The sequence below is a fragment of the Apium graveolens genome, chromosome 10 (assembly GCF_009905375.1).
Source record: "Apium graveolens cultivar Ventura chromosome 10, ASM990537v1, whole genome shotgun sequence".
Taxonomy (NCBI): domain Eukaryota; kingdom Viridiplantae; phylum Streptophyta; class Magnoliopsida; order Apiales; family Apiaceae; genus Apium; species Apium graveolens.
In genome coordinates, this window is record NC_133656.1 from 142,868,539 (window position 1) to 142,940,627 (window position 72,089).

A 72,089-nucleotide genomic window follows, 5' to 3' on the forward strand; every position below is an offset into this window, starting at 1 on the left:
GTGCCAAGACCAAAGAATAGATCTGTTGTTGGTACAAAGTGGGTGTTCAGAAACAAAACTGATAGTGATGGCATAATTACAAGGAATAAAGCAAGGCTGGTTATAAAAGGATATTTTCAACAGGAGGGAATTGACTATGATGAAACATGTGCACCAGTTGCTAGATTTGAAGCCATAAGGATATTTTTGGCTTATGCTATAACGACCCGTATATTTTTATTATTATTTAAATGTATAATTATGGAATGAATAATTAAATAAAATATTTGGGTAGGTTCAGTTAGTGGGTTATTACCTTGTAACTATGTATATGTGATTACTAGTGTATGGAATTGAATTGTGTGGTTAATTAATGAATTATTTGATTTTGTATCATTGTTAAAAATGGTATTATTGCAGTTTTATTTCCATAAATGCTTGGATTGTCTCTAAAATTGTTTTTATGATTTTATAATTTCATTAGTTATTTTTAGGACTTTATAAAATTGAGAAATCAGTATTTCATTAATTATTTATTTGTAAATGATTTTCTGAGGGTGTTTAATGGTAAAACCCATATTTAATTATGCAAATCTTCAAAAATTATGAAACTCATATTTATTTAAGTTTGGAATATTCTGAGAATTTTAAAATTATTTTGGAAATTTCTGGAATTAATTTCACCTGCGCGCTGTTTCGTTTAATGGATAAAAGCGGGTATGAATTTTATTTAATAAATTATTTTAAAAATATAAAAATTTTGTTTTTATTTACTTCGTAATATTTATAACATTTTAAAACTAATTTCATGATTTTATGAATTTGTTTTAAGTGCAACTCAGATCGTTAAATTAGAAATGCGGGACTGAATTAGACTCGAGGAAACTGATATTTATCCTATTATGCTACGTGGCAGAATTTCCAGTCATTTGATAGAAATGTGGTAACATTTCATTTGCTGTTGTGCATTGTTTTTATTAAAATAAAAAAAAAGAAGCAAAAATAAAATAAACAAACGACACCCACACAACATCAATCTCTCTTTCCGATCATATCTCTCCCTCCCCTGTATCAATTGGTACCAATCTCTCAAATTTACAGTCTCATCTTCCTTTCCCTTTTAATCTCTCCTCCTGTTTCCCTTCTATTTCCGTTCTGTATTTCCTGTCTCTCTCGTTGTTCTTTTTCCGGCGAGGTTCTGCTATCGCCGCCGCCGCGTTGCTCCGATGAGTCCGGCCGGCTGGTGTCTGATTACCTTGGCTTTGTGTTCATGCTGTTACGCAATTGTATTTCCCTGTATATATATGTGTTGCAGTGCGAGTGTGTGACTATGTGTGTGTAGTGTATGTGTGTGTCATGTAGGTGTGTGTGAGTTGCGCGCGGAGGCGCGTGTGTGGAAAGAAGAGTGTCCTGTGTTGATTATTGCTTGTTGATTGGTTCTGTTGTTTTCTGAATTTAATTTTTATTTTGCAGGATTTATTTGATTACCATTTCATGAAATCAATAAATTCGAGCAGGATTATATTACTAATCGGTGGAGTTCGTGTTGGAACCCGAATTAATCGGGTACCCGCGGATTTTACCGCCGTCCGTGATGAATTTCGACGAGCGGACGGTGGACGATGATGATGTTTATCTGAGTCCTAATATTCTAAAATAAATAAATAAATATATAAAAATACGAATAAAAATGTAAAATGTAAATAATAATTAGTTGATTCAAATCGGCGATTGGGAAATTGTAAAATGTGGATTGCGTGATTTGGTTGTGTTTGTGATTTGACGTCGAGTCGTTCGACGGGTAGGCCGATAAACAGAGGAGGTGCTGTCCGAATTTTTGAAAATTAAATCTGGAAATTCGGGACATACCCTGTAATTGTCGGAACGTTGAGCGAGTATAAATAATTATATACATATATTTTGTGCGAAATCTGATTATGTGTTGTAATGAAATACTTTACAAAAATCGGTAACCCTAATTTCTTAAAAGGACGAGTATGTGTATTTTCTGAAAATGAACACCAAACCGATTATGAGATCGTGAACCCTAAATTGATACATGTATTATAATAATATATATAAGCACGAGTCGGGATTTGATATCGAATGGGTAGATGTGTTATTGAGGATATGTCAAGCATACCTAGACGTCTAACGTAGGGTATTTCGGCTCTGTAGGTTCTAGTCGAAGGACTCAAGAATTGAAGTCGAACTAAAGATAACCTAGTGATCAGTCGACAAGCGCATCGAGGTTCCTAAGCGAAGGACCTGAGCGTTGAGGCAGATCCAGAATAGTCAAATAGTAAAGCGATAAAGCCTGAGCGTCTGAGTCAGCTCAGAGTCAATTAGTATCAGTTGTAAAGCTCTGCAAGGCAAGTACCCCTGACCAATCTTTTATGGTTCAGTATATGTGAATAACTAAATGTTGTACTTTCGTAATAGAACAGAAACGTTTTAAGTTACGTATCCCCCGTATTTGAAAATGTTGTTAAAATTATGTTTTGGGGAAAAGTAACTTCTGAAAACACCTATCTCTATATGTGATTTAAATGAAAAGAGGATTTGAATAGTGTGCTGTGACAGAATTGGTTTTGAAAATATAAAAGAGATAGGTGATAGTGATTTTGGAAACTGGATAAAGAGAATGTTTTGATCCACCTATGTCGTGGAATTTTGGAAAGAGACAAAAAGGGAATTCAGTTGATCTATTGGAGTTGCGTAAGAGGCCCGTTATTCGGTAACGGCCCAGCATGAGGTTACGTAAGTGGCTAATTGGGTTGTGTATTCTATTTAACCGATTAGTCCAGCGTGGGGGAAAGACCTAGCTAGTCTTTTCCCTAGTTCCGGAACACATTCTATTTCTGGACGGCCGCTAGTCGCTGTCCGGTGAGGGTAGACTGATCAGCTATCTTCACCCGTTAACGTCCAATAGATTTGATTGATTCAGTTTTGAAATTGTTTAACAAAGCAACGTGTTTGAGATAGATGATTTTTTTTTGTTCCAGTAACGGAACAAGTGATTGAGGTTCCAGAAACGGAACAAATGATTTTGGGTCTCCGTAATGAGATAAATGGTTTTATGGTTCCTGTAATGGAATAGAAGGTTTGAAAATGGAAATAGCATGCTAAAAAAATTGAACTATGGTTTTGTTTATGCACAACACACGACTGTTAATCTTATTTTACAGAGCATGCTAGTTTTGATATCCAGTTTATATCATGTTTTACATGTTTCTGGCAAGTTATGAATTCTGTTCCAATAACTGTTTTACTTTAAATTTTTTTACTTATTATTCATATAGTGGTACCGCTGAGTAATTGATTGCTCACCCTTGCAGAATGTTTTACATATGTATTGCAGATGCCTAGGAGATTCTTGCGTGTTGGTCAGGGCAGAGTTCCGGCTCCTTTTTTGTCAGGCTTCTCTGAGGTAGTTGTGTTCAGACCAGATGAGGTATGTTGAGTTGCTGTATTGAATTAGTGGTCAGGATTGTGTAAGGTAATTTGGGTTGTGATAGTTGAGTAACCTAAGTCATACCTAAACCTGGAAAAGGTCTTGGAAAAAGGGGTCGTAGTTATGTATTATTATTGAATTGGACTGAATTATGATTGTTATTATGGTTGTTGGTGACGTCAACTCCAGACCCCGGGGTTGAGGCCGTCACAGTTGGTATCAAAGCTACAGGTTTGAGTCCCTGATTTAGGTTAAGAGTGGAGTTAAAAGAGTGCAGGATGGTTTATATATAGGTGTGAGTCAGCAACTCAATCAGAGGAGCAAGTCTATGAGTTTAGTCAAGGATTTCTAAGGTGTAACCCTGACATTTGTTGAGGATTGATTGGAACTGCCCTAGTTTAGAGTACGTTTCTTTCGTATATGTATTATAAGTAATGTCCGATAGAGACTCCTAGTTTTCCTTTCGAGAATTCGAGTCTGATTGAGAAAAGTCAGCTTCTGAGCATGCCCGTGATGTGTCAGCTAAAGAGATGCCCCCGTTATTTCTAAAGATCGTATTTTCTGTATCAAGGAATGTTATGGGACTGATTATGTGATCTTGGTGAGTTCAGATAGCATGATAATAGTTAGGGGCTGTTATGACGACTAAGTTTGGTAATGAATGTGGATCAGAACGGGAGGTGACATCTTTGAACTCTTTTATTTCTTCCTTTAAATGTATTTTATCTTCAAAATAATTGTTTCCTATTCCATAAGTTGTTTATCTTTCTTTTGAGAAAGTTGTGAACCCGAGGTAAGATGCTTAGGGTCTTGTTGATCTCCTTACAAATCAGATTCTTTCTTTTCTATTCGTGAACTTCTTATTTGAATATTGTTCTTTTCCTTGGTGACTTTTCGGTTGATTGGGGGGCAAACAATGCATATGAATTGACCATTTATCTTTATGACAAAAGGGTCTGGTGGGACGCCACCGAGTTATGCGTTGTGACCGTATGGTACTAAGACTGCCATCTTATGTACTTGTATGGTTGCTCTCAGTCATACCTACATCTTCTTCACTGTTTCTTCTTATTTGATTTCCTTGAGTTGGAAATTTCCTTCGATATTCTGTGATAATGAATTCCTGCGATTTGTTGGTCCTCGTTATTGAAAGCAAGTCAGAGTAATTGTCAGAAAACAGGAAAGCCTTATATTAGGGTGTTACTTAAGAGTAATGGTAACCGTGGGAGTTCAGGATTTAAGAATGGAAATATAGCCTCGGGAAAGGTAATTCAGTGATTGATGAATTACTTGAGGGTGATAAAAAATCATCCCTGGAGAAAAAGGTTGATTGGAATTTGGACCATGGTGCTTAGAGGAGTCAGTGTCCCTTAAGCTTGACTCGATTTATTGGCTTGTTCTACATAGTGCGTGACTAATATATTCAGCCGATTTTTTTTGGTAAGTTGGAGAAATTTAGATGTTGTACTTGAGTAGAGATGGGAAGTTGGTTAGTTGCTGTTATATTGAAGAGTCGTGCTATGGTGTTAGTTCTATATAATATAAATCTTTTGAACTGTTGTTGATTATGTTACTGTTATTGTTGCTATGATTGCTAGTGCTATTAATCTAGATTTCTTTTGTAAATGGACCCGATATTAAAGACATGGGTACTGTGATTGGGGCAGCATTTTCCTGATACAGGTGCACCGTTTAAGCGGTGATACCTTTTTGTTAAATATTTTTGTTATTGAATAAACTCATTTATATATTTCAGGAAGATGCCACCCAAGAAAGCTACCCAGTCTAAAGGAAATAATAGTAGTTTTATGGAAAGTCCAGCTATAAATGAAATTCTAGACTTGTTGCGCCAGCAGCAGCAACAACAGTTACAGTTAATCCAACAGGTTCAGCAACAGCAACTACTGTTGCAGCAGCAACAGCAAGGAGTGAACCAAAGTAGTAGTTTCAAATCCTTTCAGAATGTTAACCCTCCTGAGTTTAAAGGTGAACCTAATCCAGTAGCTGCTGGAGCATGGTTAAAAGAGATGGAGAAAGCTTTTAATCTTGTTCAAGTAAGTGAGAATCTTAAGACTGATTATGCGAGTTATTTCTTGAAAAATGAAGCAAATTACTGGTGGGAGTCAACTAAAGCGTTAGAAGGAGAAGGCCCTGTTCCATGGGCTAGGTTTACTGAGTTATTTTTGGAAAAGTATTTTCCTGACTGTGTAAGGAACCAAATGGAAATTGAGATCTAGAACTGAAGCAAGGTGACAGAAGTGTATCTGAGTATGAGGCTAAGTTCACGGAGTTGGCTAAATTTGTATCAGATTATGTGTGCTCCGAAGCTCAGAAGGCAAGGAGGTTTTAACAAGGATTGAAACCTGAAATTCGTAGTGGAGTGGTGGCATTGCAACTCAAAATGTATCCTTCCGTAGTTCAGGCCGCCTTAGTAATTAAATTTGATCAGAAGTTAGCCGCTAGAGAACGAGAAGATAAGAAGCGAAAGATTGATGATATGGAAGAAGTATCAGGTCGAAGGATCCAGTCAGAAGTCTCATAAAAAGGTCGAAAGGAGTAAGAATAAAGAATTTAGAGAGAAAAGTATTTCTTTAAATAGAATTAATAACACCTCAGCTAGCTCTACTCAAGCCAATTCGGTTAAATCACCTATATCGGAGTGTAATCAATGCGGTAAGAAACATGGTGGAAGATGTAAAGCAAATACTGAATGTTTTAGGTGTAGTCAGATGGGACATTATGCGTCCGAATGTAAGGTGGAAAATCCAGGAGTCGTCTGTTATAACTGTCGCAAGGTAGGGCATGTTGCCAAGAATTGTAGAAGTACTTCTCGAGATAGCATGGGAGGTAGTGCATCAAAAGGTTTGATGTCCAGTACAGCCAAGGCTAAGACTTGTAATGTGATTAAAAGTTTAGCTGCTCAAGACCCTGATGAGGAACCAGGACAATAATTGATTATCGGAAGAAGCAAACGATAATATCTACGGAAGCTAATATTAGGATAAGTATTCAAGGACATAAGCAAGAAGAGAAGGTGTAACTAGCACATGTAAGGGATATTGAGAAGGAAACTTCTGAATTGGGAGATGAAAGAATAATGAGACAAGGTGTATTCTGTGTTGTGTACCAATGTGATTTATAGGAAAGAAGGATGGATGTATGAAGTTACATGACGATTATCAGAAGTTAGAAAAGTCGACGAATAAGAATAAATAACCCTGCATAGGTTGGGTTATGAGTGCTGTAAATTTTGGTAATAATAGGTGGAGTAACGAGTGTATTAATTGTCTATAAAAAATAAAATAATAATATGGTGTATTAGGAGTGCTTGCATGGTATAATCGTATTTATTGATAACATCCTCGCCATCTAAGAGCTAAGGAAGGTTAAGTTGAAAGCCTAAAGAAATGTCTGCGACAGGTTGAGAAGTAGCAATTGTATACCAAGCTTCAAAAGTATGAGCCATTGTTGTTTAAGTGACTACCCAACAAGAAGGGTCCATCCAGGGATTGTCTTGAGTAGAAAAGAAAATTGAATATTATTGAGGTCATTGAAGATTCAAGTACCTGGAGGTAATGGGGAGTAATTATAGGAGATCACTTTTTAGTCAGAAGGAATGGAAGGAATCAAGAAGTGCTACGAAGATGTTATGAATCAAGAATTGGATAGTTAAATGGAAAGAAAAGTTGCACCCAAAAGGACAGTAGAGGTATGTTTAGATTTTCCGCCAAAGCATGAATTTCAATGTGAATAAGCTGAAAAGTAAAATATAAAGAGAATGCCACACTTCTAGGGTCCTATTTACTTGGAAGCATCCAGGCGTACCAAGTCATGACAAAGTATGGAGTCCCTATTCTTTTGTGACTGATTGAAACCCGAGGATTTACTTGAGGTTTTGAATAAAGTTCCAGGAATGCTTGGGGATTGAGTGAAATATAAGTACCACATGCCATCCCTAGACAAATGGTAAAAGTAACAAGATGATTCAAACAATATAAGATATATTAAGAGTATATATTGGAATTTAAAAAGGAACTGAGGTAATCACCTACCATGGATTGAGTTTTCTATGATAATAGTTACCCTGTTTGTAAGAGAGTATTACTTTGCGAAGTGTTGTGTGGATATAAGTGTGAGTTCTTTTTCCCCCCTAGTGTGAAAAAGTAGAAGTAGAGATATTGCTAAATCCTGAATTAGCTCAGTATCTCAAGAGTGTAGTGGAGTTGGTTCGGAAGAGAGTTAAAATAACTCGGAATAGACAAAGAAAGAAAGCGGATTGGTATCGAAGCGTTATGAATAGATAGAATGAGGATCGGGGTATACATGAAAGTTTTACCCTAAAAGAGATTGGTTAAGTTTGAACAGAAGGGACAAGTTGAGTCCTCAATACAGTGAGTCATTCAAGGTATTGATAAATATAAGTATAGTTGCCATGAGTTGACGTGGCTGCTGCAGTTATATATATATATAATATGTCTTGCGTATCAATATTAGGGCGATATGTATCTGATGCAAAGCAAGTCATTGATTAAGAGCCAATGTGCTCTTACCCAAATTTATTATGCGTAAAAAGATCAATCCGAATTCTAGATCGTTAAGAGCAAGTCCTTAGTAATGAGTATGGTTTGAATAGATCCTTGAATATAAGAGCCTATTTAAGAGTTAGAGTCTGATATGCTTGACAAATATCCTCATTTATTTATTTAGTTAATTCAGATTCAGAGGACAGAATCTTTTTAAGGGGGAAAGGATATAACGACCCGTATATTTTTATTATTATTTAAATGTGTAATTATGGAATGAATAATTAAATAAAATATTTGGGTAGGTTCAGTCAGTGGGTTATTACCTTGTAACTATGTATATGTGATTACTAGTGTATGAAATTGAATTGTGTGGTTAATTAATGAATTATTTGATTTTATATCGTTGTTAAAAATGGTATTATTGCAGTTTTATTTCCATAAATACTTGGATTGTCTTTAAAATTGTTTTTATGATTTTATAATTTCATTAGTTAATTTTAGGACTTTATAAAATTGAGAAATCAGTATTTCATTAATTATTTATTTGTAAATGATTTTCTGAGGGTGTTTAATGGTAAAACCCATATTTATTTATGCAAATCTTCAAAAATTATGAAACTCATATTTATTTAAGTTTGGAATATTCTGAGATTTTTAAAATTATTTTGAAAAATTCTGGAATTAATTTCACCTGCGCGCTGTTTCGTTTAATGGATAAAAGCGGTTATGAATTTTGTTTCAGAAATTATTTTAAAAATATAAAAATTTTGTTTTTATTTACTTCGTAATATTTATAACATTTTAAAACTAATTTCGTGATTTTATGAATTTGTTTTAAGTGCAACTCAGATCGTTAAATTAGAAATGCGGGACTGAATTAGACTCGAGGGAACTGATATTTATCCTATTATGCTACGTGGCAGAATTTCCAGTCATTTGATAGAAATGTAGCAACATTTCATTTGCTGTTGTGTATTGCTGTTATTAAAATAAAAAAAAAGCAAAAATAAAACAAACAAACGACACCCACACAACATCAATCTCTCTTTCCAATCATATCTCTCCCTCTCCTGTATCAATCGGTACTAATCTCTCAAATTTACAGTCTCATCTTCCTTTCCCTTTTAATCTCTCCTCCTATTTCCCTTCTATTTCCGTTATGTATTTCCTGTCTCCCTCGTTGTTCTTTTTCCGGCGAGGTTCTGCTATCGCCGCCACCGCGTTGCTCCGGTGAGTTCGGCCGGCTGGTGTCTGATTACCTTGGCTTTGTGTTCATGCTGTTACACAATTGTATTTCCCTGTATATATATGTGTTGCAGTGCGAGTGTATGACTATGTATGTGTAGTGTATGTGTGTGTCGTGTAGGTGTGTGTGAGTTACGCGCGGAGGCGCGTGTGTGGCAAGGAGAGTGGCCTGTATTGATTATTGCTTGTTGATTGGTTCTGTTGTTTTCTGAATTTAATTTTTATTTTGCAGGATTTATTTGATTACCGTTTCGTGATATCAATAAATTTGAGCAGGATTATATTACTAATCGGTGGAGTTCGTGTTGGAACCCGAATTAATCGGGTACCCGCGGATTTTACCGCCGTCTGTGATGAATTTCGACGAACGGACGGTGGACGATGATGATGTTTATCTGAGTCCTAATATTCTAAAATAAATAAATATATAAGAATACGAATAAAAAGGTAAAATGTAAATAATAATAATTAGTTGATTCAAATCGGTGATTGGGAAATTGTGAAATGTGGATTGCGTGATTTGGTTGTGTTTGTGATTTGACGTCGAGTCGTTCGACGGGTAGGCCGATAAACAGAGGAGGTGCTGCCCGAATTTTTGAAAATTAAATCTGGAAATTCGGGACATACCCTGTAATTGTTGGAACGTTGAGTGAGTATAAATAAGTATATACATATATTTTGTGCGAAATCTGATTATGTGTTGTAATGAAATACTTTACAAAAATCGGTAACCCTAATTTCATAAAAGGACGAGTATGTGTATTTTCTGAAAATGAACACCAAACCGATTCTGAGATCGTGAACCCTAAATTGATACATGTATTATAATAATATATATAAGTACGAGTTGGGATTTGATATCGAATGGGTAGATGTGTTATTGAGGATATGTCAAGCATACCTAGATGTCTAACGTAGGGTATTTCGGCTCTGGAGGTTCTAGTCGAAGGACTCAAGAATTGAAGTCGAACTAAAGATAACCTAGTGATCAGTCGACAAGCGCATCGAGGTTCCTAAGCGAAGGACCTGAGCGTTGAGGCGAATCCAGAATAGTCAAATAGTAAAGCGATAAAGCCTGAGCATCCGAGTCGGCTCAGAGTCAATTAGTATTAGTTGTAAAGCTCTGCAAGGCAAGTACCCCTGACCAATCTTTTATGGTTCAGTATATGTGAATAACTAAATGTTGTACTTTCGTAATGGAACAGAAACGTTTTAAGTTACGTATCCCTCATATTTGAAAATGTTGTTAAAATTATGTTTTGGGGGAAAAGTAACTTCTGAAAACACCTATCTCTAAATGTGATTTAAATGAAAAGAGGATTTGAATAGTGTGCTGTGACAGAATTGGTTTTGAAAATATAAAAGAGATAGGTGACAGTAATTTTGGAAACTGGATAAAGAGAATGTTTTGATCCACCTATGTCGTGGAATTTTGGAAAGAGACAGAAAGGGAATTCAGTTGATCTATTGGAGTTGCGTAAGAGGCCCGTTATTCGGTAACGGCCCAGCATGAGGTTGCGTAAGTGGCTAATTGGGTTGTGTATTCTGTATAACCGATTAGTCCAGCGTGGGGGAAAGACCTAGCTAGTCTTTTCCCAAGTTCCGGAACACATTCTAATCTGGACGGCCGCTAGTCGCTGTCCGGTGAGGGTAGACTGATCAACTATCTTCACCCGTTAACGTCCAATAGTTTTGATTGATTCAGTTTTGAAATTGTTTAACAAAGCAACGTGTTTGAGATAGATGATTTTTTTTAGTTCCAGTAACGGAACAAGTGATTGAGGTTCCAGAAACGGAACAAATGATTTTGGGTCCCCGTAATGAGATAGATGGTTTTATGGTTCCTGTAATGGAACAAAAGGTTTGAAAATGGAAATAGCATGCTAAAAAAATTGAACTATGGTTTTGTTTATGCACAGCACACGACTGTTAATCTTGTTTTATAGAGCATGCTAATTTTGATATCCAGTTTATATCATGTTTTACATGTTTCTGGCAAGTTATGAATTCTGTTCCTATAACTATTTTACTTTAAATTGTTTTACTTATTATTCATATAGTGGTACTGCTGAGCAATTGATTGCTCACCCTTGCAGAATATTTTATATATGTATTGCAGATGCCTAGGAGATTCTTGCGCGTTAGTCAGGGCAGAGTTCCAGCTCCTTTTGTGTTAGGATCCTCTAAGGTAGTTGTGTTCAGACCAGATGAGGTCTGTTGAGTTGCTGCATTGAATTAGTGGTCAGGATTGTGTAAGGTAATTTGGGTTGTGATAGTTGAGTAACCTAAGTCATACCTAAACCTGGAAAAGGTCTTGGAAAAAGGGGTCGTAGTTATGTATTATTATTGAATTGGATTGAATTATGATTGTTATTATGGTTGTTGGTGACGTCAACTCCAGACCCCGGGGTTGAGGCCATTACATATGTTGCTCACAAAAAGTTTACAGTCTTTCAAATGGATGTGAAAAGTGCTTTTCTCAATGGAGAATTGGAAGAGGAAGTATATGTTGAACAACCTCTAGGTTTTGTAGATGAAAAATTTCCTAATCATGTCTACAGACTTGACAAAGCACTTTATGGCCTTAAGCAAGCTCCAAGAGCATGGTATGAGACACTAGCTCAGTTTCTTCTGGAAAGTGGATTTAATAGAGGGACTATTGATAAAACATTGTTTTATCTCAACCATGGAAATGACTTACTTTTGGTGCAGATATATGTTGATGATATCATTTTTGGTTCTACAAATGACAGACTTTGTAAAAAGTTTGCCAAACTGATGCAGTCAAGTTATCAAATGAGTATGATGGGAGAACTCGTCTATTTTCCGGGCCTTCAAGTCAAGCAGAATGAAGAAGGAACTTTTATTTGTCAATCTAAGTACACCAGAAATTTGTTGAAGAAATTTGGAATGCAAGATTGTTTAAGTGCATTCACTCCTATGGCCATTGCAACAAAATTGGATAAGGATACTGGTACATCAGTAGATATTATTGATTACAGAGGTATGATTGGATCGTTACTCTATCTAACTGCAAGTAGACCTGATATCATGTATGCTACCTGTCTTTGTGCAAGATTTCAAGCAGATCCAAGAGAACCTCACTTAACAACTGTGAAAAGAATTTTCAAGTACCTTAAGGGTATAGCTGACCTGGGATTATGGTATCCTAGAGAATCAGACTTTATGCTAATAGGTTACTCAGATGCAGATTTTGCAGGATGCAAAATTGACAGGAAAAGCACAAGTGGAAGCTGCCAATTTCTTGGAGGCAGATTAGTTTCTTGGTTTAGCAAGAAACAGAAGTCAATTTCCACATCAACTACAGAAGCAGAATACATTGCTGTAGTAAGCTGTTGTGCATAGATTCTTTGGATGAAGAATCAGTTACTGGATTATGGGTTAGAATTTTCTAAAATTCCTATTTACTATGATAATCAAAGTGACATTGCTATGATAGGTAATCCAGTTCAACACTCAATGACAAAGCACATCAGCATTAGGTACCATTTCATAAGGGAACATGTGGATGAAGGTACAGTGGAATTGCATTTTGTTCCAACAGATCAACAACTAGCAGATATCTTCATAAAACCACTGTGTGAAGCTACTTTTACAAGATTGGTAATGAACTTGGAATGGTTTCAGGTTCTTTCTCTAAATCTGCTTAGTTTATGTTCTGATACATCAGACTTTATGATCAGTATTTACAGATATTACCATCTTTGTGTATTTTATGCTTAATTAGAAATTTTCTAAGTGCTGATTGTTGTCTGATGTGAATTTCTAAACTCTGATAGTGATATGACTGTTTCTGTGACTATTCAATCTAATGAGGATAACTGTGCTAGATGCTGACCTAGTAGTCTTTAATATACTAAAGATCCCATGTTTGAAGTAATTGTTTATGTGGAAATCTTTTAACACAAGCAAATTCTGATTTTGAGCTTAGTTAAAGTTTACTTTGTGTATCTTGTTACTAAGTCAAAAACTAGAATAGTGATTCTTATCGGTTAAGTTCTGATGTTGGTAAATCTGATGGATGTACTAAGTGTTGATAAGCCTCACTTATCAAAAGAAAAAGAAATGAAAAGAAATAAAAATCAGGTACTCCTTTGAGATCTAGAGTAAAAATGTGGAAGGGAAGACCCAAGTGCATTGCTGGTATTAAGTTATATGCATTAGAAAAACAAAATAAAATTTTCTTGGTGACTTTTCACATTCTCTGATTACTGGAGAAATACTCTGATAATAGCATAAATTCTGATAAGCAGTCGTAACTCACTTACTCTGAGAAGCCACTGTAAAATGGAATTTCAAAAGATGCATAAAATGAGCACAAAACAGTTGAGGTGGACTCATGCATGAACTCATTCTATAGTAGATTTCAGAATAATGACAGATTTTGAGCAAAGTTCTTAGTTATGCCTTATTTCTAAGGTGTATTGAAGTGAATCAGACTTTAATCTTTATCTGATATTTAGCTTAAATCACACACTTACACTCCATATGAATGATGAAAATAACTGTGGTGGTCAATGTTGTGTTGGATAAACAGTTCAAGTGTCAGTTGCATAAATTCTGAGGACAAGTTATGATGGAAATTCTGATGATTAAGTTCTGAAGAAACGAAATCAGTATTTGTGTGAAGAATTACAGAAATAGATATTCACTTTTCGAGTTAAGGAGCCATGTTCTGATGACTGTTAAGTTCTGATATAAGTCTAAGTTCTGATATTAAATCCTGATTCTTTACTTGACTTATTTGTGGTTAAATCTGAAATAGTCATATTTAAAATCAGAATATGTTTGGGTGAGATATAAACAGTCAAAATAATTTGGCTTAGTGGTACTCGTATATGCACAGTAATTTTTACTTGTTTCGTGTGCTCATTAACTCATGTTTTAAGCTTCTAATGGCTGTCATAATTACTCATCGGTCTAGGGAGACGAAGCTTTCCTTCTTTTCGTTTTACATTCCCTGCATCCCTTGGTCTTCCCTTGTCTATATAACTGACCGATAATCCTTCAATAAAAACCAATTCTTTCTTCTCTCAAAAAATGACTCCATTTGGTTGGTTTTACTGCTATGGCTCAGACAAGGTGACTATTTGGAACAATGGAGTTCCAACTCATTATCCTATCAACAACATTCCTTTTAATCTCTGGATTCAATTTCCAGAAATCATTAAAAATGATTTGTTGACTGTTCAAAGAGATCTTCATCTCCGTTCTCTTCGTCAGTAGGAGAGAATCATTCGTCTTGCTATTCTTTTTATTGAAGATAGGAAGAAGAATTAATTTATATCCTCATGTTTCTCTTCACTGTCAGCTTTGTCAGTCTTTTAGACTAGGACTAAGGTTGTTGATGTTAGGGATTCTTGACTAGGGCAATCTTGTAATTTTCTGCATGTAATTTAAGTTTCATGAAATGTATTCGTTTGATATATTAATGAAATTTTACTTTATTACAAGATTTTGCCTCTAAGTCGTTTCATATTCTGATGACCCCTTACATTTCTGATAATAATCAAGTTGTGCTGCTCACCTGGTAGTGTTTATTTGCTTGGTTTATTTTTGGTTATTCTTAAATGGGATTATTTTATCAGAATAATTGTTTAAATGGGATTACTTGATTAATGGGATTACTTGGTTAGTGGGACGGTTTTTCTCCTTGAAACGCTGCATGTGATAAGTAATGATTACTGAATACACGTGCCCATTAATTATTTTTTTACTGTTGCATGCCTGACAGGTGTCCAAAGACCTTTCATATTCATCTCAACGATTATCTTTTACCATGAATAAGTAAAAGAGAGAAAAGATTGTGAAATCTTTTATTCACTTTTATACTCTATCTCTCTCTTTTTACTCTTATACTCTCACTATTTTCTGACGATTTATCACACAGGCATTTTCTCGAACAGCTTTCAGACACTCAAATTTTTCACTGATTTCTCAATGGCACCTAAAGATATTATCTTCAATGGAGCAAAGTTTGTTTCTAATAACTATGCTACCATTCTTACCACACAAGAAGCTTCGTCAGAACTTCACTTTATTCAGGACTTGTTAGCTAGTAGTGAAATCAAATATGCTTTGACTCAACCATCAAGTTTTTCTGGATCACAAGTGCTGACATTCTGGAGAACAGGGGTTTATGATGATGGTGGTAAACGTGGATCTCCTAGTATTGTCTTTACAGTAAATGAGGAGGATTATGTTGTTACTCTGACAGTAGTTCGCAGGGCTCTCCATTTACCAGAAAATGTTCAATTTAGTGCTGCTGTTGAGGAACCACTGCTTCAGGAAATGATGGCTGATTTGGGCTATGAAGAAAGTTTAGCAAAAATGGGTCAACTCAAACGTGCACACATGCGCCGAGAATTGAGCTTTTTCTTTGACTGCATCATAAAGGTATTTGGTAACAAATGTACAAATTTTGATGCCATTCCAATCTTGTCTCAACAATTTGGGTATGCTCTTCTCCATCAGTCTCATTTTGATTTTGCTAGAACTGTGCTCTGCTTTATTGGTGGCAGAATGAAAGAAGATAGGAATATTGTCTATTTTGCTAGATTCTGTCAATTAATTTATAGTCACTGTACAGAAGATGAACCTATCTTAGCCAGTGACCTGTTAGAATCCTTTAAGCTAGGCTTTTACTGATTTACTACATGCTGATAACAAAAAGGCAATTTTGAGACCTCTTAGAATTCCCTTAGTTGTCAAACAAGCCCTGGTAAATGCTGATGTTGCCAAATACTCTGTAATTTATCCTGATGTACCACAACCACAACATCAACCACAACCATAACCACAACATCAACCACAACCACAACCATAACATCAACCACAACCTCAACCACAACCATCAGAACCTACTCATATCCCTCCTCAAACACAAATATCAGAATATGCTCATTATCCATCAACACATACTACAGTGCAGCCTTCTTCTGCTAGAGCAACAGCATCAAGATCTAAGAAAGTTTCACAGTAGAAAAGAAGGAGGATCATCTTGAGAGATGAATCAGATGATGAGTCACATGTTCAACCTACAGAACCTGTTGTTCCTGCAGCTGAAAAAGTGTCTTCTCGGAAAGATACAGAGACTGGGAGTTCTAGGTCCCTGAAAAGGCCTAGAACAATTAATTCTGATGATGCAGCTCCTACAGTCTCTTCAAAAGCAAAAAGATTTAAAACATTAGCAAAAGGCCTACAGATTCCGGTAAAGGATTGGAAGCAGCAGCTAAGGAAGGGGGTCAGGAATCTCTGATCTCACAAGACCCTGTTGAAGCTCACAATTCTCCAAGTGCTGATCCAGACCTTCATGCAACTCATCACTCTCCACTTCATGAGCCAGAAACAACTCATATTCCCACACCTCCAGTATCTCCAGTACATGCTGATAACCAGGGGCCAAGTGATGAAATTGACATCCATAACTTGGAAGTGCCTCAGGTTTTGCATCTGGAAGCTCCACCAACTACACAACTTTCTCAGCACACTCCTCTAGCCACTCCAGTGCTAAATTCTGATGATCATGGAGATGGATCTCCAATTGCTTCTCATACAGTATTTTTATTAGCAGATGATGATAGTGAAGATTTTGCCACTTCTGTTGCACTGCCTGCTGCAAACTCTAATGAAGCTGATGTCAATATAGATGCTGATGCAGTTGGTCCATCTGGACATGCTCCTCTACCACCAGCTTCTAAGGTTGCTTTCATCGAGAAGTTTATAGAAAGGGCTCCTCCAGTTCCTTGGAGTGAGACTCAAAGAGGGCAAGAGTGGATCAAAGACTGGTATAATATTGAATTTGTCCCTAATGTAGCTGTTCTTTCTAAACATCTGACAAAAGCTGGTGAGATGTTTGCCAATGATGATTTCAAGACACATCTTAGAGTTACAACACTGAGTACAAGGCACCTTCAAGGTCAACACTCAGCAACTCACGACCAGCTGGACAAAATTCGAAATAAATTGCAAGAGGATGCGGAGAAGATCAAAGTAGAGAAGCCGAACTTTTTCAAGCCTAACTTTGACCATTTAGCAAATATTGAAAAGTCTCAAGACAAGCAGCAAGCTCAAATTTCTGATCTTTTACAAAATCAAGCTGCTCAACAAGTTCAGCTTAATGAACTTCAAAATTATATGGAATTGCTTGTCTCCCTGCTTCTTCCTGATGATGCCAAAAAGGGGGAGAAAGTAATTGAGTCCAAATGCAAGTCTACTAAATCACAGAAAGAAAAAGATGATGAAAATAAAGATCAGGGAAACTCTGAAAAGGGTGGAGGTCAAAGAAAAAGCAAAGGCTTTTCATTACAGAAAGACAGAACTACAAGTCAAAGGCTAAGTTCTGATGCTGGCAAGAAATCAAGCTCAGGTAAACAAGTTCTAGTCAATCCTGAAGATCTTGATGAAGAGATCTCAAAAAAGCTGTTTCCTAAAGAAAATCCAGGGATGGATCTTGAAATGCTGGAAGAAGAAGAAGCTAGACTGAAAGCTGCAATTGATAAGTCACAATCTAAGTCTAAAGCTTCTGCAACAGCAAAGAAACCTCCACAGGTTAAAGGCATTGTGATTTAAGAAAGAACAAGTGCTGAGGCATCTAAAGCCAAATCACAAGTGGAGTATGATCCAAAGTTTAAGGGCAAAGGTAAAGTTGATGAACCTGTAAGGGTTTATATGCCAACTATGGATGAACAAATAGATGTTGATGAAGATACTGATATGATTTTGAAGAAAAAGAAAGATTCTCAAACAACCTCTGACAGAGCTCAAGTTGTTCAAAGTCAGGAGTTAGTAAATTCAGATGCTAAAAAGAAGCAAGCAACCTCTGACACGGCTCAAGTTAGCTTGACATCAGGAGATAAGGGAATAACCTCTGACATTGCTCATGTTAAACCTTCAACTACTCTTCTAGGATTCACCCAAGCTAAACAATCTGCCCAAACTCTGAAGAGTACATCAAGAGGTTTTCAGAGTAGATTGCTTCTAGGAAAGGAGGCAAGAGATAAAACTGGTTTGGGAAATGCTAATGAAAGAAGAGTAAGCAACACAACTCTAGATCCTACATCTCTGTCTGAACCAGGAATAGGCACAACTCCTAAAAGATTGGATCAATTGGAGTCTGTACAGATGTTTTACCACTCTGCACTAAAAGAACAGGTTATGTTATATTTCATGACAGATGGGAGGGTATTCCAGATTAGGCTGGATGCTATTAACTTGAAGTACTATGAAGAATTGGAACATGTGTTATACTTGCTTCAAGTAAAGAACAAGTCAACAGATGATGCTGCCAAATTCTTAAGGTCTAATATTGAGAGATAGAAGAAACTTTACAGGATAAAGTCTGACAGCTCATACTATCCTAAGTACAGAGCTCATGATGGAAAAATTGTTAAAATGAAGCCTAACACTGCAAATATTGTTACTACCTTTCTGGGTTATAGGGCTGTTGAATTCAACATAGAATCAGACAAAGCCTATTATATCAGACTTAATGAGGATATAAGAAAGGCAAAGATCAATGATCTCAGAGCTGCTATCTTTAAGATAAGTGAAGATACAGCTGAGCTAAAAGAACCCAAAAGGAGGATGTTGAATGAACTTGCATATTCTGAGAGATGTCTTTTGAAGAATTATCTCAGGACAACTCCTGATATTAAAGAGATCACATAATGAAGCCAAGTCAGGGACTGCAACTGTTAAATTCTGAAGAACATACAGGCTAAAGCTGATATCAGACTTTAAGGATGGTAAAAGCTACAAATACTGTAAGTTGTAGTTTCTTAGTCAAATTCTCATGTGCATTTGTACTTAATGTTTTTGACATCATCAAATATATATTGAACTTGTATATTATGCTAATTTACAAGTTGGGGGAGATTGTTAGATATATTTGAGATGTCATGTCTAATGTGTTTCATGTTTAGTTTTCAGATCTTAACAAACAGGAAATATCAGTACTTACTAAAATCAGCACTTACTGGAAGTCAGAACTTAAGGATATCAGTACTTAAATTATCAGGAGATAATTATCAGAAGATGGATATCAGAACTTAAGTGCGGAAGGACGACCAGTTAAGGAAAGGCTGATTGAAAGGAAAGAAGATCAAGACTAAATAAAGAAGAGATATGCGTGGAGAAGATTTCTATGGAAAATAGAAGACTTGGAAAAGAAGATATTTAATTGATATATTTTAGGATACGGAATCATATTCAATATCAATTAGAGATTATCTTGTAACTGTGTAGTATATAAACACAGACATAGGGTTTACACTATATGTGTTATCATAATCGAAGTTATTATTTATTGTAACCCTAGCAGCTCTCGTGATAAGTAGTTCATCACTGAGAGATGACAGTTCCATATTGTAACAGAGTTTATTGTGTTGAATAAAATCCGTTTTCTGTTACTTGTGTTCTTATATTCGATTTGATTGTGATAAACACTGTATTCAACCCCCTTCTACAGTGTGTGTGACCTAACATAATAAATTTATTCTATTAAATCATCCTTACTTCAAACATTTTCAAAAATGTCTTCGAGTCTTCAAAATGATTTTAATGGTTAGAGCGGATCCCAAAACCCATTTTTAAATTTAAGATCTTCCTTTCGAAGGGGATTTAAATACTCTCTCAAAACCCAAGGGATCCGGCTCCGTGGCGTATTTTGGCGCAATGAAGTTGCTAATTTGATAAAAGAATTTGATTACTTACCCAATGTTCGGGAAGTAAGCCCAATTAAAATGCATTGGCATAGGCGACATGGGCTCAGTGGGAGTACATAAAAGGGTAAGTGGCTCAGTGGGAGTCCATCAAGGTGTAAGTGGCTGAGTGGCAGTCCATCTAAGCGTAAGTGGCTGAGTGGCAGTCCAGCATAAGGTCCTAATGTGGCCAGGGTGATGACCAGTGGGGAATTCATCCATCTACTAGTAGAAAAGGTGACTTAATTGGTATCTTTTCCTGATCAACAAGATATCAGGTTTATGCCAAGGTTTTCTTTTTTCCAAATTCATTGGATATTGTAACTCTGTTTATAATTTTCATAACAGAGGTTTTCAAGGAGTGTATGAGATATATATATAGGTGTATATATATTTGGACTTAATGAATTATCTCGTAACTTCATTTCTGTCAAATGATATTTCAAAGAATGAATCTATTCAAGTCTTATCTTGTAGTCTCATCTATGTTATGAACTTTGAAATTGATTATACCTTGAACGGTGGTAGTTCAAGTATTATTCGGAAAAAATATAAGTATATTGGAGTATCTTGTAACTTCATCTTCTCAACTTATATCTATTTAATGATTATCTTATGCATGACAAGTATTTTCATAAAAATGTTGAGACAAGGTTAGATATATGAGATCACCTTGCAATGATATTTTTATACAGTTATAAACTGGAACTCTGTGTATATTATGCATGGCAGAGGATTTCAAAGGTTTTGAAAAGTATATATACATATATACTGAATATTTTGTGACTTGGTCGCGTTAAGATATCAAACTTGGTTCATGTTTGCTTGACCAAGACTTTCATGAGTACTATGAGAATGCTCATATATTGTTAATTATTATACATGTTATTTTGGTAGGATTGTTGCTCACCCTTGCTTTATTCTTTCATCACACAACAACAGCTAGACAAGATGAACATGACCAAGCTCCCAATTCGTGAGCGGATAGGAAACGTTCCGCAGTATCCTGTAGGCGTTGATACCGCTATAGCTGAGGTAGGAACTACCAATAGGCTAGGCTTTCAACTTTTGATGTACCAGACTTATGTATATTTACGAATTGTAATAATGGCAAAGATTATGTAAATCTATTCAGAAACCCTTTTGAGGTGTAATAACTTATAATTGTGGAATAAAATGACTTTTATTTTTTTGGTATTCATCTCTGAGACTATAAATGTGGTGTGTGTGTATAGTTTGGGGTCACAGTACGCAGTAGTTGGTTGTTTATTAAGATTAAATGTTATTAAAGGAAATGGAACTCGTGACAACCCGGATCTCTAACCCCGGATTTGGGGGTGGTACAGTCAACTTCTGACAAATTAAAACGGGACAAACCAGCTTTAGTAAACATAGGTTTAATGACAAAGAAGCAGCTTAAGCATAAGCTGAAAGAGATTAAAAATGTGAACAAGGTAAATGAAGCTAGGAAAAATAGGAATAGAAAGGAAGGTGTGAATAAAAGCAATAATTATATGCCTGTTCCTAATTCTCCCAGAAAAAAATGTTATAATTGTGGAAACTCTAACCATCTTACTTCTTTTTGCAGAAAAAATAAAGATATAAACTATTTACCTCCTAGATCAGGAGTTAAGAGTCATTCTGTTAGGTTTAAACCACAAAATCCCTGTTTTTATTGTGGTAGTTTATGACATTCTATTTATACTAGTAAGGAATATCATAGTTTGTACTATGATTATTATAAAATAAAACATTCTCTAAAGAAAGTTAATGTAATTCCTTCTAGTGTAAATTCTGATGCAAAGTCTGATATAAAGTCTAACAAGAAGCATGTTAGCATAAAATCTGAAACTAAATCCGCTGCATATAATAACAAACTTAAAAAGGCCAAAGGATCCAAGCAAGTCTGGGTCCATAAAACTAACCAATAGTGGTCTTTGTGATTGCAGGGCAACAGGAAAAACATCCTAGCTCTTGTCTCAGGACTTAAATATAATCTGCTAAGTGTGAGTCAAATTTGTGACACAGGTTATCATGTGGATTTCTTTGAAGAACACTGTGAAATTGTAATTAATTCTACGGGCAAAGTGGTTCTGAAAGGTTACAGACATGGTAACATATATGAAGCCAGAATTTCAACAAACTCTGATGGTTCTGCAATCTGTCTGTTAAGCATAGCATCAATTGAAGAAAGCTGGAATTGGCACAAGAGACTCTCTTATTTAAATTTCAACAACATAAATGAGCTAGTAAAGAAAGATCTTGTGAGAGGACTGCCAAAATCAGTATTTTCTCCTGATGGTCTTTGTGACTCTTGTCAAAAGACAAAACAAAGAAAATCTTCATTCAAGAGCAAAACTGAATCCTCAATTCTTGAGCCTTATCACTTACTGCATGTTGATCTATTTGGTCTAGTCAATGTCATGTCTATTGCAAAGAATAAATATGCTATGGTTATAGTGGATGAGTTCACAAGATACACTTGGGAGTATTTCCTGCACAAGAAGAATGAAACTACCTCTACTCTAACTGATCATATCAGACAGCTGGATAAATTAGTCAAAGATTCTGTTAAAATCATAAGTAATAATGGCACTGAGTTCAAGAATTCAATCATTGAAGAGTTCTACAAAGAGCTTGGAATAAAGCAGGAATTTTCTGTACCTGGAAGTCCACAGCAGAATGGAGCTGTAGAAAGAAAGAACAGAACTCTTATTGAAGCTGCACAAACTATGCTTGATGAAGTAAAGCTACCAACCTATTTTTGGTCTAAAGCTGTGCAGATTGCTTATTTTACACAGAATGCTAACTCATAAACAAGCATGGAAAAACACCATATGAGATGGTGAAGAAAAATAAGCCAAATCTGAAATACTTTCATGTATTTGGATGCAAGTGTTCTGTTCTTAAGACTCATCCTGAACAGCTGTCAAAATTTGATCTAGAAGCTGATGAAGGAATTTTTGTTGGATATCCACTTTCCACAAAAGCCTTCAGAGTCTACAATTTAAGAATAAGGGTTGTCATGAAATCTATCAATGTATCTTTTGATGATAAAAAGATAACTGGACTTGAAGATTTCAATGATCATGATCAGCTGAGATTTGAAAATGAAGATGTAAATTCTGATACTGTAAATTCTGATGACCTAAGTCCTGATTCTGTAAGTTCTGACGGGTTAAATTCTGATGTCATTGAAACTGTGGTAACAACACCAAAGGAAAATGCACCTGTTCAGGGGGAGCAAGTTAATGATCCTACCACAACTCAAGACTCTCAAGAATCATCAGAACCTGTCACTGGCTCTTCAAGTTCTGATTCATCAAATTCTGATGAGCCAAATTCTGATAATTCTGGAAACTCTAATTCTTCAATTCATGAAGGATCCAACTCAAATTCTGAAATTTCAGAGAGCATAACTTCAGGGGGAGCATCAAAAAATGTTGATGGAGATGGCATGGATCATGGGGGAGGATCCAGTTGTAGATATCAACTTCCATCTGCAAGGAAGTGGACTAAATCACATACACCTGACTTAATAATTGGAGATCCTGAAGCAGGTGTCAGAACTAGAACATCAACATCAAATGAATGTCTTTATCATTCCTTTCTATCTCAGACTGAACCAAAGAAAGTGGAAGAAGCTCTTCAAGATGCTGATTGGGTGCAAGCAATGCAGGAAGAGTTAAATGAATTTAAAAGAAATAAAGTCTGGACCCTAGTGCCAAGACCAAAGAACAGATCAATTGTTGGCACAAAATGGGTGTTCAGAAACAAAACTGACAGTGTTGGCATAATTATAAGAAACAAAGCAAGGCTGGTTTCTAAAGGATACTCTCAACAGGAGGGTATTGATTATGATGAAACATTTGCTCCAGTTGCTAGATTGGAAGCCATAAGAATCTTTTTGGCTTATGCTGCTCGTAAGAAGTTTAAAGTCTTTCAAATGGATGTGAAAAGTGCTTTTCTCAATGGAAAATTGGAAGACGAGGTATATATTGAACAACCTCCAGGCTTTGTAGATCCAAAATTTCCAAATCATGTCTACAGGATTAATAAAGCACTTTATGGCCTTAAGCAAGCTCCAAGAGCATGGTATGAGACTTTAGCTCAATTCCTTCTGGAAAGTGGATTTACTAGAGGCATAATTGATAAAACTCTGGTATACCTCAACCATGGAAAGGACTTACTTTTGGTACAGATATATGTTGATGATATCATCTTTGGCTCTACAAATACAAAACTTTGTGAAAGATTTTCAAAGCTAATGACTTTTATTTTTTTGGTATTCATCTCTGAGACTATAAATGTGGTGTGTGTGTATAGTTTGGGGTCACAGTACGCAGTAGTTGGTTGTTTATTAAGATTAAATGTTATTAAAGGAAATGGAACTCGTGACAACCCGGATCTCTAACCCCGGATTTGGGGGTGGTACAGTCAACTTCTGACAAATTAAAACGGGACAAACCAGCTTTAGTAAACATAGGTTTAATGACAAAGAAGCAGCTTAAGCATAAGCTGAAAGAGATTAAAAATGTGAACAAGGTAAATGAAGCTAGGAAAAATAGGAATAGAAAGGAAGGTGTGAATAAAAGCAATAATTATATGCCTGTTCCTAATTCTCCCAGAAAAAAATGTTATAATTGTGGAAACTCTAACCATCTTACTTCTTTTTGCAGAAAAAATAAAGATATAAACTATTTACCTCCTAGATCAGGAGTTAAGAGTCATTCTGTTAGGTTTAAACCACAAAATCCCTGTTTTTATTGTGGTAGTTTATGACATTCTATTTATACTAGTAAGGAATATCATAGTTTGTACTATGATTATTATAAAATAAAACATTCTCTAAAGAAAGTTAATGTAATTCCTTCTAGTGTAAATTCTGATGCAAAGTCTGATATAAAGTCTAACAAGAAGCATGTTAGCATAAAATCTGAAACTAAATCCGCTGCATATAATAACAAACTTAAAAAGGCCAAAGGATCCAAGCAAGTCTGGGTCCATAAAACTAACCAATAGTGGTCTTTGTGATTGCAGGGCAACAGGAAAAACATCCTAGCTCTTGTCTCAGGACTTAAATATAATCTGCTAAGTGTGAGTCAAATTTGTGACACAGGTTATCATGTGGATTTCTTTGAAGAACACTGTGAAATTGTAATTAATTCTACGGGCAAAGTGGTTCTGAAAGGTTACAGACATGGTAACATATATGAAGCCAGAATTTCAACAAACTCTGATGGTTCTGCAATCTGTCTGTTAAGCATAGCATCAATTGAAGAAAGCTGGAATTGGCACAAGAGACTCTCTTATTTAAATTTCAACAACATAAATGAGCTAGTAAAGAAAGATCTTGTGAGAGGACTGCCAAAATCAGTATTTTCTCCTGATGGTCTTTGTGACTCTTGTCAAAAGACAAAACAAAGAAAATCTTCATTCAAGAGCAAAACTGAATCCTCAATTCTTGAGCCTTATCACTTACTGCATGTTGATCTATTTGGTCTAGTCAATGTCATGTCTATTGCAAAGAATAAATATGCTATGGTTATAGTGGATGAGTTCACAAGATACACTTGGGAGTATTTCCTGCACAAGAAGAATGAAACTGCCTCTACTCTAACTGATCATATCAGACAGCTGGATAAATTAGTCAAAGATTCTGTTAAAATCATAAGTAATAATGGCACTGAGTTCAAGAATTCAATCATTGAAGAGTTCTACAAAGAGCTTGGAATAAAGCAGGAATTTTCTGTACCTGGAAGTCCACAGCAGAATGGAGCTGTAGAAAGAAAGAACAGAACTCTTATTGAAGCTGCACAAACTATGCTTGATGAAGTAAAGCTACCAACCTATTTTTGGTCTAAAGCTGTGCAGATTGCTTATTTTACACAGAATGCTAACTCATAAACAAGCATGGAAAAACACCATATGAGATGGTGAAGAAAAATAAGCCAAATCTGAAATACTTTCATGTATTTGGATGCAAGTGTTCTGTTCTTAAGACTCATCCTGAACAGCTGTCAAAATTTGATCTAGAAGCTGATGAAGGAATTTTTGTTGGATATCCACTTTCCACAAAAGCCTTCAGAGTCTACAATTTAAGAATAAGGGTTGTCATGAAATCTATCAATGTATCTTTTGATGATAAAAAGATAACTGGACTTGAAGATTTCAATGATCATGATCAGCTGAGATTTGAAAATGAAGATGTAAATTCTGATACTGTAAATTCTGATGACCTAAGTCCTGATTCTGTAAGTTCTGACGGGTTAAATTCTGATGTCATTGAAACTGTGGTAACAACACCAAAGGAAAATGCACCTGTTCAGGGGGAGCAAGTTAATGATCCTACCACAACTCAAGACTCTCAAGAATCATCAGAACCTGTCACTGGCTCTTCAAGTTCTGATTCATCAAGTTCTGATGAGCCAAATTCTGATAATTCTGGAAACTCTAATTCTTCAATTCATGAAGGATCCAACTCAAATTCTGAAATTTCAGAGAGCATAACTTCAGGGGGAGCATCAAAAAATGTTGATGGAGATGGCATGGATCATGGGGGAGGATCCAGTTGTAGATATCAACTTCCATCTGCAAGGAAGTGGACTAAATCACATACACCTGACTTAATAATTGGAGATCCTGAAGCAGGTGTCAGAACTAGAACATCAACATCAAATGAATGTCTTTATCATTCCTTTCTATCTCAGACTGAACCAAAGAAAGTGGAAGAAGCTCTTCAAGATGCTGATTGGGTGCAAGCAATGCAGGAAGAGTTAAATGAATTTAAAAGAAATAAAGTCTGGACCCTAGTGCCAAGACCAAAGAACAGATCAATTGTTGGCACAAAATGGGTGTTCAGAAACAAAACTGACAGTGTTGGCATAATTATAAGAAACAAAGCAAGGCTGGTTTCTAAAGGATACTCTCAACAGGAGGGTATTGATTATGATGAAACATTTGCTCCAGTTGCTAGATTGGAAGCCATAAGAATCTTTTTGGCTTATGCTGCTCGTAAGAAGTTTAAAGTCTTTCAAATGGATGTGAAAAGTGCTTTTCTCAATGGAAAATTGGAAGACGAGGTATATATTGAACAACCTCCAGGCTTTGTAGATCCAAAATTTCCAAATCATGTCTACAGGATTAATAAAGCACTTTATGGCCTTAAGCAAGCTCCAAGAGCATGGTATGAGACTTTAGCTCAATTCCTTCTGGAAAGTGGATTTACTAGAGGCATAATTGATAAAACTCTGGTATACCTCAACCATGGAAAGGACTTACTTTTGGTACAGATATATGTTGATGATATCATCTTTGGCTCTACAAATACAAAACTTTGTGAAAGATTTTCAAAGCTAATGCAGTCAAGCTATCAAATGAGTATGATGGGAGAACATAGCTATTTTCTGGGACTTCAAGTCAAGCAAACTGAAGAAGGTACTTTCATAAATCAATCCAAGTACACCAGAAATTTACTCAAGAAATTTGGAATGTAAGACAGTTCAACTGCATCCACTCCCATGGCCACTGCCACCAAGTTAGATAAAGATACTGGATCATCAGTAGATATTACTAACTACAGAGGTATGATTGGCTCTTTACTCTATTTAACTGTAAGTAGACCTGATATCATGTATGCTACCTGTCTTTGTGCAAGATTTCAGGCTGATCCAAGAGAACCTCATTTAATAGCTGTGAAAAGAATTTTCAAGTACCTCAAGGGTACATCTGATCTAGGATTGTGGTATCCTAGGGAAACAGATTTTAAGCTAATAGGTTACTCAGATGCAGATTTTGCAGGATGCAAAATAGACAGGAAAAACACAAGTGGAAGCTGCCAATTTCTTGGAGACAGATTGGTTTCTTGGTTTAGCAAGAAACAGAAATCAATTTCCACATCAACTGCAGTAGCATAATATATTGCTGTAGGAAGCTGTTGTGCACAGATTCTTTGGATGAAGAATCAGTTACTGGACTATGGGTTAGAATTTTCTAAAATACCCATTTACAGTGATAATCAAAGTGTTATTGCTATGACAAGTAATCCAGTTCAACACTCAATGACAAAGCATATCAGCATTAGGTACCATTTTATAAGGGAACATGTAATGGAAGGTACAGTGGAATTGCATTTTGTCCCAACAGATCAACAACTAGCAGATGTCTTCACAAAACCACTATGTGAAGCTACTTTTACAAAACTAGAAAATGAACTTGGAATGGTTTCAGGTTCTTTCTCAAAATCTGTTTAGTTTTTGTTCTCATGCATCAGACTTTATGAACAGTGTTTAAAGATTGTCTTATCTCCATGTAATCTGTGCTTAAACTGTAATATATTAAATACTGATTGTTATATGATGTGAGTCTATATACTCTCATAGTGTTTTGAATGTTCTGTGATTATTCACTCCAATGAGGATTATTTGTTAGATGCTGACTTAGTAGTCTTTAACAAACTGTGTATCCCATGTTTGAATTAATTATTTATGTGGAAATCCATAACACAAGCAAACTCTGATTTTGATCTTAGTCAAATTTACTTTGTGTATCTTATTACTAAGTCACAAACTAGATTATTATTTCTTATCTGTCAAATTCGGATGTCAGTAAATCTTAAGGATGAACTACATGCTTGATAAGCCTCACTTATCTGAAGAAAATAAAAGAAAAGAAAAATTGAAGTCAGGTACTCCTTTGAGATCTAGAGTAAAAATGTGAAAGGGAAGACCCAAGTGCATTGCTGGTATTAAGTTATATGCATTAGAAAAGCAAATAAATTTTTCTTGGTGACTTTTCACATTCTCTGATTACTGGAGAAATATTCTGATAATAGCATAAATTATGATAGCAGTTGTGACTCATTTACACTGAGAAACCACTTTAAAAAGAATGTCAAAAGATGCATAAAATGAGCACAAACAGTTGAGGTGGACTCTTGCATAAATTTATTCTATAGTAGACTTCAAAATTAAAGACAGATTTTAAGCATTTTTCTTAGTTATGCCTTATTTCAAAGATATCTGAAGTTTATCAGACTTTAATATTTATCTGATCATTTGGAAATGCACACACTCTCACTCCATATGAATGATGAAAATTACTGTGGTGATTAAGTTGTTTCTGACAAATAGTTAAGTATTATTTGCATAAATCTTAGGACAAGTTCTGATGATTAAACTTTGAAGAAACCAGTCAGTATTTGTGTGAAGAATCACAGAAACAGTTATTCACTTTTTGAGTACAGAAGCCATGTTCTAATGACCGTTAAATTTCTGATAATAGTCAAGTTCTGATGCAAATCCTGATGGAAACTCTGATGCTAACATGGCATTATTTATTTACTTGGCTTATTTTTAGTATTTACTGTAACAGTTATATTTTGTCAGAAAATAATTAAGTGAGATAAAAACAGTGATAATCATTTGGTTAATGGGTTGCGTGCTTGTTTTGGTAACAGCATGTGAGCAATAATTACTGCACGTTTACCGTGCCCATTCATTACTTTTTTGACTATTTCCATGCTACCAGGTGTAAAAAGTCTGTTCTGCTTCACAAAAATAGTCGTTGTCATGTGGAGTGTAAAAATAAGAGAGTTAAAATATTTTACAATCTCTTACCTACTATTCTTATTTTCTAATCTCTTTTATTCTCTCTCACTCTCTAATATTCTCTGAATCTATTTCTTACAGGCATTTTATCAAACACCTTTCGTACACACAACTTTTCACTTAATTTCTTACAGAAATGGCACCCAAGGAGATCATCTTTAATGGAGCCAAGTTCGTCCCTAATAACTACATGGCTATTCTCAGCAAGGACGATGCTCCTTCTGATCTTCACCTCGTTCAGGACATTCTTTCTAACAGTGAGATTGGGTATGCTTTGACCCAACCACAATTACTCTCAGGAACTCAAATACTGGAGTTTTGGAGGAGTGGAGTTTATGATGATGGTGGTGAAGCTGGGTCCCCAAGTATTATTTTCACAACAGGGGAAGATGAGCATCTGGTTAACTTGTTAACTGTTCGACAAGCTCTGCACTTGCCAAAAAATTGTACTTTTAATGCTTAGATTGAGGAGCCACTTCTACAGGGTATGATGGCCAGTCTTGGCTATGAGAAAAGTCTGTCCAAGCTGGGACAACTGAAGAGGCCATACATCAGAAAGGAGTGGAGCAACTTCTTTGACTGCATCACCAGAGCTTTTGCCAACAAATGCTCCATCTTTGATGCCATTCCCATTCTGAGTCAGCAAATAGGGTATGCACTTCTAAATCAAACTCACTTTGATTATGTTACTGCTATTTTAGGTTTTATTGGGGATAGGATGAATGAGGACCCAAATACCGTTTACTTTGCTAGATTTTGTCAACTTATTTACAGATTTTATTGCCCTGGTAAGTCCCAAAACTTTAGTCAGACAATTCAACCTTTTAAACTTGCTAAAAGGGCCTTCACAGACTTATTATCTACTGATAATAAGAAAGAGATACTAAGACCCCTTCAAATTCCTACATCAGTAAAATAGATCTTAGTAAACTCTGACCCCAACACATACACACCCATATTTCCTGAAGTTGCACCCTCTCAACCTCCATCAGCACCTACAACAAATACTCAACCATCTCAAACTTCTCAACCACAACCACAGCCTACCATCAGAACCTATTTCCATCCAGCACAATCCTCTCAACTAACCTCTGGTACTTCTCAAAAAGTGCCAGTTGTAAAATATGCTACAACATCTAGACCCAAACCTTCAAGAGCAAAATCTGTTCCTATATCTCTACCAAAGAGATGAAGGATGATTCTGAGGGATGAATCAGATGAAGATGAGCAAGTACAGGTTCATGCATCAGAACCTGTGACAATAGAAGCTGAAAATGTAATTTTTCAGAAGGAGGTAACAGCTGAAGAGGTAACTCCCCAGAAGGAGAATGAAGCTGCGGGTTCTGGTATTTTAAAAAGGAAAAGAACTTCAAGTTACGATCCTGCTCAAGCAACACCTTCACAACCAAAGTTCAGATCAAAGAAGATGAGAGCAGGAAGGCATATGACACAACCTCAATCTGAGGATGCTAAAGAAGCCGAGGAAGGGGATCAGAAATCTCTGATCTCATCAGAACCAATAGTAATTGAAGCTCTGCCACCTCCACCTCAAGCTGAAAAAACTGTTCAAGACATAGTGATCACACCTCCTGTCTCTCCAATCAAAAAAACAGCTACAGTTGAAGATTCAGGTTGAAGTCTTGAAATTGATATTCATAGGCTGAACATTCCATCTGTCCTATTTCTGGAAGCACCACAAGGATAAGTGACAACTCCACCTGTTTCTCCATTAAATGTTGAAATACCAACTACTCCAATTTTGGATGTGGAAACAGATGAAGTTGTAGCAGAATCTCCTACAGCCACATACACACTTGTGTTGTCAGAAGATGATGAGTGTCTAGCAAGTTCTGGAGAGTCAGCTCTAGTAAACACTCCAGCTCCAATTCTTGGAAAGGAGGAACTGTTGAAATATGTTGAACAAGAAGCTCTTGTTCCATGTGAGGACACTCACAGAGGAGTTGAATGGACCAAGAAGTGGAATGAATCTGATTTCATTCCCAGCTCAAAAGTTCTGTCAGATCATATTGCAAAAGCTGATGAGTTATTGACAAACTCTGACTTCAAAGCTTAACTTAAAGTCACAGCTCTCAGTACTAAAAGTCTTCAAGGTCAACACTCCATTACTCATGCCAAGGCAGATAAACTACAGGAAAATGCTGATAAGCTGGACCTGATGCTCAAGCTAGACAAGAACAGGTTTATCAGACCTATTCATGAAAAAGTAGAGGCTATTGAGAAAGTTCAAGGAAAGCAACAGGGCCAACTGAATGAGGTCCTGCAGAATCAAGCTTCTCAACAAGAACAACTCAATGAAATCCAATATTCAGTGGAACTTCTTCTCTCTCTACTCCTAACAGATGATGCCAAAAAGGGGGAGAAGGTAGTTAAGTCCAAATGCTCAACTATTCAAGTACTGAAGAAGAAGGATGATAAAGGAGATGACCAGGGAAACCCTAGCAAGGGCAAAGGTCAAGGTCAAGGGCAAAGCAGCAAAGTTTCTTCATAGAAACTAAATCTTGATTCTAGAAAATCTTCTACACATAAGAATATAAGTTCTGAAGCTGTGAATGCACAAAATCTAATAGCAAGTTCTGATAATCAAAATATGATATCAAGTTCTGATGTTCTGATTCAAGCTGAAAGTCAAGACGCTCAGAAGTTTTTACAAACTCTGAAGCTTGGGGGAAGGGAGACTACTGTCTATTATAAGGATCCCAAGATTCAGACACTTGATGAAGAGACTAGAAGATTACATCTCAAGGATAATCCTGGAATGGATTTAGAGACTCTAAAGGAGGAATAAGCTAGATTTGCAGCTGAGAAGACAAATCTTAAATCTAAAGCTTCTAATGCAAAGAAACCTCCAAGGCCTAAGGCAAAAGGCATTGTGATCAAGGAAAGGTCAACTTCTGAGGCTTCAAATCCCAAGAAAATATCACAAGTAAAAATTGATCCCAAGGCAAAAGGAAAAGGAAAGATTGATGAACCAACAAAGAAACAGGAGATGAAGATTCCTCAAATCCTGATGAAACCTGTGTGCAAAATGGTTCAGGTCTTTGATGATGCTGCTGCTGAAGATGAAACTGTTGAAACTCTTAAAAGAAGAAAGGTGACGGAAGAATCCAAGACAACCTCTGACATAGCTCAAGTTGTTTAGAGTGAAGACATTTCAGAACAACAAGGTATAAATGAAACAGCAAATCCTGATCAAATCATCAAGACATTAACCTCTAACAGAGCTCAAGTTGATTTAAACAAGATGACAGTTACTGATAAGAGAAAACTTGTAACGCCCCCAAATCCGGGGTCAGAGGATATGGTCGTCACTATAAAACTTCAATCCAAATTAACCTGTTAAATCAATAAATAAATGCCAGCGGAAGATATTTATCATAAATGACCCCAAACTAATCCAAGATCTTTTAAGGTTATAGTTCTACAAACAAGATATCCAAATTCCAAAAATAAAATTTTCACTTTCTTTTACATTTCTTTTCAATAAATTCCAACTCAAAACTAAACCCACTAGTATAACTTTGAAATGAAGTATACTAGGCCTAAATAAAATACACAACTATAATATAATATAATATAAATAACTTTACACAATAAAACTTACACTAGTCCGCAATCCTGGACCAACCACCTTCCAAAAGCTTCTTCTTTGCTTCCTCGAATTACGCAGCTAACTAGCGCAAGCTAATCCTCACTGGAGGTTAAATTTAAAAACAGGCAAGTATGAGCGAAAGAAATGCTCGGCAAGATCATTATGACATATATAGGGTCATTTTGATATAAAACCGACATCTGCATTAGAGCAGAACATTTAAAATCATAGTTGCTGAATCATAAAATTTTAGTCGAGGAATCCCAAATTTAATTCCTTAATTGTATTCAAAACCATTTTGATATTTTTGAGGGAAATGCTTCAGCAATACTTTGAATCTTGACGAGAATAAAACTCGTAAAACAATGTTTACTTAAATATCGTAAACAATTGTAACATGAAATAATGATTCTGGATTGAATCGTAAACTTTACTCAAAACCGAACTCTGGAAATTAATACTTATTTTGTTGTCATATCAAATTAGATATCAATACGAACTTTGATGCTCACAACATCCCATACTGAAGTCAACATCAATCATCTATACTAATACCACTTTTGATATTTAACAACAACGTAAGTATCAGCATAAATCAAAATCTGAATCAAAACTGCATTTTACCATTATTCTAAAACAAAAACAGTTGATAAATCATTTATGCTATGATTATCAAAACAATAAAGAATTTTAGATATCTATTTAGATTGGTACCAATTATGCACTATGCTGTTCCTGATGATCAGTCACGAAACAGCACCGGTATCCCGCAGCAATACCGTAAATATAGGTACTACCCGTATCCCGCAGCCATACGGTACCTATAGGGCGCCAGAAAAGGCATAACAAGCCTTGTAAGATATTACACTTCCGTATTACACTTCTGTATAATAGCTCATGCTGGACCGATGCCTCGGCCTCTTACACAACCAGTAACCATCCAATCTTAAAACCTTTTATTGAAAAGGGGTCATAATATTCGACACCTGAAATAATTTTATTCCCCCAATTCTTGGGTAGGAATATTCGCAACCAATTCACTTTTCTCAAAATCCAAAACATTTATAAATCCGATAATTGGATAAGTAAAAACACTTGCCTATTCTGAATATAGAATAGCAGATGAGCATTTGCATAAACAGAATTATTTAATTCAACGATATGTAAAACATTTATCGATTCTAAACTGAGAATAGGGAAAGCAATACTTGCATGATACGATTCAAAATAAATATCACTTGAATAATAAGTGATGATAGAAATACTTGCCTTTGGGTTTTTAGCAGTTAGTCACACTCGTAAACACGTATCTATTCTGACATTCTGTCTCAAGACATCACCGTCCTTCTTTTCAACACTTGACTGATATGCTGCTCCTGCGATTGCTAGAAGCCAGACACCCAATACCATTCCATTTCACTCTTTATCCAACATCTTGTCCCGATCAACTCGAGAGATCCGCATCTATAATTAAAAGATACAACTTTAATCGTCTAAACGATAATCACTCGACGAACTGCGCGTCAAAAGCCTATCGACTACCCATACGATAGCCCACACATAAATATAACAAACAAACACAGGACTCTTGATCCACATACACCCATAATTCACATAGCACATAAGCACATAACTCATTTATCTCATAATTCATATCACATAAGACTCGGTTCATCAAAAGGGTCGACTCGGTACGTTTAAAACTGAAATCATGTCAAAAATATGATTTATCGATGAATAATTGACTTAGAATGATTCGTAAAACAAGCGGCCTTTCGAAACAAAAGGATTTGGGTCTCGAAAGTATTTTTATTGAAAGCGGAATACTTTTCTGAGTCTGTACGCGTTCGTTTCGTATTAAACGGACGAACGGTTGATTTATTATGAATTTTTGAACATTTTTCGGAATAAAAGCGATCTCTGAATCATTTAATAATAAAATAATAGGGCTCGAACACTCAAAAATAATTTTATAAAAATTATCGAGCTTAGAAAATAATTTAAAATAATATTTTAAACCTCAAAACTATTTTTCGGAATTTTTAAATCAATTTTAAATAATTAAATCTAATTAAATAATCAATTAAAATTAATTATTAACTAATTAAATTAATTAATCAATTAAAATTTAAATTAATTGACTAATTAAATAATTAATTATCAACTAAAATTAATTAATCAAATAATTTGAATTTATTTTTGAATTAAAATAAATTTTCAAAATTAAAAATAATGATTTGTAAAATAAAAATGAATTTTGTAAATAAGAAAAAGAATTTTGATTTATTCTTAAATAGAAATTCCTAGAAACAGATATCAGATTTTAGCAACTGAGTTTATAAGATTAAAACCGGGTCGGTTTCCGGGTTGGAATTCGGGTGAACCGGGTCGGGAAGAACTGCCAGAACCCGGCTGGAATTTCCCAGACTCCGGCCACCGGAACTCCAGCAACTTAACACCACTCACAACCAGAACCAACGATGATTATATCGTCGAATCCGGCCGAATCAGCCATTGAAACCGGCTAACCTTAGAGTTTTTCAGTGATAACGAAATCAACAGTTTCTTAACTAACCTCGACGTTCTATACGCCAAAATGAAGCCTACAATTCGTACAATCTATCCATAAAATCAGAATATACAAACAATCATTGATAAAACCAGAAAATCGAATCAAAAAAATTCGAGTTTAACCCTAAAAAAATCGATTTTAAAATTTATAACTGTTGGAACGATTTGATGATATAAAATGATAGAGAATGGTCTGTGATTCATTTTGGTTATCCATACTTGTGATTTGGTGTTCAATAACACCTTCAAAATTGACTTTGATTTTCAGAATTTTTCAAGAACACCATGAACACATATTCAAGAAATTTTCAGAAAATTAAACCTCAATTTATATATGATACTGAACCCTATTTTTGAAGTATAATATACCAAATCGACCAGAAAAATATGCTCTACAACATGGAAGCATCAAATCACATCAACAACATCAAGAACAAAAATTCATAATTTAATTATCAAATAATTCGAATATAAATAATTAAATAAGAAAATTACCATGATTTCTCGGCAGAAACTGATGATTGATTCAGAAAGAAGATTTCGAGAGCTTCGGTTTGATATGCTGCACGCCCGAATCGGAGTTCGATAACGCCTTCGTTCGTGTGTTTGATTCTCGAGAACGTATCAGTTTCTCAGGTTTTTCTCTGTATTTACGGTATTTTAACTGGTTGCAAATGAATAAACGAAATAAGAAATAGGCTATTTATATTTATGGAATATTGGATCATTCTAGGTCGTTTTGGATCGTTAAATTAGTTGCTTAGCCGCTAAGTAACTATAAAAATGATACAATTCAATTCCAGAATTGGATAATTATCAAAACCGAGCTTTTTATAAAACACTATATATGAAAATAACGTAAAAATATCCCGTCTCTCGAGAATACGGATTTTATTGATTACCGAAATAACTATCGTATCGAAAATATTGCGCCGGGCCGCGCACGGGTCAAACCGTAATCCGGATCGAAAAAGTCAAAACACGGAAAATGTCCGGAATTACCAGATTAGGTTAGGAAGGAGTTTTCGGAAGAGTTTCGGGTTATAAAAACGCAAAAACAGTTGAAGTTGAACGATTCCTGGCTTTATAAAATAATTTTGGTAATTATTCAGAAAATAATTAATAATTCATAAATCAATATAAAATCATATACCAGTCCAAAAATTACCAAAAAATATCACAATTATCTATATTTTATTCTGGACATATAAAAATTCAAATATTCAAATAATGTCGCATATAAACACCCAAACATCAATTCCAATTATCAGATAATTCACCAAAATTCATATAAAATTCACATAAATAATTCCAAATAATTATAAAAATAATATCCGAAAATATGGGATATTACAAAACTCCTATGGAAAAATGTTAATCCATCAGATCCTAAGAAAAGTCAACTGCTATCTGATTTCATGACTGTTAGATTGAAAGCCAGAGAAGCAATAGACAGAGCTGGATTAGGTTCTGAAGAAGCCAAGATCAAAACAGGAGTTGAAGTACTTACTAGAGATCCATTCTTATTAACTGACAAACCTCTTGAGGAAGTTACACAGAAACACCTTGATAAGGTTATATCTGTTCAAGTGGTACTGGATGCTCATGATAAGAGTAATGTCAAAGAAAAGTTGATTCTGTTTCTTAAAGATGGAAGAACATACAGAATGTCAGAATCAAATTTGCTGAACAAATCTCTAAAAGAACTTCAATTCTTTCATTATCTTTTGGAGATAAAGTCTGAGATTACCAGGAGATGGTCAAATTTCATAATGAAGACCATAAGGGATAAAGCCAGAATCTCTGGATCAAGGGTTGTAGAATTTATTCCAAATATAGTTGAAGATGATGGAAGTGAAATTCCAATGAAGAATGATTCTGCTAAACTTAAAGTTATTTTGATAGAGAAATGTATGTGCTATAATGAAGACTCATCTCATCCAAGAGTAATTAGACTTGGTAATGGATTGGATAGAAATCATATCTCAGCACTTAGGACTGCAATATACCAGATTGGAAGTCAAGATGAAGAAATGAAGCAAGTCAAGGCTACATTAGCTCAAGTCCTAAGGAATGCAGAAGAGAAGCTGATATCAAACTTTGTCAAGAATCACCTTGGATTCAGATGACTCGGTAAAATTGGTAAAAGCTGCAAGGACTGTAAGTTGTAGTTAGTTGTTTAAATAAACTCTCATTCCATTTGTACTTAAATGTTTCTGACATCATCAAATCTATTAACTTGTATAGTTTTCATAATTTACAAGTTGGGGGAGATTGTTAGATATATTTCTGATGTCATGTCTAATCTGTTATGTTTAGTTTCAGAACTTAATATCACGACTTACTGGAAATCAGAACTTACTGAAGTCAGAACTTATATCAGAACTTAAGGTCGTCAGGATTTATTTCAGGACTTAAGTGCAGGTACTTCAGATAAGGAATGCGGCTGATTTACTGGAGAGGATCTGGACTAAAAATAATAGAAGATATGCATGAAGAGTTGGACAGCTCGAAGACTTGTAGAAGATAATATCTGATTGATATATTTTAGGAGACGATTATATTCCATATCAATTAGAAGATATCTTGTAATTGTGTACTATATAAACACAACTTAGGGTTTACACTATATGTGTTATCATTCACGAGAACATTATTCATTGTAACCTAGCAGCTCTTAGTGATATCATACATCACTGAGAGAGTAGTTTAACCTACTTTGCAACAGAGCTTATTATATTGAATAAACTTGATTACTGTTACATACTTGTGTTCTAAATCGATTCGATTGTATAAACACTATATTCAACCCCCTTCTATAGTGTTGTGTGACCTAACAATGACAATGGCACAGAATTCAGAAATGCAACTTTAACTGAATTCTACAAAGACAAAGCAATGTTCAGAATTCTCAGCTACTTGAACACCTCAACAAAATGGAGTAGTTGAGAGAAAGAATAGAACACTAGTAGAGGCTGCTAGAACAATGCTGCAAGATGCCAAACTACCAACAAGTTTTTGGGAAGAAGCTGTCAACACTGCATGCTATACTCAAAATAGATATCTCATTAACAAGAATCTTGGCAAATCAACCTACTCAATCATATCTAAAAGGAAGCCTACTGTGAAGCATCTTCATGTGTCTGGAAGCAAGTGCTATGCTTTAAAAGACAACTCTGAATATGTGGGAAAATTTGACTCTAAGGTTTTTAAAGCAATTTTTCTGGGATATCCATTGGGGAAAACTCCCTACGAAGTCTATGTGCTTGAACAAAAAATATTATGGAAAGTATAGATGTGACTTTTGATGATGACAAGTGTCTAGGCTTGGAATGCCTTGATTAAAATGAAGCCGAGGCCCTTATATTTGAAAATATCAATATTAATAGTGATTCTGAAGATGAAACTAAAGTCAACACAAGCAACAGAATGGATGAAGAGTCAACTGAATAAGTGAATCATGAGAATGGAAGCTCATCTCAAATACCTGAATTTGATAGCACAAACTCATGGGGAGAAAGAGGAGAAAGTTCTGCAAGTCATGCCAATGGTGAAGAAAATGCAGAGAATTCAAGTCAACAAACTCACACCAGGAAATGGGACAGGAGTCACACAAGAAAACCAAATATTGGTGATCCAAATGCTGGAGTGAGGACTAGAAGTGCAACTTCAAATAAATGTCTACATGCATGCTTTTTGTCACAAGTTGAGCCTAAGAAAACTGAGGAAGCTCTACTTGATTCTGATTGTATATCTCTTATGCAAGAGGAACTAAATTAGTTTGAAAGGAACAAAGGTTGGAAGTTAGTTCTTGCACCAAAGAACAGAAGTGTAATTGGAACAAAGTGGGTATTCAAGAACAAAATGGATGAAAATGAGATTTTGACAAGAAACAAAGCAAGGTTTGTTGCAAAAGGATACTCACAGGAAGAAGGAATTGATTATAATGAAACTTTTGCTCCAGTTGCAAGACTTAAATCAATAAGAATCTTTACTGCATTTGCTGCACATTCAAACTTTAAGGTGTATCAAATGAATGTAAAGAGTGCATTCCTAAATGGTGAGTTGGAAGAAGAAGTTTATATGCAACAGCCACCTGGCTTTGAAGATCCTAAATTTCAAGATTTTGTCAACCAACTTCTAAAGGCTCTCTATGGACTAAAATAAGCACCTAGAGCATGGTATGTTACACTTTTAGAATTTTTACTTAAACATGGATTCACTAGAGGAACAATTGACAAGACTCTTTTCCATAAGCAACGTGGTGGTGATACGATCCTAGTTCAGATCTATGTGGATGATATCATTTTTGGATCTACTAATGAAAAGTTATGTCAAAGATTCTCAAAACTCATGTAGAGTGAATATGCAATGAGTATGATGGGGAAGTTGAGTTACTTTCTTGGACTTCAAGTTAGTCAAAAAAGTGATGGAATCTTCATCAGCCAAACCAAATATGTTAAAGATTTATAAAGAAGTTTGGTATGGTTGATTGTTCACATGCATCAACACCTATGTCTACAGCTACAAAATTGGATGAAGATAAGAAAAGGAAAAAGTGCAGACATTTCAGGTTATAGAGGAATGATTAGATCTTTTCCGTATTTAACTGCTAGTAGACCAGATATTATGTTTGCAATATATCTGTGTGCAAGATTTCAAGCCAATCCAAAAGAATCACATTTAATGGCTGTAAAAAAAATCAGATACTTAAAAGGCACTCCAAACTTGGGATTATGGTATCCTAGGAGAACAGGATTTGAAGCTGTTGAATACACAAATACTGATTTTGCTAGATGAAGGGTTGACAGAAAGAGCACTAGTGAAAGCTATCAATTTCTTGGACATAACTTGTATCCTGGTATCGCAAGAAACAACAATCTGTGTCAACTTCCACAGTTTAGGCTGAATACATAGTTGTTGGAAGTTGTTTTGCTCATGTGCTTTGATTAGAAATCAACTAATGGATTATGGCCTAGTGTTACACAAAATTCCAATTATGTGTGACAACACTAGTGCTATATCTATTGTAGCTAATCCAGTTAATCATTCTAGAATAAAACACATTTATTTAAGGTACCATTTTATTTGAGAACATGCTGCAATTGATACCATTGAGCTCATTTTTGTTCCAACAGAAAAACAATTAGCTGGCATTTTTACTAAACCTTTGGATGAAGCAAAATTTCACTAGACTTGTAGGTGAAATTGGAATGCTAAATTCTTCATCCTAAAGGCAAGAACTCAGCTAATGTTTTACATCAGATTGATTTCTAATAAATCAAAATTAATTTAATTTAATTGGAAATTAACTAGAATATGAGTTATAAATATTTCAGAAATCTCTATATAATTATTTTTCAAAATTTAAAATTTATCTTGGAATTTTCCAATTCTGAGAAAACTATCTCAATGTTAATTTACATTTTTAATATGTAAAATTAGCACAAGACATAATTAAAAAGAAAAAAAAAGTATATAAAGAACTGAGTTCTGGATAAAGTCTAATTGACTTCTCGATAAGTCATTTTGAGACTTCTCGAGTAAGTTCTCGATAAGTCATTTTTCAGACTTCTCGAAGGACTTCTCGACAAGATTTATTATGACTTCTCGATAAGTCATTGTAGAGATCTCGATAAGTGATAATTCACAGAGTTATCTACAAGTAAAAATTTTAGACTTATCAACAACTTAGAACTGAAATAATTTAATATTATAAATTATTTTGGTAAAATACTTTTGATAAAATACTTCTCATTTTATTTTGATTTATTCAAATAAAAATTGGAAAAATTTAGTCCATTTAGGACAAACTGGGCAATCATTTGACATCTCGATAAGCAATTTTCTAGTTCTCGATAAGAGTCAGGAAAGTGACATATCGATATGTATCTATTCTCACAATATGACTTCTCGATAAGAAAATTCCAAATGTTTATTTTAAGTTCTCAATAAGTCATTTACCTTTTACTATAAATACCCAGACATCTCGATATACACCTCTTTACGCCTTCGAGATCTCTAAGTGGCCTAATTTCTCTAAATCAAAATCGTTCTCTCTCATTTTAATCTCTTTCTCTCTAATTTTTCTTACCCACTCAAATTCAAATACTTCAAATGGCATCAAATACAGTTACACCTTTTATCTCAAAGGAAGGAACAAACTATCTTGCATTTACAGATGCAAATCAAGCTCCCGATAGCTTCAAGAGTTTTGTGAAGTTTATGTCTGAGACTTACTTTGCAGGTGCTCTAACTGCAAATCCAGTACTGTACTTGGATGTTCTTAGGGATTTCTGGAACTCAGCTGTAATAAAAATAGTGGTGCATGAGAACCAAGCTACTTCCATTGTGGTTGACTGCTTCATTCAAGGCCAACAAGTGGAGTGTTCTGAGAATAATGTCAATGTGGCTTTGGGCATCCCTACCGACAATATGAGGAGGTCCCAACTCAAGAAGAGCTAGCTGAGTTCATGGACTTTATCAACTACAGTGAGAAGATCAACTTGGAAAGCCTGAATAAGAAGCAATTGAGGAGGGAATGGTGTTTCTTATTTGACTCAATTGTGAGGGCCTTCACCTATAGGAAGACAGGGTATGACAACATTTCAGGTGTTGTTGAGAAACTGGTGTTCTTAATGGCTCACAATAGACACCTCAATATAGGACATCTAATAATGGAGGAGCTTAGCACCAGGCTCACAATGTCTTTGGAATCAAGAGGTAAGGAAATTTTTCTTCCTAGATTTATAATGTTTTCTTTAAATTATAAAGTGCATGACAATCATTTACTTAATGGCCTAGATAGAACTAAAATAGGCAACTGTAAATAAGTGTTCAAAATTCTATTTGTCTCACTCATTACAAATAACAAATTAGCTGTAAGCCTTAGAATCACTCCATTTATGATTTAGAGATTCAGGACTTACCCTTAGCCTATGTCTGATATGAGGTCTACAATTATATCTAGTGCAATAATGGCTTCTGTACCCGTGGAAGAATAAATATAGGAACACCAACACGGGCCTTCCCAAACTGAGACCCTTTCTTCTTTATCATTGGAAGCTAGGAAATCAACCACTTCATCTTCTCAAAAGGGTGAAGTGAGTAAAAGGAAGAGAAAGCATGCACCTTTGACTGTGATAAATGAGAGTGGTATGGACCAAACACAAATAGAGTCAACTTGGTCAAAAAACCAAAGAAGTCAAAGAATGTTAGGTCACACACACTGTAGAAGGGGGTTAAATACAGTGTATAATACAGTTAAATCGAATTAAGAACACAAGTATGTAACATATAATAATCTTATTAATAAAATAGTATTGCAATGTAACCGTTCTCTCTCAGTGATGAACAAATATCACGAGGGCTGCTAGGGTTATAATGAATAATATTCTCGATAATGATAACACATCTAGTGTAAACCCTATGCTGTGTTTATATACCACACAGTTATAAGATAATCTCTAATTGATATCGAATATAATTTTGTATCCTAAAATATATCAATTAGTTATCTTTTCCTTCAAGTCTTCTATTCTTCATAGAATTCTTCTCCATGCATATCTCTTCTTATTTTAGTCTTGATCTTCTTTCCTTTCAATCAGCCGCCTTCCTTATCTGGAAGTCTTCTTAAGTCCTGATATTATCTTCTGATGAATATCTTCTGATATCTTAAGTTCTGATAACTTAAGTTCTGATATCTTAAGTTCTGACTTCAGTATAAGTACTGATTTCCAGTTAAGTCCTGATTTTTCCTGTTAATCAAGATCTGTAAACTAAACACAAATCATTATTAGATATGACATCACAAATATATCTAACAATCTCCCCCAACTTGTAAATTATCATAATATACAAGTTCAATAGATATTTGATGATGTCAAAAACATTAAGTAAAAATGCATATGAGAATTTGACTAGATAACTATAACTCACAGTCCTTGTAGCTTTTACCATCCTTAAAGTCTGATATCAGCTTTAGCCTGTATGTCCTTCAAAATTTAAAAGTTGTAGTCCTTGAACTGGCTTCAGTTTGTGATCTCTTGAATGTCAGGAGTTGTTCTGAGATAGTTCTTCAAAAGAGTTCTCTCAGCATATTCAAGTTCATTTATCATCCTCCTTTTAGCATCTTTAAGTTCAACTGTATCTTCTCCTGTCTGAAAGATAGAAGCCCTGAGATCATTAATCTTTGCTTTCCTTATTTCTTGATCCAGTTTGATCAGATAAGCTTTGTCAGACTCCAGATTAAATTCAACACCCTTAATACCCAGAAATGTAGTGATCTTGGCGGTATTAGGCTTCATCTCAACTAAATTACCATTGTGAGCTCTGTACTTTGGATAGTATGGTCTGTCAGACTTTACAGAGTAAAGTTTCTTCTGTCTTTGAATATCAGATTTTAAGTAACTGGCAGTACCATATGTTGACATGTTCTTCACTTGAAGTAGAAATAAAACATGTTGCAGTTCTTCATAATACTTCAACCGAATTGCATCCTTTCTTATCTGGAATACTCTTCCATCTGTCATAAAATAAAGCATTATGTCTTCTTTCAGCTTGGAATTGTAGACCATCTATACAGACTCCAATTGATTTAGTCTTTCTGGAGTTATCCCTAATCCTAGTTCAGAAAGAGATGTAGGATCTGATGTAGAGTTGTTTACTCTTTTCTCATCAGCATTACCCAGTCCTGTTTTGTCTCTAGCTTCCTTCCCTTAGAGCAATCTACCCTGAAAAACATTTGTTAAAGTTTTCATAGGTTGAGCAGATTGTTGAGCTTTAGTAAACCCAGGTAGTAGAACTATTGAAGGTTTAACATGAGCAATGTCAGAGGTTTGCTTTTCTTCTGATGTCAAGACAACTTGAGCTCTGTCAGAGGTTGCTTGAACATTCCTTTTCTTCTTCTAAATAAAATTTGTATCTTCATCAGATTTTGCTTCCAGATCCATGGTTGGTAGATATAACTTTACAGGTTCATCAACTTTTGCCTTACCCTTGAATCTAGGATCAACTTCCACCTGTGATTTGGACTTAGCCTTAGATGCCTCAGTATTTGTCCTTTCTTTGATCACAATGCCCTTAGGCTTAGGTGGTTTCTTTGCTATAACTTGAGCTTTAGACTTTGACTTCGATTTGTCATTTTTAGCTTTCAGTCTAATATCTTCTTCCTTCAGGCTTTCAAAATCCATGCCTGGATTATCCTTTAGGAACAGCCTTTTGGAGATCTCTTCATCAAGTTTCAGAGTTTGTTCATTAGAACTTATCATTTTACCAGTATCAGAACTTGTTCTTCTCCCAGTATCAGAACTTGTTCTTTGACTTGTAGTTTTGGCTTTGCTTGATAAAGAACCCCTGCCTTGACTTAGACCTCTACTCCTTTCAGAGTTTCCCTGGTCTTCATTATCATCATCCTTACCCTTCAGTGGTTGATCAGTTGTGCATTTGGACTTAATTACTTTCTCCCCCTTTTTGGCATCATCTGGTAAAAGCAGGGAGACAAGCAATTCCACAGAGTTTTGGATTTCATTGAGTTGGTTTTGTTGAGCAGCTTGATTGTTTAAAATATCAGATAGTTGAGCTTGCTGCTTTTCTTGAGTCTTTTCTATATACTCAATGCGGTCAAAGGCTGGCTTAAAAAACCTTTTCTTGTCCAATGTGACATTCATGTCTTGCTTAATTAGTGTTTCTTGAAGTTTGTCAACCTTGGCTTGAGTTATTGAGTGTTGACCTTGAAGGTTCCTGGTACTCAATGCAGTAACTCTGAGCTGTGCTTTGAAGTCATCATTCATTAGCATTGCATCAGCTTTAGCCAGGTGCTCAACAAGAACATTTCCAGTAGGAACAAAATCAACTTTATTCCACTCCTTGATCCACTCTCTTGCTCTGGAGGTTTCACTCCAAGGTACTGGTGCATCCTTTCTCACAAACTTCTTAATCAAATCAGCTTTATCAATTATTTGCAGAGGTGCATGTCCTGAAGGACCAGATGCATCGGCATTTACATTTGTAGCAGCTTCACCAGTATTGTCAGCATTTACTTCAACAGAACTTGCAGAATCTTCAGTATCAGCATCTTGTGAAAGAATAATTGTATGTGAAGCAATAGAAGATTCATCTGCATGAACATCAGCATCTAGCAGTGGAGTTGCTGGTGGAGTTTGCTGTGAAGTAAGTGAAATAAGTGGAGCTTCCAGATACAAGACCATAAGCATATCCAAATTGTTGATATCAATTTCAGCACTTATGCCTAGAGTTTCAGCATGTAATGGAAAGTCTATTGGAGACACATGAGGTGTAGGCATTGGAGTAGTATCTGGCTCTTGGATGGGATATTTGTGAGCTTTATGAAGTTCTGGCTCAGCACTTGGAAGAGATTCAACTACAGTAGGGTCTTGTGGGATCAGAGATTCCTGACCCCCTTCCAGAGCTGCTGCTTTCATTCCTTCTTCAGAGATTGATTCTTCTACAACCCTCCTTGCTCTTTGCTTTTTAAGTCTCTTAGCTTGTGGAGAAACTCTAGGAGCTTGATCATCAGAATCTAGCTTTCTAAGCCTTTTTAAGGGCCTAGAACTCCTAATTTCTTGAGCTTTCTGAGAAGAGACCTTTTCAGCTACTTCAGTAACAGGTTCTGATGGTTGAACCTATGCCTCATCATCAGATTCATCTCTTAAGATCATCTTCCTTCTTTTATGATGTGCCTGAGGTACTGTCTTAGTCCTCTTTGCTCTAGAAGGAGAAGGCTTCACCTGATTATGTGCTGATGGCTGTGGTTGCTGTGTTTGGTTAATGGTGGGTTCTGATGGCTGTTGAGTGTTGGTGGGTTGGACATCAGGATATAGCAATGAATAGGTATCAAAATCAGCATTTACCAGAGCTTGCTTTACTAATAAAGAAATTCTAAGGGGTCTCAAAACTTCCTTCTTGTTGTCAGCAGTTAAGAGATCAGTAAAAGCCCTCTTAGCTAACCTAAAAGATTTTATGTGATCACTTTCTAGTTGTGGTTCATCTGATGTACAGTAACTGTAAATTAACTGACAGAATCTAGCAAAGTAAACGACATTCCTGTCCTCATGCATCCTATCTCCTATAAAACATAACACAGTCTTTGCATAATCAAAATGAGACTGGTTTAGGGGTGCATACCCAATTTATTATGTCAGAATAGGAATGACATCAAAATTTGAGCACTTGTTGGCAAACGTCTTCGTGATGCAATCGAAGAAAAAGCTCCATTCTCTTCGAATATGTGGGCGTTTAAGTTGGCCCAACTTTGCCAAACTCTCCTCATACCCTAAATTAGCCATCATTTGCTGTAGCAAGGGATCCTCCACAGCAGAATTGAATTGACAGTTTTCAGGTAGGTGTAGAGCTTTTCGAACTGTTACCGGAGTAACAACATACTCAACCTCCTTTGCTGTAAACACGATGCTTGGAGTCCCATCCTTACCACCATCATCATAAAGTCCCATATGCTAGAACGTCAGAACTTGAGTTCCGGATAAACTGGATGGCTGCGTCAAAGCGAACCCAATTTCACTATGAGATAAGAAATCCTGAATAAAATAAAGTTCTGAAGGAGCTTGACTCTTAGTGAGAATGAAAACGTAGTTGTTTGGGACGAACTTTTCTCCATTAAAGATTATATCCTTGGGTGCCATTGAAAATGAGTGAAAATTTAGAGTGCCTGAAAGGTGTTTGATAAAATGTCTGGTTAGAAAACCGTCAGAGAATATGAGAAAATAAGAAAAAGAGAGAGAGTATAGAAAGAAATGTAAGTAAAAGATTTTAAAATCTTTTACCTCTTTTACTTATACGCTCCACTTGACATCAGTTATTGAGAAGTGGAACAGACTTTACACCTGTCAGCCATGCAGTAGTTAAAACAAAAGTTAATGGGCACGGGAAATAAGTAATGATTACTATGCACATGCAGTTTTTTTTTTAAAAAAACTATTCCCACTAAACAAATGATTATTACTGTCTTTATCTCACTTAAACTAATATTCTAATAAAATATAACCGTTCAATTATTGACCAAAAATAAATCAAGTAAATAAATACTGCCACGTAAGCATCAGAACTTGATTATTATCAGAATTTAAAGGTCATCAGAATATGGCTCCTGTACTCAAAAAGTGAATGTTTATTTCTGTAATTCTTCACACAAATACTAATATGGTATCAGCAGAACTTAATCATCAGAACTTTCATCAGAACTTATCCTCAGAATGTATGCAACTAACACTTAAATTGTTCATCTAAAACAACATTGATCACCACAGTAATTTTCATCATTCATATGGAGTGTAAGTGTGTGCTTTAAGCTAAATATCAGACAAAGAGTAAAGTCTGATTCACTTCAGTACATCTTAGAAATAAGGCATAACTAAGAACTTTGCTTAAAATCTGTCATTAGTCTGAAGTCTACTATAGAATGAGTTCATGCATGAGTCCACCTCAACTGTTTTGTGCTCATTTTATGCATCTTTTGAAATTCCTTTTTACAGTAGCTTCTCAGTGTAAGTGAGTCACGACTGCTTATCAGAATTTATGCTCTTATCAGAGTATTTCTCCAGTAATCAGAGAATGTGAAAAGTCACCAAGAAAATTTTATTTTGCTTATCTAATGCATATAACTTAATACCAGCAATGCACTTGGGTCTTCCCTTCCACATATATTTTTCTCTACATCTCAAAGGAGTACCTGATATTTATTTCTTTTCTTTATCTTTTCTTTTGATAAGTGATGCTTATTAGCACTTAGTACATCCATAAGATTTACCAACATCAAAACTTAATAGATAAGAAGCACTATTCTAGTTTTTGACTTAGTAATAAGATACACAAAGTAAACCTAACCAGGCTCAATATCATAATTTTCTTGTGTTAAAAGATTTCCACATAAACAATTACTTCAAATATGGGATCTCTAGTATGTTAGAGACTACTAGGTCAACATCTAGCATAGTTATCCTCATTGGATTGAATAGTCACAGAAACATTCATTTCACTATCAGAGTTTAGAAATTCACATCAGACAACAATCAGCACTTAGGAAAATGTCAATTTAAGCACAGATTACATAAAGATAGTAATATCTGTAAATACTGATCATAAAGTCTGATGTATCAGAACATAAACTAAGTAGATTTAGAGGAAGAACTTGAAACCATTCCAAGTTCATTTACCAATCTTGTAAAAGTAGCTTCACATAGTGGTTTTGTGAAGATATCTGCTAGTTGTTGATCTGTTGGAACAAAATGCAATTCCACTGTACCTTCCATCCCATGTTCCCTTATGAAGTGGTACCTAATGCTGATGTGCTTTGTCATTAAGTGCTGAACTGGATTTCCTGTCATGTCAATAGCACTTTGATTATCACAGTAAATGGGTATTTTAGAAAATGTTAACCCATAATCCAGTAACTGATTCTTCATCCAAAGAATTTGTACACAACAGCTTCCTGCAACAATATATTCTGCTTCTATAGTTGATGTGGAAATTGACTTCTGTTTCTTGCTAAACCAAGAAACCAATCTGCCTCCAAGAAATTGAGAAATTGGCAGCTTCCACTTGTGCTTTTCCTGTCAATTTTGCACCCTATAAAATCTGCATCTGAGTAACCTATTAGCTTAAAGTCTGATTCCCTAGGATACCATAATCCTAGATCAGCTGTACCCTTAAGGTACTTGAAAATTCTTTTCACAGCTGTTAAGTGAGGTTCTCTTGGATCTGCTTGAAATCTTGCACAAAGACAGGTAGCATACATGATATCAGGTCTACTTGCAGTTAGATAGAGCAAAGAGCCAATCATACCTCTGTAATCAGTGATATCTACTGATGTACCAGTATCCTTATCCAATTTTGTTGCAGTGGCCATGGGAGTGGATGCACTTGAACAGTCTTGCATTCCAAATTTCTTCAACAGATTTCTGGTGTACTTAGATTGACAAATAAAAGTTCCTTCTTCATTCTGCTTGACTTGAAGGCCCAAAAAATAACTAAGTTCTCCCATCATACTCATTTGATATCTTGACTGCATTAGCTTGGCAAACTTCTTACAAAGTCTGTCATTTGTAGAACCAAAAATGATATCATCAACATATATCTGTACCAAAAGTAATTCCTTTCCATGATTGAGATAGAATAAAGTTTTGTCAATAGTCCTTCTGTTAAATCCACTTTCCAGAAGAAACTAATCTAAAGTCTCATACCATGCTCTTGGAGTTTGCTTAAGGCCATAAAGTGCTTTATCAAGTCTGTAGACATGATTAGGAAATTTTGAATATACAAAACCTGGAGGTTGTTCAACATATACTTCTTCTTCCAATTCTCCATTAAGAAAAGCACTTTTTACATCCATTTGAAAGACTTTAAACTTTTTGTGAGCAGCATAAGCCAAAAATATCCTTATGACTTCCAATCTAGCAACAGATGCAAATGTTTCATCATAATCAATTCCCTCATGTTGAGAATATCCTTTTGCAACCAGCCTTACTTTATTTTTTGTAATTATGCCATCACTATCAGTTTTGTTTCTGAACACCCATTTTGTACCAACAACTGATATGTTCTTTGGTCTTGGCACTAGGGTCCATACTTTATTTCTTTCAAATTCATTTAACTCTTCCTGCATTGCTTGCACCCAATCAGCATCTTGAAGAGCTTCTTCCACTTTCTTTGGTTCAACCTGAGAAAGAAAAGAATGATAGAGACATTCATTTGATGTTGCTGTTCTAGTTCTAATACCTGCTTCAGGATCTCCAATAATCAAGTCAGGTGTATGTGCTTTAGTCCACTTCCTTGCAGATGGAAGGTGATCTCTAGAACTAGATGCTCCCCCATGATCCATGCTGTCTCCATCAATATTTTCTGATGCTCCCCCTGAAATTATGCTCTCTGAGTTGGATTCTTCAGAATTTGAGTTTTCAGAATTATCAGAACTTGGCCCATCAGAACTTGATGAATCCGAACTTGAAGAGCATGTTCTAAGTTCTGATGCTTCTTGAGATGTAGTTGGATCTTCAATATGTTCCCCTTGCACATGTGCATTTTCCTTTGGCGTAGTCACCGCAGTTTCAATAACATCAGAGTTTAACCCATCAGAGTTTGCAGTATCAGGATTTAGACTATCACAATTTACAGAATCAGAATTTAAAAATTCATTCTCAAATCTCAGCTGATCATGATCATTGAAATCTTCAAGTCTAGTAATCTTCTTATCATCAAAAGAGACATTGATAGAATCCATGATAACCCTTGTTCTTAAATTGTAGACTCTGAAGGCTTTTGTGGAAAGTGGATATCCAACAAAAATTCCTTCATCAGCTTTTAGATCAAATTTGGATAGCTGTTTAGGATGAGTCTTAAGAACAAAACATTTGCATCCAAATACATGAAAGTACTTCATGTTTGGCTTTTTTTTCTTCACCAACTCATATGGTGTCTTTCCATGCTTGTTGATAAGTGTTGTATTATGAGTAAAACAAGCAGTCTGCACAGCTTCAGCCCAAAAGTAGGTTGGTAACTTTGCTTAATCAAGCATAGTTCGTGCAGCTTCAATAAGAGTTCTATTCTTTCTTTCAACAACTCCATTTTGCTGTGGAGTTCCAGGAGGAGAGAATTCCTGCTTTATTCCATGGTCTTTGCAGAACTCTTCCATAATCATATTCTTGAACTCAGTGCCATTATCACTTCTTATGATTTTCACGGAGTTTTTAACCAATTTATCCAGTTGTTTGACATGATCAATCAAGATAGATGTAGTTTCACTTTTTGTGTGCAAGAAATACACCCATGTGTATCTGGTAAACTCATCTACTATGACCATAGCATATTTCTTCTTTACAATAGACATGACATTCACTTGACCAAATAGATCAACATGCAGTAGGTGATAAGGCTCAAGAATTGAAGATTCAGTCTTGCTCTTGAATGAAGATTTTCTTTTTTTTGCCTTTTGACATGAATCACAAAGGCCATCAGGAGAAAATACTGATTTTTGCAGTCCTCTCACAAGATCTTTCTTGACTAGTTCATTTATATTGTTAAAATTTAAATGAGAGAGTTTCTTGTGCCAATCCCAGCTTTCTTCAATTGATGCTCTGCTTAACAGACAGATTGCAGAACCTTCATAACTTGTTGAAAGCTTGGCTTCATAAATGTTACCATGCATGTATCCCTTCAGAACAACTTTGCCTGTAGATTTGCTTACAACTTCACAGTGTTCTTCAAAGAAATCCACATGATAACCTCTGTCACAGATTTGACTAACACTCAGTAGATTGTGTTTAAGTCCTGAGACTAGAGCTACTTTTTCAATGATGACATTCCCAAGATTGATATTGCCATATCCCAGAATTTTTCCCATGTTGCCATCTCCAAAAGAAACTCCTGGGCTAGCTTTCTCCACAAAGTCTGATAGCAGGGCTTTATTTCCAGTCATATGTCCTGAACATCCACTGTCCAGAACTAGGATGTTTTTCCTGTTGCCCTGCCATCACAAAAACCACTAATGATTAGTTTTAAGGACCCAGACTTGCTTGGATCCTTTGGCCTTATTAAGTTTGTTAGCATTTGCAGCGGATTTAATTTCAGAGTTTATGCTAACATGCTATTTATCAGAATTTACAATATCATACTTTGTATCAGAACTTACAATAGAAGGAATAATGATAACTTTCTTTAAAGAAGGGTTTATTTGATAATAATCATAGTGCAAACTATGATATTCCTTACAAGTATAAATGGAATGCCATAAACTACCACAATGAAAACAAGGATTTTGTGGTTTAAACCTAACAGACTGAAACTTAACTCCTGATTTATGAGGTAAAGAGTTTATATCCTTATTTTTCCTGCAAAAAGAAGCAAGATGGTTAGAGTTTCCACAGTTATATCATTTCTTTCTAGGAGCATTAGGAACAGACTTATAATTATTGCTTTTATTCACACCTTCCTTTCCATTCCTATTTTTCCTAGCTAGCTTTACCTTGTTTACATTCTTAATTTCTTTCAGCTTATACTTAAGCTGCTTCTTTATCATTAAGCCTATGTTAACTTCAGCTGGTTTATCCCGTTTTAATTTGTCAGAAGTTGACTCTGTCTTAACTTCTGTATCATTATCTTTCATCTTTTCAGAATCAGACTTTACAGTTTTAGCTACAAACTTAACAGGATTTACCTTTGGCTTAGTAGTCTGTTTAATAATAATTTGCTTGTTCAGTTCCTATTTCACTTTTATCATCTCCATAACCTAAGCCCTCTTTCTAGTTTCCACAACTTAGCAAATTCTGAGTTGTTCTAGAGTTAGTCCAAGTCCTGATAATCTCTCTTTCCTTTTCTAACTCAGTTTTTAGAGATTAATTCAATTTTAACACTTCATCTCTAACATAAAAAGCATCATCTCTTTCTTTCTGAGTTTGATGGAACATAACTAACTCTTTTTCTAAATAGTCATTCCTTTTCTTAAAAGCCAGATTTTCAGAAGTTAACCTATCACATGTTAAAGTCTGATCTCTATAGCTAATGAATATGGTTTTAAGATAAGATCTCAACTCAGTAATATCATCAGTATGAAAATCGTAAGTTGTTTGAGGTACCTTTAACTCAGTAGCATCAGAACTTCTATCAGCATTTGCCATCAAGGCATAGTACACCTCATCTTCAGAATCTGAAGTGTCTGTCCAGCTTTTCTTCTTTGTGACAAGTGCCTTTCCTTTTTTACCTTTTCCTTTCTTGCAATCAAGAGATATGTGGCCTTTCTCACCACAATTGTAGCATTTAACATTTGAGTAATCTCCCATGTCAGACTTTCCTGCTTTGCCTTCAGATTTTCTGAGTCCCTTCTTATCAGAACTTCCACTTTTCCTGGAGAACTTCTTTCCCCTTCTGAATTTCCTGTAGGCTATCTTTGTGATACCCTTCACCATAAGAGCACAAAATCTCATCATCTCTTCATCAACATCTATCTAAGATAGACTTTTGGTTTCTAAATCCTCATCATTATCAGAACTTGATGATTTAGTATCAGACTTTGTGATGAGAGCCTTTCCTTTGCCTTTCTTTGAGACAACCACTTTGGGGGATTCCTCCTCAGCCTTAAGAGCAATTGTCCTTGACTTTCTCCCATGTCTCTTGCTTCTTTGATCCATCTCAAGTTCAGGAGTTTTGAGCATACCATAAATTTCATCAAGAGTAGTTTCATCAAGAGCATAGTTGTCTCTTATAGTAGTTGCCTTCAAATCCCAACTTTCAGGAAGAGCTAAAAGGAATTTAAGATTAGAATCTTCAAGATCATATTCCTTATCCACCAGTGACAGATCATTCAAGAGTTTGACAAATCTGTCATGTAAACCAGTTAATGACTCATCAGGTTTTGAGTCAAAGTGCTCATACTCTTGAGTGAGTATTGTCCTCATGTTCTTCTTAATTGCATCAGTTCCCTGACATCTTGTCTCTAAGGCATCCCATATCTCCTTTGCAGTCTTGCAGTTAATTACCCTGTTTGACATGACATTATCAATGGCACTATGCAGCAAATGCCTTACCTTTGCATCATTGGCAATAGATGAGATATCTTCAGCTGTATACTCACTTTTCTCCTTTGGTACGGTCATTGCTGGCTAATCTGCAACTATAAAAGAGAGCTTGGTTGGCTTATGTGTTCCTTCATTAATTCTGTCAAGGTATTCTGGATCTGTAGCTTCCAGAAACATAGCCATCCTCACTTTTCATATGGGATACTCAGAAGGTCTCAGCATGGGAACCCTAATAGTCTCATATCGACTTTGGATTTGAGTCTTTGGAGTTTCTTCAGTTTTGGTGGGCTTGGTTGGAGTTTGTTCTGCTTCAGACATGATTGTTTTGGATCTTTACTGTATATGTATTAACAGATAGGCTCTGATACCACTTGTTAGGTCACACACATTGTAGAAGGGGGTTGAATACAGTATATAATACAATCAAATCGAATTAAGAACACAAGTATGTAACACATAATAATCTTATTAATAAAACAGTATTGCAATGGAACTGTTCTCTCTCTCAGTGATGAACAAATATCACGAGAGCTGCTAGGGTTACATTGAATAATATTCTTGATAATGATAACACATCTAGTGTAAACCCTATGCTGTGTTTATATACCACACAGTTACAAGATAAGCTCTAATTGATATCGAATATAATTATGTATCCTAAAATATATCAATTAGTTATCTTTTCCTCCAAGTCTTCTATTCTTCATAGAATTCTTCTCCATGCATATCTCTTCTTGTTTTAGTCTTGATCTTCTTTCCTTTCAATCAGCCGCCTTCCTTATCTGAAAGTCTTCTTAAGTCCTGATATTATCTTCTGATGAATATCTTCTGATATCTTAAGTTCTGATAACTTAAATTCTGATATCTTAAGTTCTGACTTCAGTATAAGTACTGATTTCCAGTTAAGTCCTGATTTGTCCAGTTAATCAAGATCGTAAAACTAAACACAAATCATTATTAGACATGACATCACAAATATATCTAACAAAGAAAACTGAGTTGACCACTTAATTGGCTCCCTCTTTATCCTCTCAAAAGGATGTAGTTGCAAAAGAGGCAAAAACAGACTCTAGGGACATCCTCTAAATGGGATGTTGTTGAGTGGCATTTATGACACTTTATAACGCTCCATTAAGCTTTGAATTGGTGTATTTGTACTCAAGTTATTGGTGTTTTTACGTATTTTTGTAGTGTTTTTGCATTGCAGGCATTTTCCAGGTAATCAGGTAAATTAGCATGGTTTTAGTGCTAATTTGGTGTTTGGATGGTGTTAGAATAAAGGTTCGTGAAAAGACCGGCTCAAATCAGCAAGGAGAAAAAAGAAATCAGAATTTTATTCAGGAGGACGGCGCGCCCGCGCCCAATGAGCAGAAACTTAGCGCGCCCGCACTGGTCAAGCGTGCGCCCGCGCTGGTCAAGCGCGCGCCCGCGCCAGGTCGGGGTAGAAGAATTATGTTTCCATTGGGATTTTGAGAGTTTGAATCCCTGGACAATTATACAGCATATATATACGTAAATAAAGCTCGATTTTCATAAGAAGACGTACCGGAGGAAGAGAAGAAGGCGTAAGAAGACCAAAGAGCACAAATTCAATCAAGGCGAAGAAGATCTAGTTTTAACTTGTGATTCTTTGTTTAAGTTGTAACATTGGATGCTAGTTTTCTTATTCTTGAACCTATACTCTTGTGTCGTACTTGGTTTTGTTATTTATTCAGTATAAAGACTACGTTTATTATACCATGCTTACATCGGAACCCACGTTGATGATGAGTCCAATTATGGGCTAATCGTTATCGCGGGGTTCCAGCGAATTTATTTATGGGTTTCTTTAGTTGATTTGTTTCGATGCCTTAGTGTGTGGTGATTGTATGATAACCTAGTATTGGTTGTGCTTATTCTTCTTATGAGCGTCGCGAACTTATAAGATAGCGTGTTAATTCTTAATGAAGCGACCGTGAATTTAAGGATTTAGAACTTGCCATGCTAGCATAGGTTTATGTGTTATTGTTATGCATGATTCATAGGTAATTTTAACCATCTTACTTGCCCTATGTAATCACGATAGATAACTTGTACATTAAACCGTTATGTTGTCAAATTCTATAGACATATAGGGTCTCGCTATAATTGGTGTCTATTCAGCTTCTATCTCTTTTGTGGATGTCTGTTAGTATGGTATTCGTACAACGAAAGTTGGCGTTTATCAGTTTCGTGTTATCTGATTAGTGTCATCACCATTACATGCTAAGGTTAAGAACGAAAAGGCTATTGAATGAAGTACTTAATGAAGTTAGAATCCCATGATTGTGTCACATATTATTCAACTCTATTTAATCTCTTAGTTAATGTTCTCTAGTATAATTCTCAATAGTTAATCGTAGTATAATCAAAACCCAAATTGTTATTCGTCTTAGCATTGAATATTAGCCATATCATTGTTGCATAAGTGCATAAATCACATATTTAATTTAACCAGTCTCTGTGGGAACGAACTAGAAATAATTCTATATTACTTGCGATCGCGTATACTTGCATGAATTATTAGCGCGTGCTTAGCGACTAACAGGTGTCTCTATTGAAAATAGCACTCTCCCTAGTGCACCCTGTAAAGAGTCTGCGCCAACACTTGGACAAATTCAAGTGTATGAAATGAGGAATAAGGATGGCACACACACAAAGCACATATTTTGAAGCTCCCTCTTCTATTCAGGGGGAGCTGGTAACACTCAATCCTAAAATTACTAATCTTATAACTAAAATTTCTTCTTCATATAATGAAACACTTGAATCTAATTCTCAAGTGTAGCTAAAATCAAGTGGCATGGTTCAAAAAACTATAATCACCACCCAGGAACCATATTTAGTTGGTGAGAGGCTACACTTTGGGGTAGACCTTGATGACACCAACACAAACACAATGATTTCATCAATTTTTACTAAAGACCCTGTGGTAGTTTCTCAAGCACCTTCATATGCTACACAATCTTCACAACCGTAGCACTAGTTTTGTGAGCTATCTAAATCCTCTTCAATTCAATTGGAGGTTCCTCATGCATGGACAACTCCCTCACAACCCTAGATGAAATTGCCTTAACAATTGAAGCTATGATTTCAATTTCCAATGAGCCTGTTATATGGAGGCAAGTCAGGCACATTCAAGTGCTAACTCTTTGCAAGAAGAGCAATGGTTTGAGGCCATGATACATGTAATATCCGGGATATCGCGTGTAATTTATTTTATCAATAAATAATTATTATATGATTATTATGTGAATTTTTGATGAATTATCTGATGATTGATAATAATATATGTTTATATGTGGTAAAATGAGAGTATGTTATTTTATTATGTCCAGAATAAAATATAGACAATTGTGATATTTTTCTGGTAATTTTTGGATGGTTTTAGATTTTAAAATGATTTATGAATTTAATAATTATTTTCTGAATAATTACCGAGAATCGTCCAACCTCAACCGTTTTTATATTTTTACAACCCGAAACTCTTCGAAAAACTCCTTCCTAACTTAATCTGGTAGTTCCGGATATTTTCCGTGTTTTGACTTTTTCGATCCGAATTACGTTTTGGCCCGTGCGCGTCCCGGCGTACAATTTTTGATACGATAATCATTTTGGAAATTCAACAAAACCTGTATTTTTGAAAGATGGGATATTATTACATTATTTTCGTATAAAAAGTTTTATAAGAAGCCCGGTTTGGATAATTATCCAATACGGGTATCAAAACGGATCGTTTTTGCAGTTACTTATTGGTTAAGTAATTAATTTATCGATCCAAAATGATCCAACACGAACCAATACTCCATAAATATATATATAGCCCTTTTATTATTTTATTTTATTCATATAAACATAATCGATCAGTAAACATATAGGATTTACAGAAAAACACCCTAAAAATGTTGCGTTCTTTATAATCAAACCCATGAACGAAGGCGTTATCGAACTCTGATTCAAGCGTGCAATATATCAAATCTAAGCTCTCGAAAAACTCTTTCTGAATCAATCACCTATTTTGGTGCAGAAATCGAGGTATTTTTCTTATTTGGTTATTTTATTTTGAATTAATTATCGATTAAATTATGAAATTTTGTTCTTGATGTTGTTGATATGATTTGATGGCATAATCATATAGATCTTTTCTTCCTGGTCATTTAGGTATATTATATGACTAATTTAGAGTTCAATAACATGTCCAAATTGATGTTTGATTCTCGGATTTTGAACTTAGGGTTTATAGCTTTGAATGTTCTTAATTGAAATTTGGGAGTTTTTTATTTAAGGGTTATTAGTCAAAATTGATTACATCATGTTATAGATGGTTTAAAAGCAAATCGATTGGTATATTTGAAACTATCAAACGATTCCTGGATTGCCCCAAACGAGCCTCGCTGGAAAACCGAGCCCCGCGGCGGCGTAAATTTCAGTCAATCGTTCCGTTCAATCCATTGATTTTTCAGCCGTTTTGACCCTACAGATCGACTCCTGGGAGGGTGTAGTTTATCCCTTGTCAATTTAAAGCATTTCTGGGTAGGTATCAGGTTGCCGGAAAAGCTCATGGCCGGCGACCATGGCTTCCCGGCGAGGAGGGGGGATGACTGTAAATTTACAGTTTGACCCCTGAACTTTTGCATAGTTTGCATATTCAGTATTTTTGTTTTAAAAACTTGCAAAAACAAGATTTTTGTTTTAAAAATGTTCAAAATTTGTATTTCAGTTTATTTAATTTTCAGAAATTGATTTTTATTATTTTAAAATTCTAAAAATCAATATTTTTAATTTTAAAAATTAATTTAAATTCAAAATTAAATCTTAATTATTTAATTAATTTTGAGTGATAAGTAATTATTATTAATCAAATAATTTAATTATTATTTGATTAAATGATTGAGTTAGTTATTAATTAATTTGAATTGATTAATTAATTACATTTAATTAATTCTTTTGATTTAAAAATACTGAAAAATAGTTTCGAGTTTCAAAATATTATTCTAAAATATATTCAAGGCTCAATAATTAGTATTAAATGATTTTGAGTCCGAATTCGAGTATTTAAACTCTTTTATTTAATTATAAAATGATTTGGAGTCCCTTTTTAATTCCAAAAAATGTTCAAAACTTCATATTAAATACCTGGAAAATCATTTAAACCTCAAATCTTCTTCGAATAATTATTTTAATTGAATATCTTATGTGCTATGTGTTATATGTGATCTGATTGATGTATAATATGACTGTACGTGCTTTGTTTGACTGTTTTATTCATAACTTCCAATCCGTACGTCGGATTTGGGTGAAATGAAGGGTAGTTAGAAGCTTGTATCGAATAGAATGAGATGAGATGTAGTGTTGATAAGTATATGTGATGTTTAACAGAGGAAGCGAGACGTAGAAAGGGAAAGCAAGTAGTCAATGAGTGGGAACCAATTGACAAGTACAAGTAGAGTGAAAGCGAATTAATAAGGCAAGTGCTTCTGCTCTTTCTTGTGATATATTGCAAGTACCTTTGAACACTCTTCATTATGTTATTCCAAATAGTCCTTATTCTATATTGAAAATACTTTGAAGTACTTAACCCTAAATCCTGATTTTTTATTGATCTTCAGCCGCAAGCCTGATTTCTTGTAATCCATTGATTGTTCAATTCTTAAATACGAACCATACCTATACGATACTACTCCACAAATACATATCTACCACATACTGATTCTTGATACGAAATTGCTTAACATATCAGCCCTTCTATCCTGTATAATAGAAGACCAATTCTTCTAACTCTTGAACCCTTGGTCTTCTACTTTCTGATTTTTTTCCTTGATTGAAAGCCAACCTTTTTGAATTCCTTGTTATAACTTTATGGTATTATGAATCACCCTATGCTTTGAGATAAATATTGTTTATAATTTAGCTTATTGATTTACATTGTTTATCATATTATTATTCTGGAATTGGATTGTTTTTAAATATGCACCAGATTCATGGTCGGACCAGATTCATGGTCATAATAGGCCAATATGTGCCTTGGATCCAGTATATAGATAAAAGCTGGGAGCCTTGCTCGGGGTTAGTGCGTGACTGATCAGCATCCTAACCTTGGTTTTCAAAATAAAAGTGAATATCCAATTATAATCATTGGTTAACAAGAAACTTGATTCGTTATATCATTTCACTTGATCATTATTTAATCTCAGTGTTGTCATTGTGACTTGCTGAGCTAGTTAGCTCACTCTTGTAAATCTGTTTATATTCTTTTCCAGTTAAAAAGGAAATTGGTGGTGACGAGGATCTCAGACAAGTGTGCGAGCTAGGTTTTCAGGTTAAAATGGAATAAGCTACCAGAGGATGTTCGTACTAGTTTGTGTTGATAGTTTGTAATAAAGTTTACTTCCATTGTAAGATAAATAAACTGGGATTTTTAAACGATTGTAATATAAATAAGGTTGTGGCTTGTGGGCATACTTTAAACTGCTTCAATTCGTGGATAATGGTAAGTAGGGTCATTATATATATTATTATATTCATAAACAGGTTTAAATATGGTGTGTGTGTGATGTGGACCCCAAACTTCTGACCCGGGTTTGGAGGGCGTTACAGGTTTGGTATCAGAGTTATAGTTTAAAGTCACTGCCACAAGCCTAGATTGTCGGGAACGGGTAGATTGTTAAGATTAATATTAGAAAATAAAGAAATAGAACGCCGAGAGGTTGAGTGTGACTAAATAGTAGGTTTTAGTATGATTCGTGATGAGATTCGAGATTCTTATTTAGCAACGTGATTTTCAGATAGAAGCGATGGTGGAATTCCTTTATCTCGATATCATCTGATCATTCAGAGCCTTCAGTTGGAAGACCTTCATCTGATACAGGTCCTTCTCTTCCGCCGGTGTCATCTATAATACCAGCTATGACGGTTGCACCACTGTGAGCTATGGCAGGTATGAGACCACCTATTCGAGGACCCCCACCTGCTGATTCTGACTCTACCGGACATTCGGTTGCGGGTGCATCTTTCTAGTTTACTCCATACCCTGTTCCATACTATAAGTATGAGGCTCTTCTTTTGGAGTGAGAAGCCCAGTTGGCACAGATCCGTGAGCTACATCATATTATCAGGACTATAGATGTTGACAGGAAAGTGAAGGAGCTTCGGAATGAAATTCAGGTGCCCCAGAAAGTACTTGAGGCCTGACTTCATGGAGCTACTTATGAGTACGCAACCCCAGATGCTCTTATGAGATGGGCTAGAGAGGTATTGAGGATTTGGAGAGACTTGGTGGACCAGAGTTTCCTTGAAGCTAAATGACGAAGATGATGTGACAGCTGATATATGTATAATATTGTGTAGTATGTATTATCAGACTTGTTGTGGGTATATAAATAAACTAGACTTGCGGAATAATGGATAGGCCTGTTGTACCTGTGCCTTTAATAAAACATTTCACGCTTGTACCACCAAACTCTGATATATATACCTTTCCTTTCCAGCATTGTCATTGACTTTACCATACCTATGTTATTCTACTGCACCAATTATAAACTCTTATGATAACATGTACCCTTTTCCCTTAATAGTTTATATTTTGCAAAGAAGCATGCAATTTACTTAGTTCAACGATTGAAAATGTTTTCAAAAAGAGATAATTATGTTCTATAAAAACCTTTTCATAAAAAGGATTTGTTTTAAAGGCTAAATAAGTTGTTTGATTCTTTACAGAAAATGCCTCCCAGAAGAAATACCCGTTCTACCAACCAGATTTAAAAAACTAATAACAACAACAATACCCAAGACAACAATAATCATAATGCCAATTAAGCCCTATAGACCCAACTATAGCCCAGATTCTTCAGATTTTGGCCCAACAAACAGTCCACTTGACTCAATAACAGCAGAGACAGACTAATCCCCAGGTAGCCTTTAAGACCTTTCAAGCGGTGAATCCACCAGAATTTAAGGGTTCTGTAGATCCTATTGAGGCAAGAGTCTGGTTGAAGGAAATTGAGAAAGCATTTGCCTTAGTTCGAGTGAGAGATGAACAGAATACTGAGTTTGCAAGTTACTATCTGAAGAATGAAGCCACCTACTAGTGGGAAAATGTTAAAGTGTTGGAAGGTACGGATGATGTTACTTGGGAGAGATTCAAGGAGTTGTTTTTAGAGAAGTATTTCGCTCAGTTTGTTTAGGACCAAATGGAATTGAAATTTCTGGAGTTAAAGCAGGGAAATATGTCAGTGGCGGATTACGAAAGTAAGTTTGAGGAATTTTCTAGGTTTGTGCCATCCTATGTTGATACTAATAGGAAGAAGGCTAGAGGTTTCAGTAGGGACTCAAGCCATGGATCCGAGGGAAGGTGGCTATATTTGAATTAGACACATATGCGGGAGTTGTGCAGAAAGCCATGATTGTGGAGACAGAAAGTGAAATGTCTCAAAAGGAGAAGAAAAGTAAGAAAAGGAAGTTTGAGGGAAGTGAAGGATAGTCACAAGCAGGGAAGTTTCCAAATTTCAATCAGAGGAAAAACAAGTTCCAGCCTGGAAGGAATATCAACAGGCAGAATACAGGCAACAGAGGCCAAGGTAATCGTCCAGCCACTGGGAATCAGTCAACCCAGCAGAGGCCAGTTATACCAGATTGCCAGGTCTACGGGAAGAAGCATGGTTTGCAATAAGTTGAATGTGGTTTGATACAGATGCAACCTGAAGGGGCACTATTTAAGGGAGTGCCATAATCAGCCAGCCAGAGAGCCAGTCAACAAGGATCAGCCTACCAGGAATCAGGCAGGCAAAGTTTTAGCGATTGGATATACCTGTTTCAAGTTTAGAAAGCCAGGGCACATAGCAAGGGATTGCAAGACATCAGTTCTAGTTAATAATACACTGCGAATCATGGGAGCTACTCCAACAGTGAATGAACCTCCCAGAGCTAGAGTTTATGACATGTTTGTGAAGGATGCTATCATGGATACTAATGTTGTGGCATGTACGCTTACTGTGAATTCTTTAAGTGCTAAAGTGCTAGTAGATTCGGGAGCAATTCGATCATTTATTTCTCAAGATTTTTTTGATAAGTTAAATTGTTAAATGAGATTATGATGGTAGAATTAGCAAATCAGGAACGTGTACTTGTTAACCAAGTGCGTAAGAGCTGTGAGATTGAGATTTCTGGAAATACGTTTGATGCAGACTTGATACCATTTAATTTAGGAGAATTTGACGTTATCCTAGGAATAGAATGGCTATCTAAGCAGGATGCGCAGATAGACTGTCGTAACAAGAAGGTAATCCTGGAGATGCTAGACGAGAAAGTGGTGACGTTTAAAGGCTAGAAGCAAGCAAAGAAGTTCTTGACGATAACTCAAACCAAGAAGTTATTGCAACAAGGATGCGAGCACTTCATTGCGTATATGATAGATAGAAGTTAGGAGCCAGCAAACCTGAAAGACATTCCAGTGGTAAATGAATTTCCAGATGAATTACCAGGACTTCCTCCAGATAGAGAAATTGAGTTTGCGATCGACTTAGAACCTAGAACGGAACCAGTATTTAGAGCCCCGTACAGAATGGCGCCAATTGAAATGAGGGAATTGGCAAAGCAATTGCAAGAATTATTGGAGAAATGAGAGATTCGACCCAGTGTATCCCCATGGGGTGCATCGATACTATTTTTTAAGAAGAAATATGGAAGCATGAGGTTATGCATCGACTATCGAGAACTCAATAAGCTTATGATTAAGAACAAGTATCCATTACCTCGAATCGATGATTTGTTTGATTAGCTGAAAGGAGCCAAGTATTTCTCTAAGATTGATTTGAGATCCGGATATCACCAATTAAAGATCAAACCTAAAGATATACCAACGATAGCTTTCAGAACAAGATATGGTTATTATGAATTCTTAGTGATGTCTTTTGGATTGACCAATGCCCCAGCAGCATTTATGGACTTGATGAATATAATTTCAAGGAATATTTGGACAAGTTTGTAATTGTGTTTATCGATGATATTTTGATTTACTCAAAGTCAACAAAAGATCATGCGGAATATCTAAGGCTATCTTTGGAAATTTTAAGAAAGAAAAAGCTGTATGCCAAGTTTTCAAAGTGCGAAATTTGGTTACAAGAAGTTCAATTCTTAGGACACGTGGTAAGTCATGAAGGGATCAAAGTGGAGCCAGCAAAAATCGAAGCTGTTATGAATTGGGAAAGGCCAAAAACACCAACAGAAGTGAGAAGTTTCTTGGGATTAGCGGGATATTATCGAAGTTTTGTTCAAGATTTCTTGAAGATTGCGACGCCTTTAACAAAGCTTACCTGGAAAAGTGAGAAGTTTATATGGAACGAGAAGTATGAAGAAAGTTTCCAAGAATTGAATAAAGGACTTATCACGACACATGTTTTGTCACTTCCAGATGATCAAGGAAATTTGTAATCTATAGTGATGCTTCTCATAAGGGATTAGGTTGTTTTTTGATGCAGCATAATAAAGTCATTGCATATGCATCGAGACAACTGAAACCCCATGAGCAGACGTATCCTACTCATGACTTGGAACTAGCAGCAATAGTGTTCGCCTTGAAGATTTGGAGACATTATCTATATGCAGAAAAATATGAAATTTATACGAACCATAAAAGTTTAAAGTACATATTCACGCAAAAGGAGCTTAACATGAGACAAAGGAGATGGTTGGAGTTGATCAAGGACTATGATTGCATAATTAACTACCATCCAGGAAAAGCAAATGTAGTGGCAAATGCATTAAGCAGAAAAGAAAGACTGAATGTATTGACAATACCGGAAGAATTATACAAGGAATTTCAGAAATTGGAATTGGAAGTCAGAATTTGCAAGCCTAATGAAGCAAGGATGTATAGTATAACGTTTCAGACAGAATTTCTCGAGAAGATAAAGAAATGTCAAGAGGGAATAATAGATCAAGATATCAATCATTTGGTTGGAGAAGAATTATGCACTCAGAAGGACGGCCAAGGTATTCTCAGATTTTCATCCAGAATTTGGATACCACCAGTGACAGAGTTGAAAAATGAAATTCTATAAGAAGCTCACAATTCAAGATATTCAATCCATCCAGGAAGTACCAAGATGTACAGAGATTTGAAAGAGAATTATTGGTGGCCAGATATGAAAAGAGAAATTACGGAATGCGTTAGCAAATGTTACACGTGTCAACGAGTTAAAGCAGAGCACCAGAGAGCAAGTGGATTATTATAACCGTTGGAGATTCCAGAATGGAAATGGGAGCACATTGTTATGGATTTTATAGTTGGATTACCAAGGATGAAAGTGAACTACGATTCCATTTGGGTTATAGTGGACATACTAACCAAATCAGCACATTTCTTTCTAATTAATGAAAGGTTCTCATTGGATAAGTTGGTTCACATGTATTTGAAGTAAATAGTAGTTCGTCATGGAGTCCCTGTGTCTATTGTATCTGATCGAGATCCACGATTTAATTCAAGATTTTGGAGAAGTTTTCAAGAATGTTTGGGAACTAAGTTAAACATGAGAACAACTTATCATCCGCAGACTGACGGCCAAAGCGAGAGAATAATTCAAATAATTGAAAACATGTTACGTGTGTGTGCCATTGATTTCAAAGGAAATTGGGACGAGCATTTACCCTTAGTGGAATTTGCATACAATAACAGTTATCATGCCAGTATCGGAATGCCTCCTTATGAAGCTCTTTATGGATGCAAATGTCGATCTCCAGTATATTGGGATGAAGTCGGAGAACGTAAGATACTTGAACCAGAATTGGTGCAGCAGAAAAAAAAGTTGTGGAAGTCATCCAGAAAAGGTTAATTGTAGCACAAGATCGCCAAAGAAAATATGCAGATCAATCTAGAAAGGATATGAAATTTGAAGAAGGACATCTAGTGTTACTGAAGGTGTCATCATCGAAAGGATTGACTAGATTTGGAAAGAAAGGAAAGTTGAGTCCTAGATACGTTGGACCTTTTGAAATTTTAAAACGTGTCGGCAAGGTAGCATATGAATTGGTCTTACCCCCGCACATGGAGCACATTCACAATTGTTAGATATATTTGATAATGTCATGACTAATATGATTTATGTTTAGTTTTCAGATCTTACTTAAACAGGATAAATCAGTACTTACTGGAAGTCAGGACTTAAGGATATCAATACTTATATTATCAGGAGATAATCATCAGAAGATGGATATCAGAACTTAAGTGCCGAAGGACGTTTAGATAAGGACAGCAGCTGATTAAAGGAAAGAAGATCGAGACAAACATAAGAAGAGATATGCATGAAGAAGGAATTCTATGAAGAATAGAATGCTTGGAAGAAAAGATATCTGATTGATATATTTTAGGAAGCAGAATTATATTCCATATCAATTAGCGATTATATTGTAACTGTGTAGTATATAAACACAGACATAGGGTTTACACTATAAATGTTATCATATTTGAGAAGATTATTCATTGTAACCCTAGCAGCTATCGTGATATTTGTTCATCACTGAGAGGTAACAGTTCCATACTGTAACAGAGTTTATTGTTTCAATAAAGTTTGTTTTCTGTTACTTGAGTTATTAAAGTTCGATTTGATTGTACTTTACACTGTATTCACCCCCTCTACAGTGTGTGTGTGACCTAACAATAATGTTTTTCACGCCTCGATGCTTAAGAAGTATAATCCAGATTCTAGACATGTAATCGAGTATGAGCCGATTGAACTTCAGGTTGATTTATCATATATAGAGAATCCAATAGAGATTCTAGAGAAGAATGAAAAGATATTGAGAAATAAAGTTGTAAATTTAGTAAGAGTATTGTGGAGAAACCCAAAGGTTGAAGAGTCAACCTGGGAGCTAGAAATCGATATGCGAGAAAAGTACCATCAGTTATTTATTTAGGAGATTTTGAGGAAAGAATCCTTTTAAGGGAGGAATGATGTAATATCCGGGATATCTCGTGTAATTATTTTATCAATAAATAATTATTATATGATTATTATGTGAATTTTTGATGAATTATCTGATGATTGATAATAATATATAGATGTTTATATGTGATAAAATGAGAGTATGTTATTTTATTACGTCGAAAATAAAATATACACAATTATGATATTTTTCTGGTAATTTTTGGATGATTATATGATTTTAAAATGATTAATGGATTTAATAATTATTTTCTGAATAATTACCGGGAATCGTCCAACCTCAACCGTTTTTACATTTTTACAACCCGAAACTCTTCGGAAAACTCCTATCGAACCTAATCTGGTAATTTCGGACATTTTCTGTGTTTTGACTTTTTCGATCTGGATTACGATTTGACCTGTGCGCGTCCCGGCGCACAATTTTCGATACAATAATCATTTCGGTAATTCAACAAAACCCGTATTCTTGAAAGACGGGATATTATTACATTAGTTTTGTATAAAAATTTTATAACAAGCACGATTTGGATAATTATCCAATACGAGTATCAAAACGGATCATTTTTACAGTTACTTAAGCAATACTCCATAAATATATATATCCCTTTTATTATTTTATTTTATTCATATAAACGTAATCGATCAGTAAACATATAGGATTTACAGAGAAAAACCGTAAAAACATTGCGTTTTTCATAATCAAACCCACGAACGAAGGCGTTATCGAACTCCGATTCAACCGTGCAATATATCAAATCAAAGCTCTCGAAAAACTCTTTTTGAATCAATCAACTATTTTGGTGCAGAAATCGAGGTATTTTTCTTATTTAATTATTTTATTTCGAATTAATTATGGATTAAATTATGAAATTTTGTTCTTGGATTGCCCCAAACGAGCCTCACCGGAAAACCGAGCCCCGCGGCGGCGTAAATTTTAGTTAATCGTTCCGTTTAATCCATTGAATTTTCAGACGTTTTGATCCTAATGATCGACTCATGGGAGGGTGTAGTTTAACCCCTATCAATTTAAAGCTTTTCTGGGCAGGTATTAGGTCGTCGGAAAAGCTCATGGTTGGCGACCATGGCTTCGCGGCGAGGAGGGGGGTGACTGTAAATTTACAGTTTGACTATTCACTATTTTTCTTTTAAAAACTTGCAAAAACAAGATTTCTATTTTAAAAATGTTCAAAATATATAATTCTGTTTATTTAATTTTCAGAAATTGATTTTAATTATTTTAAAATTCTAAAAATCAATATTTTTAATTTTAAAATTATTTAAAATTCGAAATTAAATCTTAATTATTTAATTAATTAATTTTAAGTGATAAGTAATTATTTAATTAATCAAATAATTTAATTATTATTTGATTAATTGATTTAGTTAGTTATTAATTAATTTGAATTGATTAATTAATTAGATTTAATTAATTCTTTTGATTTAAAAATACTGAAAAATAGTTTGGAGCTTCAAAATATTATTCTAAAATATATTCAAGGCTCAATAATTAGTATTAAATGATTTTAAGTCCAAATTCGAGTATTTAAACTCTGTTATTTAAATATAAAATGATTCAGAGTCCCTTTTTAATTCCAAAAAAATGTTCAAAAATTCGTATCAAATACACGGAAAATCATTTAAACCTCGAATCTTCTTCTAATAATCTCAGTCAGAATAAAAGAATATCAAAGGAATCCAAAATCAAATGAATAAAACTGGAAATTTTTCAAAGCTGATATTTCTGAAGGAAATGAAATCCAGAGAATAAAATTCTGGCATAAAATGAATAAACGGGTGTTAGGGAATATATCCTCTAACAGATACCTCTTTTTGAGAAAAGTCAAAAGAAAAAGAGAAGGTATTGCCAAGGTCTTAATATTTATCTTCTATTTGAATTCTTCTGTTGAATCGTCACCCACTTCTAGACACTTCTTTACGTTGCAAGGATATCTATAATCTTCATCTTCGTCGAATCGTAGTAGCCTCGGAAGATTCCCTAATAAAGCTTTGCAGCTTCCCGGAGTCCCATCCAGCTGAACATAGCCATCTCGAACGAATGCGTCTATCTTAACTTACTCGTTGGTACTATGTCCAATAGTCCAAGGGGAACTCGATATGAGCTCAAACATCCTCACATGGCTATACACACTCCTACATACTCTCGTTTCTAGTTTACTATAACCTCAGCTTTGATACCATCTGTAACGCCCCCAAATCCGGGGTCAGATGGATTTGGTCGTCACTATGAAACCTCAATCCAAATCAACCTGTTAAATCAAATTACAAATGCCAGCGGAAGATATTTAGCATCTATGACCCCAAACTAATCCAAGATCTTTTAAGGTTACAGTTCTAGAAACAAGAATTCCAAATTCCACTAATAAATTTTTCTCTTTCTTTTGAAACTCTTTTCAACAAATTCCAATTCAATACTAACCCGCTAGTATAACTTCAAAAAGAAGTATACTAGGCCCAACTATAAAATAACACAATTATAATTATAATATAATATAATATAAACAACTTTACACAATAAAACTTACACTAGTTCGCCAACCCTGGACCAACCACCTTCCAAGAGCTTCTTCTTTGCTTCCTCAAATTACGCGGCTAAACACCGCAAGCTAATCCTCACTGGAGGTTAAATTAAAAAACAGGCAAGTATGAGCGAAAGAAATGCTCAACAAGTTTATAATAGTATATATAGGGTCTTTCTGATATAAAACCGATATCTGCAATATCACAAAATATTTTAAAATCACAATTGCTGAAACAGAAAATTTTAGTTGAGGAACCCCATAATTGGTTCCTTACTTGTATTTAAAACCCTTTTTGATATTTTCGAGCAAAATGCTTCAGCCATACTTTGAATCTTGATGAGAATAAAACTCGTAAGATAGTGTTTACGGAAATATCATAAACAACAATAACAAGAAACAATAATTACAGAATGAATCATAAACTTTACTCAAAACCGAACTCTTGATATTAATACTCATTTTGTTATCATATCAAATTAGATATCAATACGAACTTTGATGATCACAACATCCCATACTGAAGTTAACATCAACCATCTATACTAACACCACCTTTGATATTTAACAACAAAGTAAATATCGGCATAAATCAGAAACTGAATCAAAACCGCTTTTCACCTTTTATCCAAAACAGAAACAGTTGATAAACCATTTATTCCAAGAATATCAAAATAATTTAAAAATAACAGTTTAGATTGGAACCAAATTATATATCATGTTGTTCCTGATGATCAGTCACGAAACAGCACCGGTATCCCGCAACCATACCGTAAATATAGGTACTACCCGTATCCCGCAGCCATACGGTACCTATAGGGCGCCAGAAAAGGCATATATTCGCCTTGAAAGATATTACAGCTGGACCGATATCTCGATCACCTACCCTGTAACCAGTAACCAGTAACCATTCCAATCTTAACCTTTTTATTGAAAAAAGAGCCGAATCAATCGACATCCTAAATAATTTTATTCCCCCATTCACTTGAGCAGTAATACTCGCAACAAAATCATCTTTCTCAAAATCCAAAGCATTTATAAATCAAGTAATTTGATAAGTAAAACATTTAACTACTCTGAATATAGAATAACAGAGGGTACTTGCATGATAAACATTTTAATTCAATGATATGTAAAACATTTATCTATTCTGAACTGAGAATAGGGAAAACAATACTTGCATAATAGGATTCAAAATATATATCACTTGAACAATAAGTGATGATAGAAATACTTGCCTTTGGGTTTTTAGCAGTTAGTCACACTCGTATAAACGCAATTATCTCACACTAGTACAGAAAGTTCCTTCTGCATCGCACTTTTGGCATCAGTTGAATATAGAACCGACGCTTAAACACACTTCAAGCATCGGTTGTAACTTTAACCGACGCCTTAAGGCATTTGTGCATGATCTGTTACGTCGGACTTTGATATAACCGACGCTTTTGACAATTTGTAGCGTCGGGCATTAAAACGCCGACGCCTAAAATCCTATATAGCGTCGGTATTTTTAATGCCGACGCTATAGCTTCTACGTACAACGTCGGCATTTTAAATGCCGACGCTGTAGGTTTGATTTAAAGCGTCGGCTTGTAAATGCCGACGCTACAAATTTGGTTTGAAGCGTCGGCGTTTAATTGCCGACGCTGTAGATTTGGTTTAAAGCATCGTCTTCTGAATGCCGATGCTATAGGTTGTGATTTTTTTAAATAATTTTAACAAAAACTTTAAATAATAGTATGAAATTATTAAAATCATTAAAAATAGTAGGAAATTAAATATATAGATTATACTGAACTCTAAATTCTTTTAAAATATAAAAGAAATTAAATAAAATAATTTTATAATTACAAAAGAATTGATACTTCACTGAACAATTCTAATAATAAATTAACTAATTAATTTAAATGTTAATAATTAGTAGATTTGAAATGTTATTTTTAAATTTTAAAAATTAATTGAAATTTTAATTTTATATAAATAAACTTAGGTGTTAAGAGTGGATAGTGCATGCACTAATTAATGCAAATTCCATAATAAGTGTCTTTTTTGAAAAAATCTTCCATATTAAATTTTTTTTATTAACATGAATCAAAATTTTCATTTTTACCTACATTAATTATAATATATTTTGATTTGAAAAATAAATACTCCCTCCGTCCCTTTCAATTGTTTACGTTTTTTAGAGAGTGTCCGACACGCATTTTAAGGTGCATATAAAATATAGTTATGTAATTTTTTTTATAATTTTGTTTTTCTGAATAAAAATTAAAACATTCAACTTTTATTCAGAAAAAGAAAATTATAAAAATAAGTTACATAACTATACTTTTTATGCAC